The sequence below is a fragment of the Hypanus sabinus genome, chromosome 14 (genome assembly GCF_030144855.1).
Source record: "Hypanus sabinus isolate sHypSab1 chromosome 14, sHypSab1.hap1, whole genome shotgun sequence".
Lineage (NCBI taxonomy): Eukaryota > Metazoa > Chordata > Chondrichthyes > Myliobatiformes > Dasyatidae > Hypanus > Hypanus sabinus.
The window spans coordinates 53325778-53397866 of NC_082719.1; the positions used below are offsets into that span (position 1 = coordinate 53325778).

Consider the following 72089-nt stretch of genomic DNA (forward strand, 5'->3'; position numbering starts at 1 on the left):
CTCTGCTGGCAAGATCTCCAGCGACAGGTTAGCCTGCAGAATTGGATCCACATGTGAATCCATAACTATGCGATATGGGTCGATTTCACCAGACGTTTACTAAATGTTAATTTCGACATTGTTGCTGATCAGGTAATCAATCTCTTGTGGAGCTTTAATCATTAAAATCCAGCGAAAGTCCGTTTTTTGAGATTTGAAGAAAATCGAAAAAGGTATAAATAATCTAAAATGTAATTTAGAAAGTACGAACACGAAAGCATAATGAATTATTATATCGGTTTTAAGATACAACTAAGCACCTTAGACGTTCTTTCTGAGCATCTCTTTCTATGAATATAACGTCAAATGTTAATTCGAGATATGCCATTTGTGCATTAACCACTTTTTTTTGCATTTCAGCACATAAAACTTCTCTAAAATAGTATTTGTAACTGATAAAAAGCTTTAGATCCGATTCGCCATCTCTTTAACGGTACACATTGCAACTAGAAATAATCCACAACTTATCAGCTGTCTGGTGCCCGTCTCATTCTTTTAAAGGATTTGACTCCGCAAAGCACCAAAGTAAACATAATTTCTAAATGGATTCACCCATTGTGCACGTCCAGTAATTACTTCAGTTCGCGTAAAACTCACCGCGGACAGACAATAAACCATTGCCAAGTTTACGCAATTAGCCCAAAGCTCCAAGACCTTGTGATGATTATTGCTCAGCTTTATGTCGGTTTCCACCCGGAGTTCTTTTACTGGAAAATTGCAGATTAAACAAACCAATTGCGAAGATCAGAATGTCACTGTTCTGGAAGTCGGGAGTATCCTCTTTAGCCCCTGTAATGTGCCATAGTCAGCGGTGCCATTGTCTGAACTGTGCTCATTTGAGCTCTCGACTTTACAGTTCCTGCTCTCGTAATACGGCTCCGCTCTGTGAACTCGGACACACTGCATTTCTCAGACATAGGGGAGGCGGCACAAAATGTCTCTCGATGCTCAAATTAAAAGATCATTAGGCAACTGCCTAAAATGAAACTGGGTTAATCTACTGATTCCAACCGTAAGTTTGTGGATGGGACAACATTTGTTATCAATTTCGGGTAAAATTCAGGGAATTTTAACTGTGCAGTTTGTTGATTTTCGGTCAACTCACTATCAATACCACATCTATCAGCCTGTCTATTGTCTATCTCTACTTATCTACTTCTGACTAGCACTTAAAGTTCTACCCACCTATCGAGGACCTTTTGGATCCTTTTGCTTGCTTACATTCCGGATGATCTCAGAATATTTCTCAATCTACTGTTTTTCGATAAACTAAAGTGTTTAGTGAAATGCTTCATTCTGGGCCATTGCTTGGAAAGGCGGTCTGTTTTGTTTTGTCCCGAGGATCGACGTCTTGTCCCAGGTAAAACACCAAGCGAGGGCAGGACTCAATTCCAGTCCCGGTACGGATGAAATTGTGGTTCCACCGGTCAGCGGAGTACGCCGAGCCATTCTGAGCTAGACGTATACTCACGCACATTGTCTTTGGCTAGAAGGATGCTGCCTTCTGAACGAACTCGTTAAGAAAATGGACAATTCCACCTTTAGGAAAGGGTTAAGATCTTTCGGAGACTATTACAGCACATTTTGTTTTAATTCTTCCTTTGCGATTTTAGTTTTCTCTGAGCAATTCCGTGGATGTTCCTGTGGGAATTGGGCTAGGATATAGGGCTGGTCACATATGCCTGACTTCAATGCACCAGGGAAACCTCGAACACGATTCTTAGACTCTCTTATCCCAATGCACAGCCAAATCAATTTGCAGCCCGTTCTGTCAACAAAACTATCAAAGGAAACAACATCTGCATAATGAATTAATAATTGAAACTTTTGAGTAGCTGGAAAGAAAATAGAATTGACGAATGATGGACGTAGCTGTAAGCCCAATCGTGGTATTATGAATTAGATGGGTCAAATGGGATATGATCTTATCCTTTGGTTGGTACATAGAACGATAATAATTGTGATCTACCTTCATGCTCTCCAACGTTAAAACGTATCTCATGTCAAACAAACATCTTACTTCGATCATGAATGTTTGTGCTTGTCAGATGGTGGTGGGATGTAGGCATTCAGAATATTTGTGACGAACTTTTGATAGATGGTTACCTAGGTTTGTTACTAGGACATGAGACGAGGTGGGGCGGGCAAGAGGGCTGACTCTGAGTGGAGATTAAGCTCCTACAGTTTAGGAGAAGCACTCCAATCTTGTTTTTGATTGGGTAAATAATGGGATGACGTTTCCTTAGTTGGGCTGATAGAACCGGAGTCACTGTCTCAAAGAAGAGAATTAGCCCGTTGGAACGGAGAGGAAAAAATAATTTTTGTCCAGAGGATGGTGATTTTTCTTTTGGAGTCCTTTATCCTCGAGGGCTCTGGAGACTGAAAAGTTAAGTTTATGCAGCTCAGAGATCTTTGGATATTAAGGTAATCAAGAAAAAAGAGGTTTGCATAGAAGAATGGCACTGAGATAAAAGACCAGCCATCAGCAGGGCAAGGGGCGAATAGTCGACTCCTATTTCTATCGAATGGGTTCCAGTCAATAAAACGCGTTTCCAGACAGAGAGAGGACGCGAAGTTAGAAGCTATATGCCCCGCAGACATTCTGTTACCTATGATTGAAGGCGCAGTATCTCCCAACATTCCAGGTACAGTATCTGCGACCCAACAAACAATCCAACCTCCAAAATAAACCCTATGGTCTGAAGTCGTAAAACTAAGCTGGCAAACTGAAGCCAGCTGTGTTCTTTGTCACACGTGTTAAACGTGCTTGAACATCAGTTAGTAAAACTCTGGTCTCAGAAATGGGATCAAAAAGCCTCTATCTGCAGTGAGTTCGCGGGTACGCGGAAATAACTGCTCACTCACACTGCCTCGGCCCAAGTAGGTTAAATTTAAAACACAACGCAAAAGTTAACATGGACATCCCCTCCCACCCAAAAGAACGAGAAGCCTGACCCACTACTCATATGGAACAGAGCAACGGTCCTTTTGAGACGAAAAGAACTCGCTGCGTGGGGTTGTGGTTGAGTCACAAAGCCTGGACTCTGTTAGTTTTCATATCCAACCCTTGTGTAGAGAGAGGAGAATATTTTACTCAATATTCATCGCATATTGGGTTTGATAAAAACCTTTTATCATTTTATAGGCCACTTTGAGTCCCAGCACATATGGTCAGGGAGTTAGTACTAAGGGGACCTTTGGTAAATCATCAAGGGACACATATGGTGAGCATTTTAACGCTATCAGACGCACGGCCTGATAAGAAACAAATAAACAAACAGACCCGTCAATTTGGGAGACTTTTTTTTTAAACCCTCCCACCCATTAGGACCACACAGATCCACTCAGACTGTCGGGCAGTTTGTTTCTGAGCAGATCTCCCCATGCAAGGAAGAGGGCCCAGCTGCTCAGGTTTAACAACCCGCGTTCAGCTACGGGCGCACAAATGTTTGGCGCTGAACTAAAAGTCGGGATTGGTAAATAACATCCCAGTGAGCGGCACCAGTCCCAGTGATACTCGCCATGGCCGTGCCCCACCAAACTTGAGGCAAACAGGAGGCGAACTAGTTTTCAGCCGCTGCCCTAAACGAGATGGTTCTGCACAATTTGTCCCTTCCAAGGCCGGCAAATAACTTCTCACACAAGAGGGTTTTATTTCGGTAAACGCCTGTTAATGAGCGAGCACCAGAGGCCACTCGAATGAAAGCGGTTAAGGAGCCGGGGCCATTCCTCATTCCCCAGTGAGTGACAGACTCCTCTAACTGGCAGCCATCCCGCGAACGCACTGGCGCTTCATGATCAGATACAGGGCGGTGCTTTGATTTCCGTTCTGTGACACTGGTGTTTGGAACAGTTTTGCTTGTTTAAAATGCACATCAAAGCATTCATTTCGAATAAGCTCACCAAACAAATGGGGAAAGCAAACCAAGTAATTATTAGATTGCGAAATTTGGGGAAAATTGCATCTTTATATACGAAATGGAGTCTACTCCAACCCACACCTGCATGAAACCGCAATGATTGTGCTTTCAATATCAGGAATTAATATCGACATGAAACAAGCTTGCATGGGAGTAATCTATAAATAAGTGAGCTGCCATTTCCAAATACGTTCCGGATTTTGCTGACTTTACACAGCATATTGGCGTTGCAAGCTGCATCCCCCCCAGTTTTATCGACATTGAAAACAATCGAACCCGAAGTCAGCGAAAGCAATGTTGACACATTTTGGATGATTGAGGAGGCTCGTTCACAACAATGAAGCCAATGGCAGTCCGTGAATTCGCTGGCAGCATTACAGCAACAACAGTCATGGCTCCGCACGAGTTTTGCACCATTAGCCACAAGGAGAGTTTGCACAAAATTGGATTGTTTTCTTCGGGACGTACCGGAAGCTGAGGGGGGAGAACTGATAGAAATATGTATAAGAGCGGCCTAGACGGGGAGGCAGCCCGATTCTCTTTCTCCGGGTGGAAATGTCAAACACTAGACAGGATAACGTTAAAGGGAGAGGGGTAGAAATTGAAAATACATTTAGAGGGTTTTTTTTAACATAAGAAATGATAGATGCCAGGAACGCGCTGCCTGGAGAAGAGGTGGATGGCAACGTTTAAGGGCATCTAGCAAGGCAGGGAAGGAGATTATAGACCATATGCATAGTTTGATTGGGAGCACGGTCGGCACAGGGTCGCGGCGGCCGAAGTGCCAGCTCTAGGCCGTGCTGTTCTATGTTCCTTCCTATTCGCGCCTAATGGCAGAGAAACTGGGGCGTCCCGGGAAGCGCCTTTACACAGGGCCAGAGGAATCTGATCAACCCTCAAATCTCCACGAAACAGATGGATTCTCCACACATGCCAACTCTTGCCTTGATCGACTTTAAATCCGGAGTGGCAGAGCGGTCAGGACTGTGTGTCAGTTGCGTTGTTCAGGTGCTGAATTAGCCGGGGATGTTATGTTTAGCGAGGGGGTGTTGAAACGATGGCACTCTGATCCGTGCTGACCAGTATGCTGATTAGAAGTGGCCACCCAGCAGGATCTGGAGCGATGGGCAGAGTATTGGGAATAGCACCACTCCAATCTAATCTGGGCAAACTAACGAGCCAATGCATGATCTAAGTCGCCGTCAAAAAAAAATAAAGAAGTACTACGAATCTGCGTGGTCCCTCATGGCGGCCCCAAACCCCTCCCCATCTAACACACACTTGTACTCAGTTTGTCCCGACCATGATGTTTACATCGCTCCGTCAAAGTCGGTGACCAGTTTGTTTCCAGAGGCTATCGAGAGCTTTCCGATCAAAAGTCCGCCTCTCGGGCCAAACACAAGTGTCCAGTTCTTTGGTAAAGTCCTGTAATCACGATCTAGTTCTAACCAATGTGGATCAGCGACACTAACTGTTTGCCTAACAAACTAAAGGAACTCGTCGTGAAGGAGGCGGCTATAACTAAATGGTAAATGTCAACGAAACAGAGGTAGTTACACAAAATGTATCTAACGCATTGTTATGGAAGGAAAGGACTAGCCGAAAGAAAGAGAGCGGGAATGACAGGGAAAAGCAAATGAATTTTTTAAAAAAAAGAGTTGGAGGAAGGTGAAAGGTAAATGTAAAAACTGAGAACGCCACCCCCCCCCCCCCACCAAGCTCTGTTTATTGCCCGGGAAGTGGGCAGGGGTACACGCTGCCCCGTCACAACGTTTCCACTGAAAACAGGCGAATGCCCCAGCACGGTGCCGTCAACTGGTCACTTTGGTATTCCCGCGCACCCCAAAACAATCGGCCTGGCCTGGCATTGCCTCCAACGATTTGCTGAAGCATGTGGAAGTAATAGTTCGTCTGTACCTTCACAGCGCTGAAGATATATTACATCAGCTAGCGGCTGGAGGCAAGATGAGAAACAGCACTTAAAGCAAAAAAAAACCCAGAGCCCTCGCAGCCGTTCTTTCTAACAGACTGACTGACACATGCTTTACCACCCGAGTATAACCCTCTGTGCCATACTTCACCTCCTTTCCAACACCCCCCTTAAATCTCCCACACGTCCCGCACTGTTTTCTAAAGCAGAGAAAGGGACTGAACCCCAGAGGTAAACAAACGGTTCGGGACATCTGAGATTTCTGTGCAAAGAGCCTGTTAGCGTCACCTCCAAGCGAAGAGCAACTCGGTGGGACAGAGCAAGGGCGCCTCCTTCTTTTACTGATGGGAGTTGCTTTAATTCATTCCTCAAAACGTCCAATTTATCACACAGCAACACAATTACATAGTGTTAAGAAATGGGTTCTGCTTTTCAAAAACTTAATTTTCCCTGCAGATTTATGGCGGTCATAAACGCTGAGAAAAAAAGCTCTCCTTCCGACCAAAAAAAAGGGCGGTACGTTCTTCTTAACTCCAATTACATTAATTTTGGTTAAAGTTCTTTCTTAGGGAATATTCTGGCGCAGAGACATTGCCCTGATAAATTAAAGGCTCGCCTGAGGTGAAAATCTATTCACGAGAATCGGAATGCGAAAAAAGCACAAAAGAAAAAAAAAATTCTTCTATATAAAACTTTCTTCAAAAAGCACATATGGCAACTTTCTGAGCAAGACAGCCCTGGATGTGACTGTGCCCTATTGGATAAGAGTTGAAGAGGCCCAGCCTCCAGAATCAGAAGCCAGCAAGACTCCCGGCGCTGACTGAGGGGGGAGGACTCTTATTCTGAAGCGACCACAGGCGCTTCATTTCCTGACAGTTATTTACTTAAAGCAAATGATTAGTTTTTTTGGAAGGATGGACTGCAACATTGAATCAATTACAAAACGCTGTTCTGTGCGCCCATTAACAGCCAGAGCCCGACTCTAACGTTAAACCTCTATGTTGCCCCCCGTTTTAAGAGGAGTTTGTGGATTTACCACTTTACGCAAGGTAAGGAGAGAGTGATGTAAAATTTATTAAGGCGATGCTGCTTTGTATTGTCGTCACTGAAAGCCAATTTCGTAAAGAAATTTCGTGTTACAGAGGTGTGACAGCGGAACCCAGGTCGCTTCGTTCTTCCACACACAGACCCAGTTGTAGCATTGTTTCGAACTTATTCTGCGAGTAATCCTCCCGTTGTATTAACTTTGGCGACTGTGCACTGAAGATTGTTATCTTTGGCTTAAAAAAGTGTGCGAGAGTATGCGTTTTTTAAAAACTTAGTCGAGGGGCTGAAGTTTGAAGTAGAATGTTTGCCTGCGATTGCTGCTGAGTGAGGCAAGTGAAAGGTTCCTTTGGATCGCGTAGTGAGTGTCACGTCAGCCCGCTTGCTGCATTTCACTCGGACAGCGCTAACGCTGATGGCTCCAGAGCGCAAATTCTATAATGACAAACACATTGGCGTTGGATGTGGAAGCCATTGGGTGCCTGCGTCAGGGATTTAAGGAATTTCGAGCAAGATACAGGCTTTTTTTTTTCTGGGACTACTCTGCTGTCCTGGGATCGAGGGTGGAGGAGGGAGAGATTTTTGGATTGTTCAGGAGCCCTGCCATGTGGATGAATCACATAAACAGGAAGGAAAGTAGAATGGTGCCAGGACATTTGGATTGTCTGTGAGCAGACTGTACCGAGAGGCTTGTGCGGGACTTTTCGGTGGGAGAAAGTGGCCGAGGTAGGAATGCAACAGTTGTTTACTTGGCGGTGTGACCCTTTGTCTTCGAGCTTTCTGCCCCACTACTACCCCCATCACTCTGTTCTATTTGCGCTCAGCTCCCTCCCCCTGTTCCTATGACTGCTTCTTTTCAGCATTAATATTTTTCTCTCTGTATCTAGACTCCCATCAGTAAAGCTGTTCTGGTCCGTTCTCCTCTCCTCTCTCTGAGGTGTTGGGTAGTCTTTCCTAAACGCACCACCCCTTTCCCCCATTCTTTCCTTCCCGATCCCCCTCTCATTTTCTACTCCTCTCTTTCACCTTTTCCCCGCCTCACTCCTTTGGCCTTCTCTCCATTTCCTCTCGCCGCCCCTCTTTCCCTCCAGCCCCTTCCCCCTACCCTCGTACACATACTCATCTGAAGTCTATTATAAGTCCCCCTGCTTTTACAGTTCTGTAATATTTTAAAGGAACGGGACTCGCAGTTCCCCAGCACCGCACACCCAGCTACATTCCCTCCTTATCTTTCTCGGTCACAATCTTCCCCCTCTCCTATCACCCTCTCACAGCCACTCCCGCCCAACCACAACACTTGGCCGGTTTTTCACACAGCAGATTGAGAAACAGCAGGCGGGCAGTCGTAGAACCATTTGGCCCGAAGCTATCTCAGCTCTTTACCCAAGTGCCAAAGCCCAGCGGGAGACTGAAGCAGCTGTCCTGAGTGGCACCGAAATGGTTAACGTGAGCCAAGGCGAATAAAGAGAGTGGGCATCTTAACTCCGTCGGTCGCTGGCACGTTAAGGAGTGGCGTCTTGCTGTTGCATGTAACTATGTGAAGCCTAATTCAATGGAACGCCTGTAAAACAAGCTTTTGATAAAGCAATTTCTATCACAGGGATAACCTTTCCGTTTGCCCCAGATTAATCCCTTTGTTTGACAAACTTGAGGCGACTATTTAAACTCTTATAACCCGTTACTTTTTGTGTGGCCATGTAGTTGTATACCGGACAAGGAATTCAATCCTCTATTAACTTGAAACTGTACTGGGAACGGTTTCTAGTGCCCATTCAGACCAGGCGGTGATGCTAGCCGCTTTTCTGCGGCGCGGAGATGTTGGTGCATGCGGCGAAAGCCAAACTTGACGTTTGGAAGTTACCAGTTCGCATCAGCACAGGGAAGTTTTCCGTAAGCCAGCCTTCCTCTTTCTGTAGCGCAAGGGGGGGTTTCGTTGCTCAAATCTCATCTTCCTCTCTCCAAGGGAGTGAGTAGGGTTTTTGCTACGGCGGTCTCGAATGGTGGCGGTGGCCCTGTGAGCTGGATTCAGCTCCGCTTGCCGATGCATCACAGAGGGGCAGCGTTAGAAGCGGTTCGCTCAGTCTGATAACCAAGTCTCTTAGTCGAGTGGGCAGATGGACATCGTAGACCCCAAGAACACTTCAAACACTTTCAGTCAGAAAACTAAGCCCAGATAAACGAATTTTCTGTTGTAGTAGTCAAGAGGCAAATAAAATTACCGAACTCATATGCCCAAAGATGTAACTAATGGAAAGTATTGGGAAGTGTTAAACGCTTGGCGCAGAAACGAAAACAAGGCAGTTTCAATCTTGTTTTCACTAACTTAGATCGAATAATTTATTCGGTTTGGAATCAGAACCCAAGGATTGAAATGACCAAAACTACAACTGATGTCAAATATTAGGACGGTGTATTATATTCATAGCAAAGAAACGAAAACAAGGCAGCTTCAACTTTGTTTTCATTGATTTAGATCGAATTATTCATAGGACACAACGTTGGTAGTTAGAACCGAAGTACATTTTAAAGACGAAACACGGATCTATAGCTCCCCCTATACAATGAGAGCAGAATTGCACCCGGGGTTTAAGAAAGGATTTAAGTTGTTGCAACAATTCTCTTACGGGAAAATCAAGGTTCAAGAAGTGGTAGTTCCGGGGATAATTTGATTGACCTAGTTGATCGGTTATTTTATTTTGCAGGGCCTTTGGGCGAATTTACTCCAGTTTAGGAGAGTGGTGTTTACTCTCCGCCACGTTGTTGACACACACTCGCTGGTTATTCCCATCCGGTATCCTAAGTGTATTGGAGGTTCACAACACACTAGCTTTAGAAGTATATCGAATCAAACGCTCGCTGCAGTGTGCTGACACTAGAAGACAGAGTGCTGGAATATTGCGCGGACACGGGAAGGTTTTCAATAAACCACCCTTCCTCCTTTATGTGCACCGGTTTACACTACGCAGAATATGAAAACTAATTAAGCTGTATGGAGATTTAACAATTGGGGATGTATTTCGCTGGAATTTGTTAGATGCCGGCGGATTAAAATTATCAAATTTTAACAAAACAATCCATCTATCTGTATCGATATACTTTCTTCGAAAGGAAACAACGTTCATAAACAAAAATACTTATTACATGTTTTCCGCTTTTAAATTTAATTATGGTCCAACATGTCATTCATTTAACGAATTCAGTGTATCTTTAAAATAGTCATTTTCTCCGTAATCCTGCAGTTTAAAAATGGCAAAATACTTCTTGAATCTAGAGTAAATTGCAGGATTCAAATCCAGGAGGAATTTAAACACCAGCGTCTGATTTAAATATAGCCCAGAACCCTTGTTCGCCGTAATTAACATTACTGATTTCTCCGAAATAGAAGATTACAGTCTGTGCCTGTTACTCTTTGTTTCCGCCTCACCGACAGGGAAATCGTCAGTAGCACCCGTATTCCACAAGTTCCAACTTCCAGGGAAAAGTTACCTCTGCAGGAACTGTTTCCCGCCGTAAATCACCCGCTAAAGGGGATGATATTGAAGGATAGAGCTCTGTCTGTTTGCCTCTAAAAAAAACCAAATTTAACAATATGCGAAACTGTTAAACTATTAAAATAATCCCATTTAATTATACTAATTCACTTGGTTGATCTTTAGCATCCTAATATAAACATAATATGAATGGAGTTTAGCTGTTTCTCCTGGCCAGTTGCTTAGATTTAGATTTTTGTGAATGATTACACGTTCAATTTGTTTCAACGTCCAAATGTACACACAGAAACAAGACTATAACTAAAATTGTTAAAAGTACAAAATTACCGCAATAAAAAATAAAAGCGTGCTATAAAATAGAAAGTTGGATGCGGATGTTGTGTCTGTATAGCGGAGATTTGTGCGACCGCTATCAGTCTGAATGAGAGAGTGGCGGGTGGGCGTGACTCACCGCTCAGATGCTGGCGCTTCCCTGCAGCGGTTCGCTTTTGGTGGAGACACAGCTCCACCTGGCGGACAATCGCTGGCAGTACGAACACTAGACCGTGTTGACCCTATTGATTTTGCAGTTAAATTCTCTTAGGCTTGCTTCCTAGGGAATAAAAAATTGAGGAATTTTCTTTAAATACTAATCATCTAAGAAATCAGTAATAGCTTTAAATGAGGCAATCTCTTGGCTGCCTCATGTGGCATCGTGTTCTGACTGGTGAAGTTAAAGCAAAGAGACTTCATTAGCAACTATTCTTGTTGCATGCTCAGTGATTATGGCTTCTCACAGGCATTCTCATGCCAGACGGCTTTAAGCTGTTGAACTGTTACTGCAAATACAGGGAAGTAATTGTCATAATGAACTGAAAAGGGTTTTAAAATGAAAGCAATCTCCCATTGTAATCTCAATTCTAATTCTGTACAGCTGAGTTTACCTACCTCAGACTCTGTGTGACAAAAGCTCTAACAGATCATAGTTCTTTAAGTACAGAGTATGAGAGGATGTTGTGTTGTTGAAGATGCACGCTTCTTCCCTTGGGGTATGGGTTATGTTTTGTCTTCCCTGTAAGGTCTTCTCTGAGGGTCAGTGTGTTGCCAGCTGAAGCAGCTTTTGAATGAGCAGAGTCTTTCTTTCCATTCACAGATCATCTACTAAATGACTACAGATGAGTTTATGACTGAATGTTTGCCAAGTTGGATCCATACTGAAGTGTGCAGGCTTGTGTTTTTTTGGAGGGGGAAGGGGAGGATGAGCAGTTCCAGACGGTAATCAGGAAAGAGAATAAACTGTAATTCAAAATCCCTTTAACACCTCAGAGGGGGGTAATCTGCCTGAGATTTTAGTGAAGTGGGAAATGGATTTGAACATTTTTTATTTTTCTAAGAAATCCAGGCCAGAGGAAATTGGAAGATTTCACCATTGGCAACTGCTAGCACATAATTCATGCTCCCTTACTCCCTTAATGCAAAAGGTTGTAGTTTTCTCAATTCACACTGAGTGGCCACTTTATTAGGCACCTCCTGTTTCTGCTCCTCTGTTGCTGAAGCCCATCCACTTCAAGGTTCGGCATGTTGTGCATTCAGGGAAGCTCTTAAGCACACCACTGCTGTCACGTGTGATTGAGTTACTGTTGCCTTCTTGTCAGCGTGAACCAGTCTGGTATTCACTATAGGTGTTTTCATCCACAACTGCCACTCATTGGAAGCTTATCACATCATTCTCTGTAAACTCCAAGGAAAATCCCAGGAGATCAGCAATTTCTAAGATACTCAAACCACCCTGTCTGGCGCCAACATGGTCACAGTCACTTAGATCACATTCCTTCCCCACTCTGATGCTTGATCTGAGCAGAAACTGAACCTCTGGATCTCATCTGCATGCTTCTGCTGTTATATGATTGGTTGATCAGATATTTGCATTAATGAGCATGTGTATAGGCATACCTAATAATGTGGCCACTGAGTGTATACCCAAAAGACATATTTTTAAAACTGCCCAACAAAATCACAGAAATAAGCTCCATAAAAGTAATTTCCAACCAAGATTTTGGTCACCATTCAGAATAGCAATGATCGTCAATATTTGAGTGTCTTTTAATGCATCTTTGGAGCAATAAAGATGCAATGCAAATTCAGTAGTAGTTTCTCTGTAGTATATTACCTGAAAAAACATAAAGTACAACCATTCTATCATGTTTCAAATATTTTATTTATTTTCTATGTTTATTCCTCAAATCTCTTTCCGTTTTGCACTTTTTTGGGGAAGCATGTAAGAATGCTGTTCTCCCTCCAGGAGTTTGACATGGCATATTTGGGGCCAGATCCTGTCTCGGCAAGTATGGTTGACGGTACAGTATCACGCTGAGGGGAGGCTTCTTGTGAGCTGCGTGTGCAGTGGAAACCTACACCAATTCTTCACTAATGACTGTCTCATAGGATTGAGAAGCCCATCAGGGAAAGTGGCCACACACTGGAACGTCACAGGGAGCGAGCTCAGGAAAACCTCCCTTGTGTTGTGTGTTCCATAAACCCTCAGCTTGTAGCTGACCTTTATTCTCAGGTTCATTTCCCCAAGAGTTGTTTAAAATTGCTGTCTTATGTGGCAGAAATTCAAATGTTGACTTCACATGATTAGTGGAGAGATTTAGGAAGAACTGATTTCGAACTGTTTGTGCTGAAGTATTGGATTAAACTATGTCCCTGAAACAAATATTGCCAGCAAGCAAATATGTGCTTGCTACAGGATACTCCGTATTAGAAACGACTTTTGGCAATCAAGGCTGATTATTTTTCAGAGGAACGCAGCAGGTCAGGCAACATCCGTGGAAAGGAATAAAGAGTCGACGTTCCTCCAGCACTTTGTGTGTGTAACTCTGAATTTCCTGCATCTGCAAAATCTCGAACAAGAGAAAATCTGCCAACGCTGGAAATCCGAGCAGCACAAACAAAGATCTGGAGGAACTCAGCAGGCCAGGAAGCGTCTATGGAAAAGAGTACAGTCGAAGGGTTTTGGCCCGAAATGTCGACTGTACTCTTTTCCATAGATGCTGCCTGGCCTGCTGAGTTGCTCCAGCACTCTGTGTGTGTAGCTCTGCCATTCTTTCTTTTACGCTGAGTCCTTTTGCCATGCTCTCAGAGTAAATTGCTGTCAGTAAAGAGCAACTAAGTTTCTGGTCAAAGTATTTCCCTATTGGAATGTTCTCATTTAACCTCTAGTTAAAGTAATAAAAAATCATTCTAAAATGATAAAATGGCTTTCAGAATCATATTTTTTTAAGTTGTGGTTATTAGTGGTCAGTCATCTGAGTCCCAGGGCATTAGTGCAGGTCAGTGCCCTAGGACCATCTGACTTCGACTGCCTCTTCAATGACTTCCTTCCACCAGTGTTATTGCATGTATGTTTCCTGATGGTTGCACAGTGTTTGGTCTCATCTGTAGCACCATCTGAAAGTGAGGCTCCCAATGCCTTCATGCTGCAGACCTAGATGACTTTCAGATACCAACTTATAAATGGCCATTTTGAGTTTGTGCCACAAGACAGTCGGGCAATGACTATGCCCAGGCTGGTGCCTCATCACTAACCCTTCCCATTCAATATGATCGCCAAGTCCCTTATCATGAACATCTTGGGGTCCTCATTGATACGAGTGACCAGTGGACCAGCTGTGGTTTGAAGCATGGGAGAAGAGCTGGGTAACTTGCAGTGTCCCAGCACCCACAAGACACAAGGCAAGAGGATGATGAAATTGCGTGGATGGTGACATCCAAAGATCGGTACAAAACGTCCAGTGAAAGCACAGCTTGATTGGCGGTCCATTCATCCCTGTATTCCCAAGAACAATGATTTTGTTCTCCTCTACACGTGTGCTGGAAAGGAGATGAGACAATCTCGAGTTACTGGGCAACAGCGGCTGCACAATACCTCGCTATTACTCACCTGGGCTACCCTGACACTGTAGCCTCCATCCATCACTGTGAGGACAAGGTATCAGGTGCAGGGACCTCCAAAGTCTGCCAATTGCACTGGGAAATACATTGCCAGCCCTTCACTGCAACTGGATCTATATCCTGGAATTTCCGGCCAACAGAACCATGGGAATTCCTTCATCAGAAGGACTGTAGCATTTCAGGAAAGCCGCTTGCTGTCATCTCTCTCAAGGGCAATTAGGGCCAGGCAATAAATGCTGGTCTTGCCGGTGATGCTCACATCTGGAAAATGAATAAATAATAAAAATGCTGTTCTTGTGCAGAGCAAGGGATATCTTTTAAAAGGAACTATGGTTGTAAAAACTTGCTGCTTCTGCAGGGTATCCAAGAGTATTGGTGCTCCAAAAGGGAGCATTTTCTGTGATCCCCATCTTGTTTGAAGATTGCCCTCGTTTCCTGTCAGACATAGCTATGGTTGATACACATATTTTCCTTTCTGTTAGCGAACTGAGTAAACACTTAATCTTACAGTAAATGATCAACAATTATCAGTAAATGTATATTGAAAATCAAGTTAACTAAATAATTATTGATCTAACAAAAGAACCTGGTGAATGGCACTGTGCAGGGACTTCTAAGAACTGGGAATGTTTATCCACTAAGCTTGTGTAAAAGGTGATTTGAAAACTGCTTACAGCTTAACCACCACTGGTATTTAGAGTCACATTCCAGTGTAGACCAAAGAGTGCTGGGCTGTCTGGGCTGCCTTCATTTTTTTTGATGATTTGTTAAATCAATGCCAAATGAGACGATCTCATTTGATCAATTTGAAGAACAACGTTGCCCCTGGTGTGTTGGACAATGTTCATTCCTCAGTCAACATTACTAATGAGAAGTTGTTTGTTGTTCCTTTTCAACACCTTGTGCCACATCAGGTGGTACTTTTGTCACTTCGGTTGCGTTTGACCATTTCTTTACGAGCCGAGTTGCTAGCTTGGTGCTCAACCCAGCATGGGTGGAAGGCGTGCAAGGGGCCAGCTGGACCCTAATTCGGGACCACTCACCTCAAAGTCTGGTGCTGGAGCCACTACTCCACCAGCCAGCTAACGAAAGAGAAATGTTAGGCTATTATTACATGCGTTGTGGAAGCTTAGTGTGTTAATCAGTGGTCAGTTTCCTGTTTTACTGCAATTATTATTTAAATTGCTTTCTGGGCTGTAAAGATCTTAGTCACATGGTGCAATTTAACCACAATCCTGCCCTCTTTTATCTCTAAATGCATGTATTTTTTAAATTTTCTTGACTGATAATTCTTCTTCTTCTTCTTCTTCGGCTGTCCATGAATTTTCGTTGATGACTGAGGACTGGGCAAGGTTGTATGGAAGACCTGCAGTTGCCCATGCTGCAAGTCCTCCCTCTCCATGCCACCAATGTTGTCCAAGGGAAGGGCATTAGGACCCATGCAGCTTGGCACCGGTGTCATCGCAGAGCAATATGTGGTTAAGTGCCTTGCTCAAGGACAGAACACATTGCCTCAGCTAAGGCTCGAACTAGCGACCTTCAGATTACTAGACCGATGCCGTAACCACTTGGACTGAAAATTCTAAAGTGTAAATATTTGAATTCATCTCAACATGGATACAGAAGTGCTTCCTATCCCTTATGAATTATGTCTATCCTTCCATCTCTGTCTGTGTATTCACCTTCCCATCACCGTAAGCCCCTCTCACTCCCTGCTCTCCCATTCTCTTGGCTGTTTGCACACACAATTCCTCCACATAATGTTGTTTTGATACATCACGTTTTGTGGGGTTAGAGGGCTGTCTGTCATTTGTGCAGGGAAACCTAATGCATCAGTAGTCAGTGGAAATCAAAGACTAACTTCAATAGCAAAATACAGTAGACGTGGCAAATCTGATTTTTTTTTAAAAAAGGGATGATCTGCAACTCTTCAGCAAACCAGCTAACATCTGTGAAGAGATAAAGAGTTCATGTACCTTCATCTGATTAGGGGTAAGTTAGAGATTTAAGTTATGGAAGCAGGAAGGAAAGGTGGAGAGATGAGGATGGTCTGTGAGAGCTGTAAACCTGAAGAGATCGGATGTAACAGCAGTGATAGTCGTGACTGAAGGAGGATGGTAAAGGCTCACAGCTAATTCAAGTTGTTTCTGCACAGACAAACAAAATTTGTATTTACCACAGGAGGATTGAGGAAAAATTCTAAATAGCGAAAATGTAAAATAGGAGGCTGAGTTGGGAATTTACATGAAATTGTTGAATTCAATGTTAAACCTGGAAGGCTGCCATTTGTCAAGCTGGTGGGTGGCTTACTGATCCTCAGGTTTATGTGGAGCTTGATCAGAATGATGTAGGAGACCAAAAATAGAGAATTCAGAGCAAGGGTGAATTGGGAAGTTAAAGTGATTGTAACTGGAGTACTTTTTTTCAGTCTTTATGGAGGTCTTGATCCAAAATATTGAGTCTCCCTTGGCCTACAGACATGTCTCCAGCCCACTGGGTTTTTATGGCACGAGGTCCTTGCACCTCATGTCTTAGTTCAGTAAAGGTGACATTCAGTCAGTGTAGGGTGTCAAAGATGTCGAGGAGACCACATTGTGGGAACCGATCTCCATGCACCATCTAGGAGGAAATGTAAATGAATGGCTGCCTCACTTGGGAAGGCTGTTTGGGGAACTGGACCATGGGAAGGAAGGATGGAAAAGCAAGGCCAAGTGTTGCAGCCACTGTGACTGCATAGAAAGTTGCCACTGGAAAGGGGGATGATCAAATGTAAATTTATTCAAGGAGTAATTTGTTGGGTTTGACAAGGCTTGATGCCAAAAATGGCTTCTCTGATGTTTACCTTGGTCTTTTTGTCAATTGTGTGAAACCTTTGTGGTGGAAAGCTCTTTTATTATCCTAAGAACTTTTGCTATCTTTAGGCTCCCTTCTTTTTACTCCTTTTATTTAGACCTTAGGACCTCAAGTGCAATGTTTGTTGCATAGGTTCATCCACTTTAGCCATCTTTACATAGCTCTAACGCTAAATCAGGAAGAGTCTGAAGTGAGCACCTGAACTGTAGTGAAGTGTTGGTGCTGGTAGAACTCAACAGGCCAGACAGCATCTATGAGAGGAGGCAGTGACGACCTCCTCCCATAGATGCTGTCTGGCCTGCTGAGTTCTGCCAGCATTTTGTGTTTTTATTTATTTCCGGCACCTGCAGATTCACTCGTTTTGCCTTTGAAGTGTTGGTGTCTTTGGTGACACTACTTAGCTTTGCATAGACTGACTTCATTAATGTTAAAATGGCTTAGCTAAGAAATCATGCAGAGATGGAAGGAAACACAGAAAACGTTATAAATAGTTAACAGGTCAGGTGGAGAAACAAAATTAATGATTCAGGTCACTGTTATTTTTTGTAATTTCAAAACATTAAACTAATCAAAGGAAAATCTTAGAGCTGGGAGATATGTGTCTACTTTTGTTTTTACTTTTGGAATAATGACGTATGCCGTTTACGCACTTTTACGTATAACCTATAATGATCTTGTAAACAACAAAGAATGCACAATTAAACAATATCTTTGCAATATTACTCAAATACTATTGAAATATTAAATATTCAACAGAGACTGCTGATGAAATATGAGCCTGAATTATTATTTCAGTTTTCCTCTCCATAGCTGCTGTCTGGTTTATTGAATATTTTCACATTTTCTGTTTTTATTTCAGATTTCCAACATTTGAAATTTTTTTTATATTACACTTGGATCTTTAACAATGTCTAAATTTGCATAACCTGATTCATAAATCATAAATCCCCGGAACAGGACAGATCCAGGTCGGGAATGGGATGGCACGGTATGTTGTCGCAGCACTAGCAGCCCCAGTTCAACTCCACTGCTGCCTGTACGGAGTTTGTACATTCTTCGGTGGGGGGGGGGGGGTCCTCCGGGTGCTCTGGTTTCCTTCCACGTGCCAAAGACATGGCTAATTGGCCACACGGATGTGATTGGGCTTGTTAGTGTGCTGTACCTGTTACTGTGCTAGTACAAATAAGGTAGTAAAAAGTTGGAAAGAAGTAAATAGAAGTGGTGAGTAAATATTGAGAGACCACAGTTTGCCATCACCTGATCTTGAAACCATGTGGTATGTACAGTACCTATAAAGCAGGGGCAAAGCTGCCCAGAGATTCTCTGTTTGGAGAATATTCAGGCACTGATGGGCCATTGCGCTCTGATGAATCCAGTTGTGGCTGGTAGGTAAGATGAATGGAGGTTAATATGCTTTTTTCAGCATTGTCTGGGGCCTCAGTGTTGTAAAATTTCCCATGGCTCTGGTACATCCACAGTTGATGAGGCCAGAGATTTTTTTAACCATTGCTTCTAAATGTTGTAATTCCTGGATCCAGATACAATACCTTGCATTTCTGGGCTGAAGGCTTCATCACTGTGCCACTGGCCCAGGTTGTAGTTCTCTTGTTACTCCATGGACTGATTTCAAAATCAATCGTACCCAAGTTTGCTAAGAGCCTGAGCACTTCATTCATTAAAAAAACCTGGTTGTGTGCTGATTGTGATCAGTTTAGGAGCAATGTCGTGACTTTATAAATATTTGAACCTTGATGCCCAGGTGGGATAACAATTTTATTATTAACTTTTAAATTCATGATTATTTTTCTCCTTGGAGTTAGCAAACATTGTGCTTTAGGAGGCCAGCGATAGATAACCACACCCACCTGGCTCTCTGAAGCTGTGGGGTGCCAATACCTGCATTTTGAATGAGCCATTAAATTTAATTTTGTCCAAGTTTCTCCCCCCCCCATGTGGCCAATTGCCTGGAACTTGCTTCAATGAAATGCTGAATTATGGACCTTAATCACTTTCTCGGTGGAAGCTTCTCCTCAATTTTCCTCAAGTGTTTGTCATTTGTTTTAAATCTTTGACAGGTTACTGACTAACTGAACAGAAACAATTCCTTCCTATTTTCTTGTCCAGGACCCCCATAACATTCCCTTTTATCCTGTTTTGCTCCAAGGAGAATATTTTCAGACTCTCCAGTCTCATCACTTCACCCAAGTCATTAATCTTGTTATCATCCTGGTGAACCATCTTACTTTGGCAAAGCCCTGATATCATTCCTAAAGTATGATGTCTGGAATTGTACACCTTACACTATCGGGGGTCAGGAAGAGTGTTGTCGAACTCATTACGCCTCCTGTAAGTTTAAAAAATGACAAGGATCTTATTAACTTCATAAGAAGCTATTAGCTTCTCCTGCTGCTTTCAAAGATTTGTGATAGTGCAACCCTTGGTCTCCTTGCTCTTGAAGCTCGTCAAAACATAGACAATAGATAATAGGTGCAGAAGTAGACCATTCGGCCCTTCGAGCCTGCACCGCCATTTTGAGATCATGGCTGATCATCTACTATCAATACCCAGTTCCTGCCCTGTCCCCATATCCCTTGATTCCCCTATCCATAAGATACCTATCTAGCTCCTTCTTGAAAGCATCCAGAGAATTGGCCTCCACTACCTTCTGAGGCAGTGCATTCCAGACCCCCACAACTCTCTGGGAGAAGAAGTTTTTCCTTAACTCTGTCCTAAATGACCAACCCCTTATTCTCAAACCATGCCCTCTGGTACTGGACTCTCCCAGCATCTGGAACATATTTCCTGCCTCCATCTTGTCCAATCCCTTAATAATCTTATATGTTTCAATCAGATCCCCTCTCAATCTCCTTAATTCCAGTGTGTACAAGCCCGGTCTCTCTAACCTCTCTGCGTAAGACAGTCCAGACATCCCAGGAATTAACCTCGTGAATCAACGCTGTACTTCCTCTACAGCCAGGATGTCCTTCCTTTACCCTGGAGACCAAAACTGTACACAGTACTCCAGGTGTGGTCTCACCAGGGCCCTGTACAAATGCAAGAGGATTTCCCTGCTCTTGTACTCAATTCCATTTGTAATAAAGGCCAACATTCCATTAGCCTTCTTCACTGCCTGCTGCACTTGCTCAATCACCTTCAGTGACTGATGAACAAGGACTCCTAGATCTCTTTGTATTTCTCCCTTACCTAACTCTACACCATTCAGATAATAATCTGCCTCCCTGTTCTTACTCCCAAAGTGGATAATCTCACACTTATTCACATTAAACGTCATCTGCCCACTCACCCAGCCTATCCAAGTCACCCTGAATTCTCCTAACATCCTCATCACATGTCACACTGCCACCCAGCTTAGTATCATCAGCAAATTTGTAGAGTAATATCATAAGTAAAATATCATAGGGTAAAAACATAAGTAGAGTAATATCAGCCCAACTTTTCTAATTGGAAATGCTGACGGGAAAATTAATTACAGCACAAATGGTCTGCTAGCTGATCTTTTACATTGGCTTTGTTATAATTTAACTCCACATCTTGACCTTCCTCCGGATGGTGTCAGCCATTTGATTAAGCTGATTGTCAGATGAAGTGCAATGTTGCACTTATTAAATCTCAACTGAGTAGGGAAGCCCTCATGGAAAATTCTGACTGTGCCCTTGCTGGTCTCTTGCAGTGTGCTTCAGCCAACTAATTGTAGCCAGCATTGACATCATGGTCTGCAAATGGTTGGGAGTTTTGTGGTTGCAGGAAGAAGCGAAATGACTTACAGAGAAGGACAAACACATTGCAAAAACAACATTGCTGTTATCTGCTTTTATGTTCTGCGCTCTGTTATCAGATTTGTTTCAGCATCTCTAGTTAGAGTGGGGGTGATCTAGGTCTGCCTTGGATATGTTCACATTGATACAGTAAATAGGGAGCTGGAGGAAGAAAGTACAAGAAAATATGTTTAGTAAAATGTCACCAGGCCAGGTGAATGATCAGCATGGAATGCTAAAGAATAACAATCCAGGTTTGGAACACCACACTGGCGTCCAGTCGGAATGTGGGTGTTCTTATTACCGTGAGCAGAGGGCATGGGTGTGAGAAAAAGAACGAGGCACCTTGTGAAACTGATTATTGGGCAAATCTGAGTTTATTTAACTTTTAAACCATGGCCGCAGAGATATACAGTCTTTGCCAGCTGCAATGCTCAGCGTCTCAACAGCATAGCTCCCAAGAGAAGGATTACTCGGAATAAGCAGATCGCTCTCTGACTTTCTTGGCTGCAGTGCTGGAAGCATTACACCAGGCTGCTGCCCCCCAGCCCGATCAGATCATTGGGTGAGATGGAAGTCTAGATCAGTGCATGATGGTGCACAGTGTATTTGAATGATATCAGTGTAGACTGCTTTCCATGGCCGGGCTGACCCGTAATGTTGTCATTCCCCCTGCACCCCGCCCCCCGCCCCCCACCTAGAATGCTCCTTAGATTTACAGGGTTGAGGAATCTCGCATCATTTTAGAGCATAATTACTGCCAATATTGTGCTTGGGATTGATTTTCTTTAAGACATAAGAGCAGAATTAGAACATTCAGCCCATCGAATCTGCTCCGCCAAATTGTCCCAAGAACCATGATTACATCCTGTGGTGAATATCTCTTCTGATTGCAGTTTTCTGTACTGCTAATTGACAGAAGTGTCCAGGTGATAGGTCACCACCTGAAACACTGCCCTCTACAGATGCTACCTGACTCATTGAGTTTAAAAAATTTATTTATTTAGCGATGCAGCGCAGAATATGCCCTTCTGTCCTTTGAGACATACCTCCTAGCAACCCCCGACCACCCTAATTTCACCCAGTCACAGGACAATTTACAATGGCCAATTAATCTACCCGGTAGTTCTTTGGACTGTGGGAGAGAACTGGGGAAACTCATGCATTCCGCAGGGAGGATGTACAGAACTCCTTACAGAGGATGTTGGGATTGAACTCCGTTGTGCAGATCCCCATGTCTGCTGTCTCTTGTGTGCGTTCGATGTGTGAGCTGGAAGTCAGGCAGCAGTGGGTATGGGACCTTCAATTTCCCATAAAAACTAGGAAACTTGGAGAGAGAACTAGAAAAAGCCAAGGAGAAGGAAACAGAAATGCTGAGAACAGAACAGAGAAGCAGCAGAAAGCGAGTTAGGATGACTATGAGTCAAATTAAATTCAGAAAAGGAAAAAAGACTTGACTGAAAGAGAGAAAAATGTCTAATTTCTTTCTACTACTGTATAACAACGTAAAGTGAATCAAACGGTAATGACATGGTACAGGCAATATTTCCTGTCTTAGGAGAGGAATGTTGAAAGAAAGACATATACTTTGTACAAAATAACAAACTACTGCAAGCCTGCTAAAGTTTCTGGAATAATTTTCTCTTTTCAGTAAATTTCCATCACCATGGGCACATTCTGGAAGGCATTCTTGATTGTCGTTACCTTCTTCCTGGAAGTCTTCAAAGGTAACTCAGTGTGTTGCAGGCAAAGCTTACATAAATGCCTCCTTAAAATATTAAACTGGTAGAAATAACCTTCATATGAATGGGGTTTGTTATTTGTTGATTAGGCCAAAGTAAAAATCTCCAAGGAAGGTGAGCTTGAGAACCAACATGCTGTAGGTTTCCATGGGTGTCACAGATCCCGGGTAGGCACTACGGGTTTCAGCCAGCACCACTTCCTCAGGGAAGTCTTCTCATCTGAGAGCTAATGGGTGTGGTTGGAGAGTGAGGGAAGGGGAAGACGATGTCTAAATAAACCTGTCCTTGCTACTTCCCTTTTCCCAAGAAGTTACTCCATTGCTTGCCACACGAGGGTAGCCTAGGTTTCCTTGTGGCATCTGTCAGAGAAAATCCTTCCCACTATTTAATGGCTTTGTAAGCTAACTGTGAAAAGTACCCTGGGTGTAGATAACGATGCACATGTAAGTGCAAGGGTGCAAGGAGGGATTGTTTAGAGTTCTGAGGATATTGGAAGGATCTTCATTCAGAGAGCAGTTTATGCTTTCAATCATTGTAGATGTTAGCCTTAACTTGACATGTGCCCCTTATTAGTATATGTAACCATATGTTATGAATGGGGATATATTGACTTAGAATGCATATTAGGTAATAGTTGGCAAGTTTATCATAATTCTTTCTCCATTAGATATGACATGTTATACTGAGGACATCTAGTTTGAAGATAATCTATGCATCTCTGGAGCCTGTTCTGTTTCAATATTTTTTATTATTCATTTCACATTGATAAAGTTAGTTATTCTTAAATTCCAAATTAAATGATGCTATTCTTTGCCACAACTTTTTGACAATGGGGTAAAAATGTATTCATCTGAAGCCTCAGTGATCTACCAGTTTTACACAAAACGCCCAGGTAGGAGCCACGTGAAGCACGTGTTAATGCTGGTGGTGAATTTCTGAAAGATTGTCCGGACCGATCTCGCAGTGATACACTAATGGAGTGATGGAGAACTGGGACCACAGCATTTGTGCATCCAATTAGGGGGTGATAGCTAGTAACAGAAGCAGGAAATGGAATTGAGTGAGAGGTTCAAAACACTTAGCATTCTGCAAAGGTGGTATAAAGGTTAATAGACAGATAATCACTTTTATAATTACATTTCTCAGAAGACCCAATACCAAAGGGTGAAATAAAAGATGCAATTGTGAGTGTTGTCAGTAATTCTACCGTGTGTTCATTCTGCATTTCATAGTGATATTTGGAGTAGTCAACCATTGCAGAGGTTAATTGACCGAGGAAAGGATAACTTTAATTTTGTGAATAATGACTGTTACTTTTTTTGTCTGCATCTAGGGCCTCAGCAGGCTCGGTGCCAAGAGATACCCGATGTTTACCCCAACCTAGATGAAATAGAAGTTCCTCTCCACTCAACAATCAACCTGAAATGTTTGGGGAAGAATGAAGTGGTTTGGGAGTTGCCTTTTAAAGAGGCTGCACAGACTGTCATTAAAAGAAATGAAAGCAACAATAGTGGGAGCTTTGTACAAACACTCGAGGTCCAAAAAGCAACAGGAATCCACACTGGGATGTACACGTGCTACTACCCAGCACTTTATTCCGATGACGATGAGATTGAAGGCCGCAATATATATGTTTTTGTTCCAGGTGTGTGCATATGAGAGGGGTTAACTGCTAATGGCTTCAATTTTCTCATGCCAGAATTGTGCTAGTTTGTATTTGCTTACAGGGATATCACTATTTGATAACTCAGCCTAATAGCTATTCTTAAAATGTGGGCTAACATCATTTGTTTGGGTCTATCAATACCTCATGACTTCATAATCATGCATTTTCCAATGGTATGAACGGCATTAGTTGGGAATCTGCTTTCCCTCATCAGCCTGGGCATAGCCACTCATTGCGATCAGTTATCTCCTGTGGAGAGTGACTGTTGAACCTGGCACTAACGTGGACAGCGTAACTGAGTTTTACATTGTATTTCCAACCTGAGCTGTCAGGGAAACTACTGCAGTCTGTGTTGCTTGTGCTGGTTATCTGACTGCCTTTTGCAGATACGGGTTCAGTTTCCTTCTACGTTTGCCTCAGAGATTTGTGATAGCTGTTTGTTTAGTGATAATAATTGTTTTATTCTAGTAAGTTTCAAATCTTTTCCCCTCCTGAATGTCTTGACTTTCCTGGAATATAGTTTGACAGATGCTGTTGTCTCAGAAGTTTGGCTCTGGATTCTGGTAGGCTGTTAAGGGGCCAGGGTGAGGAAAGGGCAATGTTGCCATAAGCATACCAAAGAGGAATAACACAATGTCAAAAAGAAAGCTGATGTTCCAACACAAATATTATGGCTGAATCTTTCCACGTTTTGCAATGTGGGCTGAAGTTCTAAAATATGTCCGTTGGGGTTTGAGAGTGTAGTGTTGGGCTCCTGTGATAGGTCATGATTAGGAGCGTTCTCTGCTCCTACCACATCTAACTACGGAGTAAAGCAGATATGAACATGTTCCCTCTATTAACTGGATTGGTTGCCCTTGTCATGTTCTACGTATATTATTTTGCACATTAATAACACACAAGAGAGAGCTTTAATCTCCCTTGAAATTTATTGTTAGAATTCTATCTGGTCTGTTTTTCCATTTCCCTGCCTCAGCCTCAAATGGCTGCCAAAGCAAGTTCTTCATTGCCTACGGTGCAAACAATGACTAATCCCACTGTGCTATCAATGGCTGCAATAACTAGCTGCACCTTTTCATCAGTGGTGACAATGGCTGCGTTCTCTGTGCTCCTCATTGCATTGAGCATCAATTCCTCACCATTCCTCTCAAGCACTGTGCTTAGCCAACCATGCCAATTCTTTCTTGAGTCCCACCTGATATTGATGCTTCATAGCTGATGTGTGGTGCTAATTTGATCATTGGTTACAACAGGCCCATCCCTCCCCAGTGAGCGCCTGTTAATATCCAGTGACTCCTGCAGAATGAAAAAATTAAGCGTTGTTTAAACATGAGAATAGGTGATCTGGTGTGACAGTTTCTCTCCAGGGCCAGTTTAATGTTCACGCCGTTTAAAGTTTTCACGTTGTAGATGAATATTAATATATTGTAGGGCAACAGCACAACAAGTTAAAATTGCGAGCTGCAGCTCAAAAACCAAACAGTAGATTTAATGGGATTGAGTTGTTCTCACTTACCCCAAATTTTCATTTAGAATTGTACAAGCATCTTCTAATTGGATTGTTGCATTCTTCACAGGTAGTTTGTGTAATAGCCGTGACCTCTTCACCTGGAAAGTGATGACAATTTGAATTGGGGGCTTTCCAGGATGTTCTAAGCTTGGGGTATGGAGTTGAAATATGAGTGACAAGTTGTGTGAAGTCACTTTTTCCTTTGCAATGAGCAGTACCTCCCTTTAGCAAATTGGCCAAGAGCAGCTGAAAGCCATTCAAACCAAGAAAAATAAGTTGGTGTTTATGATGTTGTAGTTGCTATGCAGTCAGCAGTCAGCTTTCTGAAATTATAGCTCTAACTAAAGCCACTGGGGTGTATCCTTGTTCTGGTGCTACACTGGTATGCATTTTATAATCCAAAGTTCATGTTGGAGTTGAGTAAAGTTTGACTTCAGCAGAAGCCATTAACTGAAAGTGAAGCATGGTGTAAAAGTTTTAATTGAAAAAAAGAACATCCAAAATCTAATCGAAGAGGCTATGACACGTAAGTCAACTGCAGAGAATAGAAATAGTTAATGTGAAATTCTTAGTAGAATTCAGTGTCAAAAGTTCCACATAAACATTTAGGTGTGGTAATTGCAGATTTTTTTGATATCCTGGAAAATATGTCCCAAGTGTACTTACCACATGTTTCAGAGTTGTCAGGTTTCAGATGTTGTTGAGGTGGAGTTATTGTTAAATACTTTGACTTATTTACAGATCCAGACCATCCCTTTGTTCCACAACTGAATTTTGAAAATATAGTAATAGTGGCGGAGGGTGAAGTTGCTGTGATTCCATGTCGAGTGTCCGATCCAAGTCTGCAAGTCACCTTGACCAATCTTGAAACCGTGAACACTATCTCTGCTACCTACGATAATAAAGAAGGATTCAGAGGGCTCTTCAAGGAGGGGACGTACATCTGTGTCACAACAATCAACGACGTGAAGCACAAATCAGAAGAGTACATTGTTAATACATTTAAAGGTAAAGTAATGCTTCATGTTGTGGTTCACCAGATCAATGCTCCTCGTTATTTAAAGAATCCTCTTTTCTGAATAATAACTTTCAAACCTAATTATAATGTATAATAATATCTACAAAAATTACATAAAAACTTAATGAGAAGATAAAATGTTTCTCAAGTGACTAAATTTTAAGGCATTAAGGTAATTAATATGTTAATTTTTGTTTATACTTTATGATCTTTGAATGATTAAAGCAAGTTAAATTAGAAGACTTTTTGCAGTGATTTAGCACATGATATTAAATGGTATATGTATAACTTTATCAGAATAATTGGATAATGTCCAACTAGCACAGATCATGAAAAGCATCTTATTGTTGTACAATGTAACCTAATTGAGGATGCACCAGGGCATTAAATGATGTTTAATGTTTTACATTTAATTTCTGTGTAATATTTTAATGCTGCATTAGATCTGGTGTAACAATAACTTCGTTCTCCTTTACATTTGTGTACTAAAGAATGACAATAAACAATCTTGAATCTTGAAAATATTTTATACCCTTTCTGATAATACTTAAGATGAAGATGTCTTTTTCCATCTATATCGAATTCATAGATTCTACAGTTTTGATCATCTTTATAAAAAATAACAACCGCGATCCTTTTATAAATAAAAAATGATGAAAATGTTTTTAAACCTGTCCCACTGAAATGGGCTCTAATAATGTTTTCTTGCATTTATCTCTTTTAGTGGCAAAGGATCTGAAAGTTGAAATAGAAGCTTTAAAAAATGTAGTCAAAGTGGGAGAAAGCATCCTTGTTACTTGCAAAGTAGTGGATAATGAAGTGGTGACCATCAACTGGAATTACCCAGGAAAAAACGTATGTAAAGCTTATCTCCTCATCTGCTTGTCAGCCCATCACCTCCCTCTAGTGCTCGCCCTCCTTTTCTTTCTTCCTTTGCCTTCTGTCTCTTTCACCAATCAACTTCCAGCTCCTTACTTCATCCTTCTCTCTCCAGGTTTCACCTATCACCTTGTGTGTTCTCTCTCTCCTCCCCCACCTTTTAGATCTATTCCTCAGCCTTTTCTCTCCAGTCCTGCTGAAGGGTTTCGGCCCAAAACGTCAGCTGTATTTTGTCCTATAAATGCTGCCTGGCCTGCTGAGTTGCTCCAGCATTTTGTGTGTGTTGCTCGGATTTCCAGCATCTGCAGATTTTCTCTTTATTTGTGTATGTAAAGCTGATTGCTTTTTATCTTTCCTTTCCCCGTGGCAGAATGCTGACGTGATTTTTTTTTGGCAAAACAGTCTTTATCTGTTAAAATATAATGAAGGTGTAATATTTTTGCTGATGCGATAAATATTTTGGCAAAGCTAAGGAGAAGGTTAATCAGAATTCTGTTTGAGTCTATCATGCATGCAATCGCCTTGTGCATTATTTTTTTGCGTACATATAATCAAATTGTGTTCAGTGCCTGCACACTTTATTTAAACATTGATAAATTGGTTTATTATTGTCACATATACTGAGGTGCAGTGGAAATGCATACATGCAGCATGCCAGCCATACAGATTTCATTACATCAGTGCAAGGCAAAAGCAATATAGTGTTAGAGTTACAGAAAGAGAAGTGCAGGCAGACAGTACAGTTGGGGGTCATAATGAGTCAGGGTGTGAGGTCGGGAGTCCATCTTAATGAACAAGGGCACTGTTCAAAAGTCTTATAATAGTGTAGTACAAGCTCTCCTTGAGCTGGCGGTACGGTGGTTTGCAGTGATTTAGCAGTGGTGTATGTATAACTTTAGATAATGATCAACCAGCACAGGCCAGGAAAGGCATGTCTTGCCATATTATTGTTGTATAATGCGATCCAGTTGGGGATGCACCAAGCTTTTGTAATCTCCTGCCTGGTGAGATGAGTTAGAAGGGAGAATGTCCGTGTGGAAGGATTTTTGATTAATGTTGGTCGCTATACTGAGGCAGCAAAAAGTGTAGGCTAAGTCCATGGAGGGGAGGCTGGTTTCCTGGATGTGCTGAGAGTGTCCACAACTCTCTGTAGTTTCTTGGGGGTCTCAAGCAAAGCAGTTGCCATATCAAGTTCTAATGCACCCAGAAAGGGTGCTCTCTCTGGTACATCTACAAAAATTGGCAAGGGTTGGCAGGGATATGGCAAATTTGTTTAGCCTCCTAAAGAGGTAGAGGCACTGGTGTATTTTCCTGGGCATGGCATCAACATGATTGGACCAGGACCAGCTATTGGTGATTTTCACTCCTCGCTACTTGAATCTCTCAGCCCTCCTGACCTTATCACAATTGATGTAAACGGAGCATGTGCATCATCAGGAAGAGACGGGAGTGGTTATTTTTGTGCATTTATGGAATTGTAGAACATGAATGGAAATAGTTTTACTGCTTCTCTCTGTGTCAGCTCTTTAAAAGGGCTTTCCAATTAGACCCACTCCCTAGTCCTTAGTCTTGTATTTTTTATCCTTTTCACCTCAATTTTCTCTTCAAAATTCACAAAAGGTATTGCATAAATTGATTACTTTCCTATTAATTCATTAAAAATGATTAAAATTTAATGGATGTTTTTGAAGATAAAAGAACTGTAAGTTTGAGTGGGCCTGAAGGAACAATGTGAAAAAGACAGTTATGATCAGAACATATAGGCATCTAGAAATTGTGAAACATTCTGAGCTTTGACATTCACTTTAATTATGTTTGCGTATGTTTCAGCTCTGATGGGTTTCTGATTTTAAATAATTCCTGTAACAAAATTGAAAGCTGGATTGAAGCGTTGACTCCAGATATTAAATTCAGCTGATGGAAGTTAAAAGCAATGCCATGGAAAAGTGATAGCCTTTTGATTTTGGCCTACTAATCTGTCGGCCAAAAACTCTTAGAAAACATTCCAAAAATTATTGTCACGTTGCACACTAAGTGGCACGGATTTCAGACGTAGGAAAAGGGCCTGCACTTGACCTTTGGTAGTTGGTGTATTATTGGTTGATTTATAACTTCTATTGAATTGCAGAAACTTACAGTGCAGAAAGGAGGCTATTTGGGCCATCATGCGTTTGCAGGCCGAGAAAGGATCTGTTCAGGTTCTTTTCCCTTCCTATCTCTTGTCCATAGGATTGTGGGTTTCTGCTTCTCAAGTGTTTATTCATTGTAAGTGTGATGATGTTTATGAGAGTTTCTGACTGCACTACTCTCTGTATGAAAAGTAAAAAAAAATCTTCAACTTTTTTTAATCCTTCTGCCAATTAACAAATTTATTGACTCAATTTATTAACTGAAAGAGGTAAATCTTCCTTGTTCTCTCTGCCCGGGCTTCTGCTGATTTTTTCACTTAATTGAATCTCTCCTCAATATTTGCAATGTAAATACCCTCAGCCTGGTCAATGTAGGGGAATATATCAGGAGGGTGCTTGAATATAGAAGACTAATTGCGTGCATTTTTTGATGGAAAGGACAGTAGCTTAAACTTGTTCAATCATTCCTCGGAATACATTAATATTTTACAACGTGGACTGAGAACATACTCCTCCTGTGTTTACTCTGCATTTAAAGAGCTAGTTTTCTCAAAATTAATTTTATTGACTGGTTTTCATGAAGATTTTATTTTGAAGTTGTCCCAATTTTTGACTGAAGGTGTTCATACACTACTTGTAACTGATTGTTGAAATGCAAACAAAAATTATTTGAGTTATGTGTTATATAACACAACACAGGTCCTTCAAGTCAACCATTTTGCCCATCTCCTGTGATTCCATTTTCTCACTTTAGGTCTTTATTCATCCATGCCTCTTCTGTTCAAGTACCCATCGTAATGTCACTTAAACACAGTGATTGTGTTTGATTCCACTGTCTTTTCCTTCAACACTCTCAACGTGAAAGAAGAAACTTTCCTGCAAATAATTGAAATTCCTATTTCTCAGGTTAAATCCGCACCCTTTTGTGTTTGAACAGCAATGAAGTAATATTATTGAATATAAAACAGCTTACCAATCGGAAATGAGATATGGTTTGGGGAAAAGTAATTTTACATGTCCCTCCTCTTCAGACATTAATAGCAAGCAAAGTAAGAGCAGGAAAGTGATTGGACATTATTCCCCCCAAGTCACTCCACAGCAACACATTTCCCAGTTCTTCCAGGTATTTTAGGCTAATATTTTTACTGAGCACAAATGTAGGAGTACTTTCTCCTCAAGGAATGCATTGATTCAAGGAATGGACTGCAAACCATCGCTGACCATCAAGGGGTGAAGGGACATATGTATTGCTCGCATCCGAAAAACATTTTTTTTCAAAAAAAAGTTCTACTTTTCAACCAATTATTTTGATGGGGGAAGGGAATTGGAGTGATAGGGCAGAGGATAGAGCAGCAGCTGTACGAGCAGATGTAGTGTTCCTTGAGACTATAGGGATGGATAGGGCACAATTGCAGGCTTATTGTCTTGGGCCTCCCATCTGGAAGGAAAACCTCAGCTGAGTAATCCACAAAGGGATCACTTGAAAACATTTCTGTTTGTACCTCAACTACAAACTATAAACCTTATCACAGCGATATTAATGTTGCTGCTTGAGAGCTGCATAAAAATATTTGAATTTGCTAACTTGTGTTTCAAAGAAAAGTTCAGTTTTATTGATATACTACCTACTAATTCTCTAGGTCAAAGTGTAGGAGGGATCATAAATATTCATGTAGATTGTTTGATTTACTTTAGAAGGGAAAGGAAGATCTCAAGGAAGTAAAACAACCATCCATAATAATTACAAAGACCCTTGAAATTGAGGAAGCCACGTTGGAAGATACTGGGATCTATGAATGTTCTGTGTCACATGCAACTCAAGCAACATATAGAAAAAAGCATGTTTACATCGAAGTTAGAGGTATGTGTGAATTAATTTGTCTATCTTACTTTTAATTTTTGTTCTAGTTCTAGTAGACTTACAAAGCATAAATATCTTCAGTGATACTATCTACAGAAGAACTTCAGTGTTTGATCACCACGTTATTCACTTAATATTCTAAAAGATGATGGATTCAGGTTTAAGTTATGCTAAATTTAAATCTGAATTCGGATGCTACTCCAATCATCTACACCATTTAGGGTTGGAACTGAGATAAGTACCATTTTGAGCTAGTGATCATTGAAATTATGTGAGTGATGCTGGTGAACCCCAGCCATTTCTTCTCTGTACGTTCATTGCCATTGTTATATAGTGAATGAAAATATTGCAACTATGTAATAATTTGTTATTTTGAGGCACATTAAATTTGAAAACTTCATGAGGCAGCCTTTGGAGTAAGAGGAAATGGACTGTTTTGGGAAAGTGGAAATTTGGTTAGTATTCCATTATGTTATTGTTAGATTGCTTGAATGGTTGCCTTTATAAATAAATCACTAACATAGATTGCCTAAAGACACAGTTTTCTGGGAAAGGCTGTATACATTTCTCTCATGCAGCTGTGGAATTTTTATCAATGTTTTTGACAAACATGTTCCAGAATATGTATCATTTTTCCATGGATGTCAGTACAATTTCCTATTCTATGGGGAGACTGTCAAAGGTGCGGAGACCTGAACACAAAATGCAGATCGACACTTCAGTACAAAATGGTGGTCTGCCACTTAGTCTTTTGGATGAATTATAAAACAACATCAATAAAACAAATTATTCTAATGTGACCAGCTTTGAGATTTTGATGTGTGCAAGTAGCTGCTGTTATCTCTGTATTAAAATCTTAATCACTCTCAGGAGTATTTAATTGGTTGTAAAGTGCTATGGAGTGTCTTGTGTTTGTGAAGGTTACTGTGCAAATGATAATAGCAGGTGAATACTTTGTGAACTCAAGCTCAGTCATTACCCATGATAGAAGAACCAAAACAGAGTGAGACAGTAGCCTTTGCATTGATGGATATGTGAGTTTATGAAGAAGGAAGAAGTATATTTATTTTTTAATGAATGTCTGATGAAAATTCTGATTTTAGTAACTTTCAACAACAGTACACATGATTTTTAGTCCAAAGCTAAGATGATTGCATCAAGCAGAACAATTAAGGGCTGATACAACCTACTTTCCTTTCTTTGTTTCTTAGAGAACGGATTTATACATTTGGATCCCAGTTTTGGAACAGAAGAGTTTGCAGATCTACATGAAGTCAAGCAGTTTGTGGTCAACATTGAGGCCTACCCAGCACCCACTGTTCAGTGGCTGAAGAACAATGTTACTCTGCATGAAGATAACAATGAAGTGATCATTAACACAGTAAATATCCAGAAAATCAGGTAAAAATGGACACCACTATACCAGTTTAATGTACAATCAGTAGAATTTCACACACCTGCTAGAAAATATGATAACCAAATGTACTTGTAAGATCCCTCAATGGTGCAATTAATTGTCAACAAATTATTATATCTACCCATTTGTTGCGAGGTCGTCTGAATTAGCATGTATGGAAACAAAGTACTGCCTGGACATACAGCCTCTTATAACATAGACAGTTAGGAATTGGATATTCCCTTTGAGGCCACTCTGCCCATTCAACAAGATCATGGCTCAGCTTCTTTCTCAGCACCACTTTCCCGCCCTAACCTGACTTCACACTATTCTTTTAACTTCCAGAATTCATTTTGAATAAACTCAGTGTCTGACCCTCCACAGGACTCAAGTGTAGAGAATGCCAAATGTTCACTCCCTTTTCTGCAAGAAGTTACTTCTCCTCATCTCTGAACAGAGGTATTCTGCAAAGCAGTCACCCCAATCGTAGGGACCAATGTAGAGAAGACCATATAATGAGAACCAGTTGAATTGCTGGTTCACCTTGAGGGAAAGGATCTGGTGAATGGGCAGGATTCTGCCTCCTGCCTTAGCATGGGAGGCTGCAATAAGAAGGGGAAGAGGATGCTAGTGGAGATGAAATGGTGAACCACGGACTTGCGGAGAGATTCAGAAATTATTGGTCTTCTCAGACATCGTTGAGCTGTTTGATGTTTCTTGTAGAGTTGTCATTGAATACTGACACTTTTATGTCATGTGCCTGCTCTTCTCTTCTTCATTTATTAACTGCCCATTTGATGTTTGTGTTTTGACTTTGTCCAGGTATCAGAGTAATCTAACCCTGATTCGCGCAAAGAAACAAGACAGTGGAATGTACAGTATTATCGTTGGAAATGAAGATAATCGTACCATTTTTACCTTCTTCTTGCAGGTGAAAGGTAAATCCACAAGCTCCAGTTTCTTGAGTTAATGAGCTGATCTTTATGCTGCCAAATACATTTGCATTTTGTACTTTATGTGTTCCTTACGGCGCCAAGTACATTTGCATTTTGCTCTTTAATGAGCTGATCTTTGTGGTGCTAGATATGTTTACATTGTCCAAGCAATACTTCACTGTACTCAATTTTTGGGCCAGTGATAATTATAAATTTAAAAGCTAAAATGCGAATGTGCCAAATAATGAAAATCTTAAATATATGTTTGATTTTTGAAACATACAGCAGGTCTGCAAGCATCTCAAAAAACAAGTGGTAGGTATTGTTTCAGTGGTATACAGCCACAGCAATCACCAAGGTCAAGTCTGAGTTAAATTGCAATTAGGGCCCAATCTGCACTGAACCTGCTTGGAACTGTGGATTAGGATAGTTTCAGCAAGAAAGTTAGGGCCAAGGAGCTATTTGAACTGATGAGCTTTATTTGTCCATCTGTTTGACTTCAATCGGAAAGGTCAAGTTGGCATTGTCCTTGATAAGTCTCCTGATTTGTTCTGAGATTTGATTGCATGCCAATTTGTATTTCTACTCTCATTAGTTAAGCATGCTGTCTTCCATGCTGAAGTAAGCTCTGCAGTAAAGCACAAAGGTGGATGCTTGTTTTCGTGAACATTAGATATTGTGGCTTGATTTTTGTGCAAGAAATGTAAAATTCTGTCTTTTTTTCTAAAGTGAGCAACACCATTTCACTTTTATAAAACTCGGCAATATTTATCAATGCATGCGCAGAGTCTTTTAAATATTTATATACTTCTTTTGTTTTTAGGCAATCAGGATCACTTCAGTTTTTTTAATGTGTTGTTTTGCATTTCCTGTTCCAGTGCCAGCAAAGATCATCAATCTTGTTGACCTGCACCATGGCTCTGCGAATGGGCAGATTGTTTCATGCTCTGCAGATGGGACACCCAGCCCAGAGGTCGAGTGGCTAATCTGTACAGATCTAAAAAAGTAAGGTCTTATTCATTCTAACATACTGCGTTCTTAAGTTAGCAAACTACTTACTTCGAGTAATAATTTTGATTCTATCAATTTAAAGCTCTAGTACTGGACAGACTTCTTTTTGTTTCTAACAACCCAATATTCTTCTTAGCTGGAAATACTGTTTTATGACCCAATACATTATTGATCGCTAATGAACATAAACCTTAGTAATCTCTGTACCTTGTTTTAGGTGTGCCAACGACTCAATGCTGTGGAATGTCCTGCACAGCAATTCAAGTGATATAAGTATTGAGACTCACCAGACGAAGAAAAACACTGTGGAGAGCAAACTGACATTTCAGAAAGTGGATAATACAATGGCCGTGAAATGTATTGCAAAGAATGAGCTTGCTGTTGTTGCACGTGAAGTCAAACTGGTGGCTCACAGTAAGTCATGGTTTTAATCCACCCCCTTAAACAGGAAGGGGTTCACTGGAAAGAAGCTGATATGTGCCAAAGGGCCTTTTCATAAAGCTCAATGAAGTGTGATTCATTTTGAACTGGAATAACTCCAAATGTCAAAAAAAAAACACGTATCAGAGTTATGTTTTGCACACTTCTACATGGGTGCTTAACATCAGGTCTGTGATTCATTAGACATTAAAAACTAACAATTTTTTGCACATGAAATGCATTTAATATCTAGGACAATTAAGTATGAATTTCAAACTATACTTCATGTCAGGTCTTGTTTTGTCTGATCTCAAGAAGATTCTTACTTCTCATGAGAACAGTCTGTTGGGAACCAAGATTGTTGACAATTGTTATAATTGGTATAATGAATACATTTTACTTTGTTAATGCACCAATTTTGAGGTGATACATTGTGATGTTTAAAGTAAATTCTGTCTGCTGGTCAAGGTGTTAAAGCTTGTGTTCATCTAAAACTCTGCTGCTGATTTCCCAAATGCTGTTCGCACATTGTCCCTGACATTTCAGTTTGTGTGCTTTGATTCTGTGTCTTATAAATCCTCAAAACAATCCTGGCCTCTCTTGTATCTTTTCCTTAGAAGCAACTTATCAAAAATAGTTTGAAAAATATCAAAATATTCAACCCTATACTTAAACCAGAAGTTAATCAATAATTTAAAGTTATTGTCCATTGACTCACTGTCTAATAAATGCTTTTCCAAGAACAAGGGAACTTTTTAGTGGTTTGAATGTTCAGTGACTATTAATGTTTTGGCTTTTGGAAAACTGATCACTCTAAAATTCTGTCTAACATTCAGTTTACTGTTAGATTTTAAACCCATCATTTCCCATCCTCTGGAAAGAGAATTATCTAAGAAGTGAACTTATTATGAGCCTTGTATTCCTGGAGCTCAGGGGACAATTCCTTTAAGCTCTGCTACTCTTGAATCAGAATCAGAATCAGGTTTATTATCACCGGCATGTAACATGAAATTTGTTAACTTAGCAATATGTGATATAGAAGAGAAAATAATAATAAATGAAATAGAAATAATAATAAAAAATAAGTAAATCAATTACAGTATACATATATTGAATAGATTTTAAAAATGCAAAAAAAACAAATACTGTATATTAGAAAAAATGAAGTAGTGCCCAAGGGTTCAATGTCAATTTAGGAATTGGATGGCAGAGGGGAAGAAGCTGTTCCTGAATCACTGAGTGTGTGCCTTCAGGCTTCTGTACCTCCTACCTGATGGTAACAGTGAGAAAAGGGCATGCCCTGGGTGCTGTAGGTCCTTAATAATGGACGCTGCCTTTCTGAGAAACCGCTCTCTAAAGATGTCCTGCGTACTTTGTAGGCTAGTACCCATGATGGAGGTGATTAAATTTACAACCCTCTGAAGCCTCTTTCGGTCCTTTGCAGTAACCCCCCCACCCCCCCATACCAGACAGTGATGCAGCCTGTCAGACTGCTCTCCACAGTAGTATAGAAGTTTTTGAGTGTATTTGTTGACATACCAAATCCCTTCAAACTCCTAATGAGGTACAGTCGCTGTCTCACCTTCTTTATTTATAACTGTTGGGATCAGGTTAGAACCTCAGAGATCTTGACACCCAAGAACTTGAAGCTACTCACTCGCTCCACTTCTGATCCCTCTATGAGGATCGGTATGTGTTCCTTCGTCTTACCCTTCCTGAAGTCCACAATCAGCTCTTTCATCTTATTGACGTTGTGTGTCAGGTTGTTGCTGTGGCACCACTCCACTAGTTGGCATATCTCACTCTTGTACGCCCTCTTGTCACCACCTGAGGTTTTACCAACAATGGTTGTATCCTCAGCAAATTTATAGATGGTATTTGAGTATGCCTAGCGACACAGTCATGTGTATATAGAGAGTAGAGCAGTGGGCTAAGCACACACCCCTGAGGGGCACCAGTGTTGATTGTCAGTGAGGAGGATATGTTATCACCAGTCTGCACAGATTGTGGTCTTTTGGATAGGAAGTCAAGGATCCAATTGCAGAGAGAGGTACAGAGGCCCAGGTTCTGCAACTTCTCAATCAGGATTGTGGGCTTGATGGTATTAAATGCTGAGCTATAGTCGATGAACAGCATCCTGACATAGGTGTTGGTGTTGTCCAGGTGGTCTAAAGCCATGTGGAAAGCCATTGAGAATGAGCATTCATTCATCAGCCAGTTGCAATTTTGTTACTTCCTGACACTCTGTTTAGCAGTTTGTTTGCTTTTAAGCAGTATCCATGATGAATTAGCTGCAACATAAGAAATTGCAGCGTTTGCTAATTAAAAATGTTGACTGAATATAGTCTGTGACTGTAGTTACAGAAGCTCAGTGCCAGTAGAAGCCATTTTTTCCCATTCTAATGCTAATCCTAGAGCTTTGTGGAAAATTCATCATTTGACAATTCCTCTGTAAAGTGAGTGACAAGAGCCATGAAGACCTTGAAAGGGTTTTCTCCTGAGAGTGAGATCCCAGAAATGGCTTTTTAAAAAATTACTGTTGTTTTTAAAAAAAATCAAAGTAATAAATATGAGTTTTTTGGAATGACAGTCTTTTCCCTTGATTTGCAGATTTACACTCTGAGTTGACTGTGGCTGCGGCAGTCTTGGTACTGCTGGTTATCGTGATCATTTCCTTGATAGTACTTGTTGTAGTTTGGAAACAGGTAAGCTCTCAATTACTCTCCCTAGCTTGATTGTCAGCGAGGAGGATTTGACTTTTATCTAAAGACCCATAATGGGGATAAGAATGTGAAGAGTATAATTTTTGTCATAAAATAGTAGGGATGTACAGTACCTACACCAATCCCTTTTGCCTGCATTAAGTCTGTATCTTCTATTCCTTGTCTATTAAAATATATGTCTAAATGTCTTTTAACCATTGGTATTGTGTCTGACTCAGCCTCATCCATTGGCAGTGAGTTTCAGATATCAACCATTCTCTCTGTAAAAAGCTTTCTCCTCAAGTTCCTCTTAAAACAAAAGGGATTCTGCAGATGCTGGAAATTCAGAACAAAACACACAAAATACAGGAGGAACTCAGCAGGTCAGGCAGCATCTATGGAAATGAATAAACAGTCGACATTTTGGGCTGAGACCCTTCTACGGGACTGGGAAGGAAGTGGCCAGCATAATAAGATGGGGGAAGGGGAAGGAAGACTAGGTGAAGCCAGGTGAGTGGGAAAGGTAAAGGGCTGGAGAAGAAGAATTTGATAGGTGAGGAGAGTGGACCATGGGAGAAAGGGAAGAAGAAGGGGCACTAGGGGAGGTGAGAGGCAGGTGAGGAGAAGAGTTAAGAGGCCAGAGTGGGAGATACAAGAAGAGGGAAGGGGAAGGAAAACAAATTACTGGAAGGAGAAATTGATGTTCATATCATCAGGTTGGAGGCAACCTGGATAGATCTGACATGTTGCTCCTCCACCCTGAGAGTGGTTTCATTGTGGCAAAAGAGAAGGCCCTGGAATGGGAATGGAGATAGGAATTAAAATAGTTAGCCACCAGGAAATTCTGCTCTAGGAAGATGGAGTGGAGGTGATCGATAAAGCATTTTCCACAACTTATGTCAGCAATGTACAGGAGGCTGTGGCAGGAGCACCGGATGCAATAGATGACCCCAACAGGTGAAGTGTTGCCTCACCTGGAAGGACTTTGAATGGAGATAAGGGAGGAGGTAAATGACAGACTTAGAATTTCTGCTGTGTTCAGGGAGAGGTGCCAGGAGGGAGATTAGTATGGAGGGATGAATGGACAAAGGTATCACTGAGGGTACAATCCCTGTGGAAAGCAGAGAGTGGGTGGGGGGGAGGTAAAGATGCATTTGGTGGTAGGATCCCGTTGAAGATGATGGAAGTTGTGGAGAATGATGTGTTGGATGTGGAGGCTTACTGTGTGGTAGGTAAGGACAAGTGGAACTCTATCCCTGTTAAGGAGGCAGGAATATGGGGCGAGAGCAGATGATGCCTTTTAAAACTCTCTTCTCATGGTAAACCTAATTCCTACTGTTTGTGATATCTCTAGCATAGGAAGAAGATTCTCACTAGTGACCCTATTTGTCCTCTTATAAATTTATATATCTCTATCAGGTCACCCCTCCCTCAGCCATTTTCACCGTAAGGAAGACAAGCCCAGCCCAATCCAATCTCTCCCCATAGTTAAAGCCCTTCAATCTGGGCAACATCCTGGTGAACCTCTTATGGACTCTCCCCAGTGCAACCACACCCAGTCTGTAATGTGGTGACCAGAGCTGCACACAATATTCCAAGTGCAACCTAGTCAGTGTTTTGTAGATTTAAACATAATGGCTGACTTTTATACCCAGTGTGCCAGATATGAAGGCAAATATATCTTCAGGAAGCTATGGAACTGAACCTCCGTAGTGCCCTGCCATTTACTGTATATATAGCTCCTATTTGACATCTCAAGTTGCATCATGTTGCACTTAGTGGGAATAAATTCCACCTGCCAATGCTCTGCTCAATGTTCCAGCTGATTAATATCCTGCTGTATTGATAACCTTTTGTGACTGCAACAACACTTAATTCCAGGTGCTGATTTGTGTTCTAAGCTCACTAGATGGTCTTGCATTAAAGTAAATGCAGTTCAGGCTCCCAGCTCTCCATGCTCCCTAACCTGCCAATGTCTTACATGATTCCTAATTTAATCCACACAGTTTGTGTTCTCTGAATGTATAATGATGTTTTTAAAGGAATATTTTAATCCTATTCAAAGTGGCAATTCTTTAGATCATGATGGTGTCAATAAAATTAATGTATGAAGTATTTAAATCTTAACAGATCATTTAAACTTGTCTGTTTAAGGTAAAAAAAACTTGTCTTACTTCAATAATAGGAAATGTAATTTATTGTTTTGTTTAGAAACCAAGGTATGAAATACGTTGGAGAGTCATTGAATCCATAAGTCCAGATGGCCATGAATATATTTATGTTGATCCCATGCAACTTCCCTATGATACAAGATGGGAGTTTCCTAGGGATGGACTTGTCCTTGGTAGGTACATGTTTTCTGGAGCTTGGAGGCATTCTGGTAAAAATGCTAAGTCCATTAGCTATAAATTAGAATTTCCCAAATGTAAGATAATTAAGAAAGCACCCAGAGTGTCAAAAAACTTCTTGCGAGAAGTACCCTTTTCACTCCTTTCAGTTTTGGTTCAATGGTAGCATTCTTGCAAGTTCAGATTCCATCTTGAGACTTAAGTTCAGAGTCCAAGCTAACATAGTTGAATGTGACATTTTAGAATGAGATAGTTAACCGAAGTCTCTGTTTGATGTCTTAAGTGGATAGAAAACATTCATTACCATTATTTGAGTAAGAACAACAGTGTTCTCCCCATAGTTCCTACTAATTTCTTAATCAGCATTATTGAATTAAAGCATCTGGCCCTAATGTCATTGTTTTTTTGACAGACCTTACTGTGCACAAGTTTGTTGCTGCTTTTCCGACTTCATGTACTTACTTAGCTACAAAGAAGTTAGAGTATCCCGAGGTTGTTGAAATGTACTACTTGCATACAATTCCTTTCATTACAAGACAGTGCTCCTATAATTACCTGAAGTTATCAATGGTAAAGTGGAATTTTAAGAAACAACTGGTAATATCCCAGTTTAATTGACTCTATGGTATCTTTTTAATAAACAAAACCTACTTTATCCAGGTAGATGGAAACCACTGATGGTCTTGAAATGTTTACATATAAAGCAGACCATGGCATATACCTGTATAGTTTTCAAAATAAATACATGAATGCATTTTGAAATCTCAAATGCAATTTGTTTGTTCTGACTTACTTTTCTGTTGCACTGTGACATGCAATTGTTCTGGTAATATTGACCTTGGTTCATTATTGTTACATGCACCAAGCTACAGTGAAAAGCTTGCCTTGCATGCTGTTTATACAGATCACGTTATTATACAGTGCATGGAGCTAGAATGAGATAAAACAACAACAATGCAGAATAAATTGTAAAAGCAGCCAAAAAAATGATAAAGTGCAAGATCATAACGAGGTGGACTGTGAGGCCAAGAGTCTAACTTATTGGCCAAGTGGCCAACTAATTGTACAAGAGGCCCTTTGAAGAATCTGATACTTCTCATGTGGCATTAATTATCATGTACTTTGCGGTTTTTAAAGGGCGCATTCTTGGTTCTGGAGCATTTGGAAAGGTGGTTGAAGGAACTGCATATGGTTTAAGTCGCTCACAGCCTGTCATGAAAGTTGCAGTGAAAATGCTAAAGCGTGAGTACTCTTGTATTGTGGCCCATACAGTTGAGCTTGGCCAAACAGTGAAAGCTATTTCAAATGTCTAATGGTATTGCTAACATTGCAGATTTAATCCATTAGGATTGATGGCATCAGTTACTTTCTTGTCAGGACGTTGAACTAGTCTGTTTTGGCTTGACTTCAACACTGGTTTTGGCCTGACAGCAATTTACTTGAAGAAATGCTGTGAATTTTTGCAGTAAATTTGACATTTACTGATTGATATATGCAAAGCAAAACTGTTTTGTTTATGTGATGAATGTAATTATTTCATAGAAAATAATTGCATGTTACTCAGAGAGATTTTCAGTCATTACTTATGCCTCAAATGGATGATCACTGTTAAAATGGTTCTGAATTACCTAATAACCTTATCCAAGGTCCTTTAAAATTGTAATATGCAGTATAGTAAAAAGGACAAGTGGAATATATCAAATTCCTCGTGAACTATGGTAAGACTAGAGGCAGCACTAATGTAACTTCTCTCAGTGCACTATACATAGAATTGATAAAAACCTGGAAGCAGCATAGATATTGTGAATGGCAAATGAAGAGGAGAAAGGGAGAAAATTATAGTAAATGTGTTTTCACGTATGATTTTGAATAAGCCATGATTTGTTTTTTTCTAAAAAGTTATAACTACCCTGCGTACTGTTAGATGTTGTTTGAATTTAAACGATGTAATGAATTTTGAATTTCACCATGTTGCTTTCCAAATATCAAATTGTATCGATTACTATTTACTATATATTTTTACAGCAACTGCTCGTTCCAGTGAGAAACAGGCCTTGATGTCAGAGCTGAAGATAATGACTCATCTCGGTCCACATTTAAACATTGTTAATCTGCTAGGGGCTTGTACAAAAGCAGGTGAGAATTCTTTCTGATTTTATTTGCCCTGCTTTTCCAATCCATTGTAGTTGGAACTGGTTAAAAAAATATATAGGGTGGGAATGTTAAACATTGCAAAAGACTGAAGTTGATTTTTAAATACTCTTTTCAAGCAATCCAGATGTTCACTGTTTAGCATAATGTTGAGGAAAATCTGTTTCATTCTGGTATGCAGCATGCTAATTTTATTTTTCTAACCAATAGGTCCCATTTACATCATTACTGAGTACTGTTTCTATGGTGATCTGGTCAACTACCTGCATAAAAACAGGGACAGCTTTATAAGTCGATATTCTGAAAAAGGAAAGAAAGAAGTGGATATTTTTGGTATAAACCCTGCTGATGAAAGCACACGAAGGTGAATTCATTGTCTATAGTCTTTTATCATGTAACTACTGATTATTATATCAATTAAATTAATTTATCATCCTAGCAAAGTACTTTCTTTAAAAAATCTACAGTGTGCTTGATTCCTTTGCCTGCAATAGTGAAGCATTTAGATTTGGTGGCATTGTTAGTAACAGTATCACCTTTATTGTAGCTTTCTTTTGAAGCTACAAAGGTGTTGGCACATTAAGGTGTTGGTCCAGTGATGTGAAGGTCGCTAGTTCAAGTCTCAGCTAAGGCAGCGTGTTGTGTCCTTGAGCAACACACTTAACATTGCTCTGCGACGACACAGATGCCAAGCTGTATCGGACCTTGCCCTTCCCTTGGACAACATCAGTGGTGTGGAGAGGGGAGACTTGCAGCATGGGCAACTGCCGGTCTCCCGTACAAGGCCTGCGCCCTGGAAACTTTCCAAGGTGCAAATGCATGGTCTCTCGAGGCTAATGGATGCCTATGTGTATATATATATATATATATATATATATCTCTCTTATGAAAATACTAAATCAAGTGAATAATGTCCATATCGAACATCTGTACTTAAGTGTTATTGAATGCAAAATGACTAGAACTTAATTCAATAGTCTTTCTTAAATATAATCACTAAATATTATTTAAATAGCAGATTGGCTCAGCTAGGTCTAGAGGTTAGTGCCTTTGGCACAATTTCAGGAGTTCATTATACAAACTAAGCAGAATTTGTTCAGTTCTCAAGGAGTCATGATGATGAAAGTGATAATATTTGACAAAGTTACTTGGCAAAGTTTATCTGCTTGTTTAGTGGTTTAAATGGATATTTCTGGTACCATTATTCTACTCAATCCACAACAACTAGTCCAATTAAAAAGTAAATCAAACCGTTTTTCCTTGTGTATGTTTCATATCCATGCTTTTCAAAAATCCCCATAGCAATGAAAGAGACCATAACTTGAAAGACAGAGTAAATGGAATGAAGACTTACTGAGGGGCAGCCTAGTCTTGGCAATTGTGCTCACAGTGATTCAACTGAAGAAAATTTGCCAGCATTTTAAATATTCTGTGGTCTTGCATAGTACATTTTGTGGTACAGAGGAAAACCAATTCCACCTCCAGAACTGCAGCTAGAACAACGTCCAATCGACATCTGCATATAGACAAACATCCTTCAGTTATTTATGCAGAATTCCTACGGTTAAATTATGATTTTCAGACCACATCTCTAGTAAGGAAAGTTTCTTGTACATTGAATATTAATGCCATCTTATTGTGTCCACAGTTACGTGATCTTGTCTTTTGAGAGCAATGGGGATTACATGGATATGAAACAAGCAGAAAGCACCCAGTATGTGCCAATGTTAGAAAGAAAATCCAGCTTCAAGTACACTGACATCCAGCAGCACATGTACGATCATCCACCATCGCAGAAAAAGAAGTCCTTGTCAGGTAAGGGACAGCTTTTGTCCTACTGCATTCAGTGGTACTCAAAGCAAGGTAAATGTGAAATAAGTGAGAAGAATGAATTGACTGAAATTAGTAATGTCTTCTGAATTCATGCTAATTGTTCAATAGAAATGAGCTTCCCTAAAAATATAAGAAATAGCATTTTTGTGTTTTGATGCAGGTGAATCTTCTATACTTACTTGGATTTTTCTCTTAAATTTATTAGATTTTCATTTATGTAGCCTCTTTGGTGTCCAAAGGCACTTCACAGGGGTATTGTGACACATAAGGAAGTCCTAGGGTAGGTCCCTACCCTCCCTCACACTCTTTCCCCATTGGTGGATGTGCAGGGACATTGTTAAGCTCCTGGCTCTTTGAAAAATGCTCCTTTTGAGGGGAATCTCATTGAAACCTATCAAATATTGAAAGGACCAGACAGCGTGGATGTGGAGAGGATGTTTCCTACTGTGGGTGGATGAAGGTCCAGAGGGCACTGCCTCAGAACAGAGGGATGTCCTTTTGAACAGAGATGAGGGGGAGTTTCTTTAGTCATTGGGAAGTGAAGCTGAGGAATTCATTGCTAGGGAAGGCTGTAGAGGCCAAGGCTTTGAGTATATTTAAAGCAGAGGTTGATAGGTTACTGATTAGTCTGGGTGTCAAAAGTTACGGGAAGAATTCAGGAGAATAGGATGAAGAGGGGTAATAAATCAGCCATGATGGAATGGTGGAGAGGACTTGATGGGCTGAATGGCCTAATTCTGCTCCTATGTTTTATGGTCCTTAATATTTACAACAAATAGTATAATTTCTAATATTTTCTATAAACATAGGCAGTAAGAATAATGCTGCATATCTTCTCCCTACTTTGTTTGAAAATGTAAAATGTGCAAAGTATGATTGTATTATTACCAACAGTATCTTCATAATGTAAACACAAGGAACTCTACAGATTTTGGAAATCCAAAGCGACACATAAAATGCTGGAGCAGCTCAGCAGGTTGGGCGGTGTCTATGGAAGTGAATAGATATTCGACGAAAGGTCTCGGTCAGAAACTGACAATATATTAATCTCCATAAAAGCTGCCTGACCTGCTGAGTTCCTCCAGCAATTTGTGTGTGTTGCTTCATAATATAGTTTGCAGGTCATTAATTTGACATTTTCTTTTTTCCTAAAGTAAACTCTGTTCAAGATTTTGTTTTATGGAGCATGTCCCACATAAATAGAAATGCGGCCTGTTATTTCTGGACTTCATTAAATTCTGAATTTTTTGATAATGAAGATGAGGGATATCATTGCAGGAGAATGACATGATCTCTCTATGTGAAGTAAATAGTGCCAGAACAAAGAATTCTTACATCAGATATGTCATGAGAAACCAAAACTTCTCTCTGGCAACTCTAGTATAAAGGAGTCTCTCCCACTGCAGTAATGTGACATTTGTCAGAAGTGAGGATATGGATCTTCTGAATGAGATAGCCAGTTAGTGCTGAATTGAGCGTAGCTTCATACTGGAAGTTCATACTCATTTCTCACTTGTAACTATGATAGAGAATACCTGAATCCATTCCACTGAGGGCACGTAATGCCACCAAATAAAGGAGTTTGGGTTAAATTTGAATCCAGTTCCAAAAATCAGCACTCCTCTTCAACATCACCACTGTAGACAGTTTTTCTTCTATTCACTTCCATTTCTTTATTTAGGGTTATTTATGACGATGCAGCAAGCTATTGTTCATGCCCTACAATTAACATTTACTATTCATCCTGCAGAAACAACAGAATCTTGGAATCCTCTTTTGGATGACAGTTCAGAGGGGCTTTCTTTCATGGATCTAATCAGCTTTACCTTTCAAGTTGCACAAGGAATGGAGTTTCTGGCTTCTAAAAATGTAAGTGTTTATTTCATTGCCAGCTTGGACATGGTGATTCACAGTTGCGCTCATGTAACTTTGGTACACTGTCTAATATGATCTAGTGTTACATTGTGGTGACGATTCAGCTTCTCTTTTCTCTTCTTACACAGTGTGTGCATCGTGATTTGGCAGCACGTAATGTTCTTCTGGCTCAAGGAAAGATTGTCAAGATCTGTGACTTTGGCTTGGCACGAGACATCATGCATGATTCCAACTATGTTTCTAAAGGCAATGTAAGTGTCAGAAGATTGATCTTATATCTATCTATATATATCCAAGAGGAATTCTGTGACCGGAACAAAAGAAATATTCAAACACACTCTGCTACTAGATAAGTCATTGAGAAAAACTATTGTGCTGTTACTATGCATAGAGGCCTGAAGCACTGAAACAGGCCCCGTGCTGATCATTAGATCCTCATCTGTATTCATCCCACTTTGCCCATAACCACTATGCCTCAGAATTTTAAGTGCTGGTCAAGATACTTCTTAAAGGCTGTGTTTCAAGATTCTGACCAGCCTCTGGTTGCATTAAATACCAGTATAAAAACTTAAACATTTAATTCTTTAATTTTAATTCAAAATTCTGACCATGTACAGCATATCATTTCAGTGTCTAACTAGCAATATCTCAGCTTAATGATTATCACTTTTAAATCAATATGGGTCTTTTTAATGTATAATTTTAGACATTCCTACCAGTGAAGTGGATGGCTCCTGAGAGCATATTCGACAACTTGTACACTACTCTGAGTGATGTCTGGTCCTACGGCATTCTTCTTTGGGAAATATTCTCTTTAGGTAGGTGCAAACTCTCTATACGATGTTGTTCCAGATAGTCTCTTGCACTAACAGCAATATATTTTGAATTAATGACCGTCTCATGGAGTAATATTCTGTGTGTAATCCATGTTTTTGGCAGTAGTATTTCTGGAGGTTATTACATGCTGCTTTTCACTCTTATATCAATAATTAATAATGAAACACATTGGATCAAGATTGCATGTAGTAAATTAAATGTGACATTTTTGAAGGGGACTTGACAAGGCCATAGATGTATTTGTTCATGTTTTCAGTGCAGATAGTGATTATTAGGGTTGGCAGTGAGGATAGTGCATAGTTGGTGTGCTTGTACTGGACGTCCAGCTCTGACTGCTGAGTGCTGTCAGAGTCACATACTGCTGGTCTAATTGAGAACTTGCAGTAAAGACCAAAGTTTGAATCCAGGACATTAGGTCATTGCTGACTATATCTTCAATGTATTTTCATTATGAATAAACCATCCCATTGCTCTGCAACCACTCTCATTGATCTGATTAATGTAATCAGATCACTATGAGGAAACTATTACCCTACAATATTGTTATCAGTAGATTGCTGACATTTTTAGTTAAAGAATGAAGTCATTTTAAAACAGCTGGTGATTGATACACGACTTACTTTAAATACTTCTGAACTTCAATGAAACTAAGTAACTAGCGCAGCGAAGTCCACTATAATTGTTTGAATTTCTGTTCGATGCACATTTGTATCGCCACAGTAGAGTAGCAGTCAGTGTAATACTATGACAGCTTGGGACATCAGACGTTAGAGTTTCATTCCAGAGTCATCTGTAAGGAGTCTGTACATCTTCCCCATTGAATGTGTGGGTTTTCCCCAGCTGCACAGTCCAAAGACATATCAGGTAGGTAAATTGGTCATTGTAAATTGTCCTGTGATTGGGTTAGGGTTAAACTGGTATTGCCAGCGTTGGCTGGGATGGAGTGGCTTGGAGTTCAAAGTACATTTAATATCAAAGTATGTATACTATATACAATCTTGAGATTCACACACAAAATGCTGGAGGAACTCAGCAGGCCAGGCAGCATCTATGGAAAAGAGTACAGTTGACATTTTGGGCTGAAACCCTTCAGCAGGATTTGAGATTTGTCCCTACTGGCAGCCACTAAACAAAGAAACCCAATAGAACCCATTAAAAGAAAAAAAGATCATCAAACACCCAACGTGCAAAAAAAACCAAATTGTACAAAGAATAAAGTAAGCAAATAACATTCAGAACTGAATTTCATGAGAATCAGTCTGCAGCCAATCCAGGAGCCCATTAGTTGCAGGCCATGGCCTCAGTTCAGTGCAGAAAAGAGCAAACTTTGTGGAGCAGAGAGCTGAACCAGCCCTTCCCTTGCCTCCGGCCCAGAAACCCTGACCTTTTCAATCTGTCTCAGGGCATAGATTGTCCAAACCTCAGGTCATTCCTTGCTCTCAGACCTGGGGCCTGCCCCTTCAATTCAGCCCATACCCAACTTCTTTAATTCATCCTGGCACTTAAATTGACCAAACCTTGCTCGGATCCAGGCCCTGCCGCTTCGAAACGCTCTCGGGCCTGAGCTTCACCACCTCGATTAGGCCTGTACCTGATCGTTCCAATCGATCATTTCTTGCTCTTGGGCCCGGGCCCAGTCCCTGCTGCTTTGACTCCAACTTGCCTCCACTCGCTTTGCCTCGGTTCTGCTGTATCGAATCACTCCATCAATGGTCAAACATTGGCTCAATCCTTGCTGTCAGGCCTGGGCCCCACTGCTCAATTTGGCCTGTACACCCCACGCTGCAACCGTTCTGCACCTTTGATACTTCAGTTCATACCGCAAAAATGCCAAGTTGTACAGGCAGTTCAAAAGCTCAGCTCCAAAATGGAAGTTACAGGCTATAGATTGCAGTGATCGTTTACCAGAAAAGTGTGATTAATAAAGTAGTTAGTAGTTTTGTTTATTTTGTTTGCTATCAGCAAGTAGTCACTGTGCTTCACCAGCGCCATCTTAAAACCAGATGAGTCCACCCCATATTGCTAAAATAAATGAAATAAAAATTAAAGTTTTCCAGCTTAATTGATCCTGTAATATTTACTAAAATTCAATCCCATGATGATTTTTTTTGACTTACCATGACTGGCAAAGACCAATTTTTTCTATGACCTTGGGTCTGCTTAAATTGTCATTGCTACTCTGATGTTTTGTATGAACTGCTTTGTGAATACTGTATAAGGAAGTTCAGCTCATTTTTCATTATTTCTAAGAGGGTTATTTTCTCTGTTTCAGGTGGCACACCGTATCCAGGGATGATGGTTGACTCCAACTTTTACAATAAGATCAAGAGTGGTTACAGGATGACAAAACCAGAACATGCTTCTTCAGATGTGTACGTTTGCAGCTGATGTGCTGTGGCTTCCAGCTTCTACAAAAATTATTTTTGAATAAGTATTCCAAGTGTTGTATCAGACAGTTAAACTCTTGCTTCCTGTTTCAATCTTCCTCCATGTAGCTATGACCTGATGGTGAAATGCTGGAACAGCGAGCCTGAGAAAAGGCCTTCCTTTACACGCCTGGCTGAAATTATTGGTGGCTTATTACCAGAAGCCTACAAGAAGGTAAGTCCTTTTTGCACTATGGACAACAGCAGAAATTTACTGCATAATCGGTGCAGTAATCAGTAAGGAAAGTACTATAGATTTGGTATGCTTAAAATGAAATATTGCTCACCAGATCACAAGTAAGAAATGGATAGGGAAGGCCACGCAGAGATTAACATTTTCAGAAATGCTATCAAGCCTCTTCCTTCTGATACTCCATGTGAAAGTAATTTCCTACGCAAGCGAAGCCGTCCTGTAACATGCCCTACTATTGCCATTTAGTGGTAGAATTGTACCTCCAGATTCCATCTTTGCATTTCCAGCTTTGTAAGTGCTGTGGTTCTATGGTAGTTTGTAAACTGATAATTTATTTGTGATAAAGCAGAATAGAGAATTCACTTATGTGCTAACTTCTTATCTTCTGCTCTCTTAGTTATATAGAGCATGTCAAATTTCCAAAATCTTGCCAATTAGGGATAAACACAAGTGAAACTATCTCTGACCACCCCATTGAATATGAAAAGAAATGTAACGGTAGTGTGTCCAAGCAGGTAAAATACTGCACAACAGGATTAATGATGCTGTATAATAGACATCAGTGATAACAAGTTTAGATTGGCTTAACCAAGCTACTGAAGCCTGACCATGTAAACAGATATAACAGTGTAACATGGAAACAGGCCCTCCAGTCTACCAAGTTTGTGCTGACAATCAAGAAATTTTCTAAACAAATCATACTTTATTCTCCACATATTCTCAGTGTATTTGGATGAAATTCACTGTCAAAGGGAGTACATGCAAACTTCACATAGATAATTTGAAGGACAGGTTCTGGATCACGAGGGCTGTCAGTCAACAGTTCTACTAGCTAATGCCCAAGTGTTTCAGGTTATGATAGAATCAGATTGAAAAATAACCTCAGGCTTGGTAGTGTTCAGCATAGCCATGGTTGGATCAGGTCAGATTTTAATTTTGTTCCCAAAGAGATCACTAATCTGGACACCACAGAATGCAATAGCTCTTTTTTGATGTTATTCTCTGTGATATTGTTGACATCTCCCATGAATAGATGAACAGAAGGACTGATATTTATATGCTGCCCTTCATTTCAAGAATTTACTATCAATGAAGTGGTTTTGAAATGCTACTGTAAGAAACAAAGGAGTTAATTTGAGCACAGTCTCACAAACAGCAAAGTGACAATCTGACATCATCATTTATTTTGGTGTTGTCGATTGGGGAATGAATATTGCAGGGAAAACTTTTCATCTCCCCTTCACCGTATTGCTGTAGGATCTTTTATGTCTACCTCAGAAAGTAACTAGTGTATTTCTTTGGCGAACTGGCAACTCAAGTGTTATCCTAAGCTTTGGGGTTCAGATCTTCTGGATTTGAATTTACCCAGAACCATATGCCAGTGAGGCAGGCATGCACCCATCAGAACATATTGACATCTGCTGCAGAAACTTCCTAGTCAAATCTTCTAATTAGATATTTCTTTGTAACTGAGCAGAGCTACAAACAGATGAATGATGACTTTCTGAAGAGTGACCATCCAGCTGTTGCTCGCATGAGGGCAGAGTCCACTGATCCTTACATTGGAGTGAACTACAACAATGGAAATAAAAAGAAAGACCGGGAGAGTGGATTCGATGAGCAGCGGTTAAGTGCTGACAGTGGCTACATCATCCCACTGCCTGATATTGATCCAGTCACAGACAACGACCCTAGTTCTTCAAGGAACCGCCATAGGTAAATCTATCTGGAGGTGCAGCATGTTCAGTGAAATCCTTGCATGGTTAAATCTAGTGGATGTGGGCCTCTAGTGATTATGTAATTAGTTTAGAAGTCTAAGGTTCAGATTAATAATTGTGGCATGAATTCAAGTTCCCAATGTCAGTAAGGGAAGCTAAATACAATAAATGTAATAAATCTGGAGTTAATTAGATAGTGTAACAGCGGCTATTAAACTACTGGAGTGTCTCCAAAATAAGTTATCCAATTATGAAAAATACCTTCTATCCTTACATGATTAAGCCTGCATGAACATGAAATTGAAATGGTTTGCTAAGCTCTTGTTCAATAGACTGTAGAAGTTTAAGAAAACAGCCTACCTACCACATGGGGAACTTGGGATGGGTGATAACAGCTTGCCATCATGAGTGGTGCGTGCATTCTATGAATGGAAGGTCAATCAATTGGAACACTTTCTCATTGTTAATATTGCTTCTTTCACCAGACTTAGTATAGTAACACCTCACAGGACAACGAGCAGAAAATTGTCCCCTGTTTGAGGTATTAGAAAAGAATTAATTTTCTAAAATGCTCAATATGTACTGAATGGACTAAGTGCAATAGTAGATTATTAACATGAATGGGCAATATATGGTACCCTGGATAGTGATGCCAACATGAAGAATGAAAAAATTAATATAGAATAAAGAGAATTAAAATCACGCATCATGCCAAGTAACATTCCAAAAAGACCAGGGGAATGTGGCTATTAACTCAGGGAAAATGATATATGAAAATGCTTAAACAATGCTTTAGTTGTATGGCACATTGGTTAGACCTTAGTTTGGAGTATTAGGTTCCATTTTTGAAACACATTATAAAAAAGTTATGTGGGCCTTGGAGAGATTTACCAGACTGACAGTAGGCATTAAAGGAGTTGATGGTGGGATTTTAAACATTGAAATCTATTTGCAGTTTTTAAAATGACAAACCGATTTGATTTGGCAGAAACAGCCCAAGAATTCTTCAGGGCTGGGAACACAGAAAGGGAGACAAAAGAACAAAATTTAGAACCAGCTTATTTGAAAGTAAATTCTGGAAGTAATTTTTCTTATGTGGAAGAGAGCATATAAAGAATTCTCTCATGAAAAAACTGCCTGTTGGCTACTAGCTGAGGAATAAGGGGAGGGGATGTTAGAAAGACAGAGAAAGCATTGAAAACTCAGAGGAAGTCTTTATGACTGAAATTGATAGATTTTTATTAGGTAGGGGATCAATGAGTATGGAATAAAGTAAGCTAAAGACATAGTCTGTTACAGTGTAACAGAGTCAGTTACACTGTAGTAGAATGATGAAGCAGACTGGAGTAGCTGAAAAGCTTTTTCTGTAAACAAATGTTGGAGGAACAGATGGAAGATTACTTGTGGGCAGACATGTTTGGGGGAAAGTCAAAAGTATGTACTATCTGACAGCATTAATGACATATTAATGTCAACTAATAAAGAGCTCTTGGAAAATTTTGAGGTGCATTATATAAAGAATGGAAAATTTTGAGGTGCATTATATAAAGATAAAGATGCATGTATTCAAACTGGCAGCTTTTAATTCATAGGAGGTCCATTCCAGGTGCTGATTGTAGGTCCGATCTAACCCTCGGCATCTGATTGCTTTAATATTTATGTCAGAACTTCTGAGCTCTCTTATTGTTTCCGCATTTAATAAATATATGTTGAAGGTTTTCACACAAAAACTTACAGGAAGTTTTGCTGAAATTCATTCTCCCAGATATGCCTGTCAGCTCTCCAGTGATTCTCCTCTCACCATTCACACTAATTGCTGTATACACTAGACAACTAACTTCCCACCCAGCTCATCTTTAGGATGTGGGAGGGTATTAGAGTAGCATTGGGGTAATCCACATTCAAAGAGAGAACGTGCAAGCTCCATGCAGAGAGTAGCAGTGGTCTGGATCAAATCTGAGTCCGAGTGTTATCTGGTGTGGATGGATAGGTAGAAGCAGACCAGGAAGACTTGATGGTGAATTGGCTGGTCACTATGGAGTAGTGACCTCCCAATTATGTCCCATCACTTTATGGATCAATGGAAGCCATACTAGTTTTTTACTCCACTGGGTATTTGCATATATTTTCAGCATTAAAAAAAAATAGACCTTTTTTCTCTTTTAGTTCCCAGACATCTGAAGAAAGTGCAATAGAGACCGGTTCCAGCAGCTCTACCTTTATAAAGCGAGAAGATGAAACCATTGAAGATATGGAAATGATGGATGATGTAGCAATTGATCCTTCAGACTTAGTGGAGGACAGCTTCCTGTAACCAGCTTTTTTGTGGGAAAATAAACTTGCCCTATCCCAGACATGACCTTCTCTATAACCACTTACTGAGGCATGCCCAAGCAGAGAAGCTTGAGGAGGGAATTTGATGGTACATCTGAAAGTGAGGCCAAATTGGAAAGATATCCTGGGACCAAGATATGATTTGTATTATAGTACATATCATATGTCTATTTCAGTGCATTATTTTTCTATTACGGTACACTCTATAGTGTTTATTTTAGGGTGTATACCCACTGCTATTCCTCTGGACTAAACATAATGCTAAACAAAGTTGTGTGTTTCAAAGACTTTGCTTCATCAAAATGGTCCTATATCTAGATATTTCATCGCATTTATCAGACTGCTTCATATGCACATAATGATAACCCTTATTAAGAATGTATGCTGTGTACTTAATGTTGTACCATATGAATTATATCTACATCAATAGATAGACAATGACTTTAGTATTCTCCAGGTGGGTTACAATCAGTTGTTTGTCATTGTTTTCAGATACCAATGCACATCTTCATTTAAACAGGCATTCTTTTTAGTGCTTACTTTCTAACTACAAAGGACTTCTATTTTTTGCAAAGCACAATTTTTTGGGAGTAACTAACTGTAAAGAATGCACTGCATCTATGCAAGATCCTACACTTGAATATTTCAAATATTTGTGTAAACTCATGAAAACATCACAGACGTGAACTACAACCTACATTGAAAAGCTAAGAGCTTGGAATCCACAGTTATAACTCAGTTTGTGGATTGAGCCAACATATCAACTGACTTGTTTGTCAATGCAACCTTTTGGAAATCAAAGGATTTGCAGAGCATGGAGAACTGGTATATTTGAGCCAGCTGTAAATGACCTGGTGAATTGTGGCCAAGACATGCCAACAGTTATGAAGAGGAGTTACTGAAGAAAGTTCTCTTCAAAGTGAACTAAAAGGAAAAGCAAGCCGTTTCTTTTGAGCCGGGATTTGAAGGATGAATCTGGTCATGGAGAGCGTTGGTTAAATAGTAAACAAATTATAACATTACTTTATGGGCCAAATACCACAAATACTTCTGAAGTTTAAGGAGGATGCCATAAAGCACAGAATTCCATTATGTAAATATTGTAAATTCATTCTTACTAATGTGCTGAAAGTCAACTCATTTTGAGGCATCTTAATTCATTAAGTGAAGTGATGATATGCTATTAAACTGAACTTGGCTATCATCAATAAGGGAAGGACCCTTTACATTTTCTAAGATTCCAGGCTGGAGGATTGAAATGTTTTATAAAACTGATGTCTTTACCATACATTAAGGATCAGCTTTGTACTGAACGAATCAGTCATGACAGAATTCTATTGAATGGTCTAAAGAACATTAACATGTATCATTTAATGAAAGTAGCTGGCTTAAAAATTGCTGTTTGAATTTGATAACTAGTCAAGATACTAGTCATAATCTGGATTAAGTTTTCCGATTTTTTTCTGTGTATGTGTGTGTGTGTATATATATACACACAAAATTATCATGAAACCTTCCAGGGATAATCATTAGATAAAAACTTCTGAGAACTCAAACTAAGAGCAACATTAACTTAGCTACTTCCTAAACTATCAATGCAAAAATTTAAGCACGTGGTTAAAGATGAATACAGAAAATGCTGGAAATAGTCAGCAAGTCAGGTTACATCTGTGGGAAGGGAAATAAAGTTAATGTTTCCTGTGGAAGACCCTTCATCAGACCTAGGAAAGAGAGAAATGAAGCTGAGAGGGAATGTCTGTGTTAGGGTAAAACCTAGATGACCATGGGGCTAAGCTGTAAACAAACAAATCTGATCACTGAGTGAATGGGAGCAGTTAGAGAGAGAGAACAGACAAACACACACACACACACACACACGCACACACACACAAATGTAGGAGTTATGAAATACAGATCTAGAATATCTGACAGGACAGGTTGGGAATATCTTCCACTCACAGAGGCAGTGCAAAAGAAAACTAAGGGAAAAAGCACCAAAGAAGTCAAGCCAATGACACAGATGAACTGAATGATACAAAGAAATCAAGCTACCTGAAGCTGTATGAATTGCATTTCATATCTCTTACAGTCTTTTGTCTGTGTTCTCCTGCCCTTGTTTATGTTATCACCCTGGATTGACTCTTTCAGAGACCTACCCTCACTGCAGGTTTATGAGCTCCTTTCTTTCCCAATATGATGAAGCTGTTCAACCTGAACCATTGACTCTGTTTAATCTCCCCTTATATACAGCCTGAAATGCTCAGTAAGTCAAGCATTTTTTGTTTACAATTTAAATTTAGAGCAAATTCAGTTAAAAAAATCATTAACTAACAAGTTTTCCCACCTGATGACATGATTTAAATATTGTCATTGAGACGGGCTTGGAGCCTAGTAGGGATAAGTTTGGATGTTGTTTGGCTTATTTCTGACTCAGTGAAGACCACCTTTGTGCTTGTATTTTTGATTGAGCAAAGTGCATTACTGAGCCTCTCTGCTCCAAGCTACTAACTGTTAAGGCATTAACATATTATACATTCCATGGCACATTGCAGTAGCTGTATAGAGTAATATTAGAAAATATGTATGAAGAGAAACTGATTACAAACCACTTTTTCAAGTGCTTTCCATTGTTGTATTTTGTCCTGATATTGATGATACTACATACTATCTCCTGCTCAAATCAATATTAGAAATCATAAAACACTCCATATCTAACAATAAAACAAGAGCAAACATATTAAGAGACTATTGAAATTCATGAAAATTTGTTTTCTATAAAATGTATGATAAAATGTAAAGAAAATAATGAGTAACTTTGCAGGCTGATATGTTCAGTATTTCCATTCAGAGAGGGATTTCAAATATTAAATGAACAAGCTAATGAGGCAGATCAAAATGATGTAGCATTGTCTAGGAATCATGACTTTTTCTTTGAATGGTTTGAATGTTGAATATTATCCAATGGTTCTACAAAGTTACCAGGCACATTGGATATATATGATGATGTTATACATCACTTCTGTATATATATACATATATATATGTGTATTTCAGTGTAGTCAATTGAGTTACTGCCATACATTTATGAATAGCTGTATCACTGCCTATGTTTATATTTTTGACTGTGATGTTAGCCACAGGAACGTTACATGTTGCACTTTTGAATGTCCTAAAAGTTATATTTTAAAATGTAAAAAAAACGAGATGATTTCAAAGGGATTGAATTGTTAATGTGTATTTGAATGCATATGTGGGTTGAAGTTTCAGACATTTTATTATGACAAAATTACACAGTTTTAAATACTTTTTTAAAAAGAATTACTTTATGTTACATCAAATACACATTGTCTAAACTCAGAATTTCTATTTCAATAAATTCGTATGAATTTAGTGACTGAGATTGGATCATCTTTCCCTCATTTCTATTTACAAAGTTGGATTGATTGTCATGTGCTCAGCTGCAATGAAAAAATTACTTGAAGCAGTATCATTGGTACAACCATTATCTGTGAATCTTGTAGGTGAGATTCTTAGTTGTTGTTGGAGCTCCAGTCATCCATGCAGGTGCATTGTATTTTGTCACAGTCTCACCTGTGGCTTATAGGTGGTGGGAGGTTTTGGGGAGTTGAGAACTGAGTAGTTCACCTCAGTAAATCTGTTCTCTGACTGGCTTAAGTAGCTAGATTATTTATGTGGGGCAGGTCAATGGTGCTTTGAATGTTGTTGCTGAGTCCTTGGTGAAATTAATGCTACTGAATGTCAAGGAATTGGTTGGACTTTTGTTAGACATGGTTATTGCCTAGCATTTGTGACTTCTGAATATAACTTGTTACTTATCACCTGATGTCTTAATTTATCCTGGTCAAGCAGCCTCTGACTGAATCACCCACAGACATCTGTTGCTAATCATTTTGAAACCTCGTGGACAGTCCAGCACATTGCCAGAAAGGTAAAGGAGACAAGTAATTTGGGTCCCTATTGGCAAACGGTTAGTGATGTAATAACACAATTGAACATCTTATTAAAAAGTGTATAAAAATAGGAGTGAAGGCTCAACTAGAATCAAGGAACCTTACAGAAGGCCTTTTTGCTTATCCCTGAAACAAACAATCTAATTGTTTCTGTTCCTTTTACACTCTAAAATTATCACCATTTCAAATACCATTTGAAAAAAACTTATTCTCCTGCTTTGATCACCCTTTTGGACACTGCATTTCATATTGTAACCCCTCTCCCCAGCTCTTCTTTGAAAAAAACATAGAATAGTACAGTACAGAAATAGGCCTTTCAACCCACGAAGTCTGTGCTAAATATAATGCCAAATTACTTTCTGCCTGCTCGTGATCTATATCCCTCCACTCTCTGGATATGTCTTTACAATCACCTCTTGAATGCCATTACCATATATGTTTCCACCACCATCCTTGGCATCACTTGCCATTCTCTTTGTATAAAACTTGCCCTGTGCATCTCCCTTACACTTTATCCTTCTCACCTGTTAGCTATGACCTGTAGTATTTGACATTTCTAACCTGGGATAAAGAGTCTGACTGTCTACTTTATCTATGCCTCTTAGGTATTCCTTGAGCTACCAACCCTCCAGAGAAAACATTAAAAGCTTTTCCAGCCTCTCCTCATAGACAATATCCTCTAATCCAGGCATCATCCTGGTAAAGCTCTCCAAAGTCTCTACAATAGGTCTGCAGCAGATGCAATCTCAATTGTTCTTCATACAGCCCTGGATCACCTGGACAATCCTGATATCAGGATGCTGCTCGCTGACTATAGCTCAGTGTTTAATGCCATCGTTCCCTCAGTCCTGATCAAAAAGCTACAGAATCTGGGCCTCCGTACCTTTCTCTCTGCAATTGGATCTTTGACTTCCTAACCAGAAGACTACAATCAGTGCAGATTGGTAATAATATCTCCTCCTCGCTGATGATCAAGACTGGTGCATCTGAGGGGTGTGTGCTTAGCCCACTACTCTACTCCCTCTGTACCCATGACTTTGTGGCTAGGCATAGCTCAAATGCTATCTATAAATTTGCTGATGATACTATTGTTGGTAGAATCTCAGATGGAGATGAGAGGGTGTGGAGGAGTGAGATATACCAGCTAGTTGAGTGGTGTTGAACATGAACCTGACACTCAACGTCAGTAAGACCAAAGAACTGATTGTGGACTTCAGTAAGTGTAAGACAAGTGAACACAAAACTATCCTCACAGACGGATCAGAAATGGAGCGAGTGAGCAGTTTCAAGTTCCTGGGTGTCAATATCTCTAAGGATCTAACCTGGTCCCAATATATCGATGCAGCTATAAAGAAGGCAAGACAGTGGCTGTATTTCATTAGGAGCTTGAGGAGATTCTGGTTTGTCACCTAAAACACTCAAACTTCTACAGATGTACCATGGAGGGCATTCGGACAGGCTGCATCACCATGTGGTATGGTGGGGCGGGGGGCTACTGCACAGGATTGAAAGAAGCTACAGAAAGCTGTAAAGTTAGTTTGCTCCATCCTGGGTACTAGCCTCTGTAGTATTCAAGACATCTTCAAGGAGAGGTGCCTTGGACAGGCGGCGCCCATTATTAAGGACCCCCATCATACAGGACTTCCCCTTGTTACCATCAGGAAGGAGGTACGGAAGCCTGAAGGCAGATGTTCAATGATTCAGGAACAGCTTCTTCTCCTCTGCCATCCAATTCCCAAATGGACAATGAACCCATAAACACTACCTCACTTTTTTATAAATCATTTCTAGTTTTGCATTATTTTTAATTTAACTTTTTAATATACATATATATGCTTACTGTAATTGATCTACTTACCTGTTCCTCCATGTTACCATGTCTTGCATTGTAGTACTGCCATTAAGTTAACAGATTTTACAACATACTCAGTGATGTTAAACCTGATTCTGAATCTGAGTCTGACATTCTTTCTGTAATGGGACAAACAGAACTGCACCAAATGCTCCAAGTGTAGCCTAACCAGATTTTTATCTAGCTACCACATGCCTTCGTGATTAATGAAGTTAAGTATTCTATCTACTTCTGTCACCATCTTTCAGGGAACTATGGACTGACCCCAAGATCACTCTATACATCAATGCTACTTTCATAATATATTTGATCTACCAAACTGCACCACACTCAGATAAAACTCCATCTGCCATTTCTCTGCATGTCTACACGTAACCTTCTTCATTGTCTATAACTCCACATATTTTTGAGTTGTCTGCAAATTTACTGATTAATGCATTTTCAAGGTTCAAAGATCAACGTAAGTTTATTATCAAACAACCTATATGTTACCATAAACAACATTGAGATTCATTGTCTTGCAGGTATTTACAGAAAAAGAAAATGCAATAAATAATGTACAGACAGCCAATGTGCAAAAGGAAGCAATTGATGCAAACAAAAATATTGCTGAGAGCACGAGTTGTAAGGAGTCCTTGAAAGTTAGTCTGTAGGTTCTAACATCATTTCAGAACAGCGATGATTGAAGTTACTTATGCCATTTCAGGATCCTGATGGTTGCTGGTAGTGAGAAAAGAAGTGGCCTGGATGGTGGGCTTCTGTGAGATGAATGCTGCTGCTTTCTTGTGACAGTGTTCTATGTAAATGCAATCCGTGGGCTGGGATGGAGAAGAGCTTTGCTTGTGATGGAGTGGGCTGTGCCCATCACTTTCCATAGCTTTTTGCATTCCTGGGCTTTGGTGTTTCATCCATGTCATTGCAAGCAAACTGGAGGCTCCTTCAGTGATCCTCGCAGAACACCTTTGGTCACAGGTTTCAAGCAAGACTAACTTTTCCACCAGCGCTCTCTGTCTTCTATGAGCAAATGGTTTGGAATCCAATCTATCAAGTCCCTGTTGATCCCGTAATCTTCTGTATCAGCCTGCCATGAGGTACTTCATCAAAGTAGAATTTGTTGTCATGCACAATATATGCACAGTTGCAGTGAAAGGCTTACGTGCAACAGCATCACAGGGACATGGCAGTCACAAGAAAAACATAAACTGAATATAAATCATGCACGTTTTCAAGAAGGAACAGATTAGAACAAAAAGAATAATGCCCATTTTAGTGCAAAGTGATCAAAGTGGTCAGATTGTTGCTAAACTGTAGTGATTAGGCTTGTGCTAGATGATTCAAGAATTGAAAGGCTGAGGGAAAGTAGCCATTCTTGAACCTGTTTGTGTAGGACCTAAGGCTTCTGTACTTCCTGTCCAATGGCAGCTGCGAGATCTTGAAGGTGGGGATCTTTGATGAGGGATTTTGCCTTCTTGCAGCAGCACCTCCCTGTAGAAGCCTTTAATGGTGGGGAGCTATGTATATGGTAGAACTCACTACTATTTGCAGCTGCTTACGTGACTGAGCATTCAAATTTTTTTATGGTATACACCCAACCTCGCCAGCCTCCAGGGGTTTAGAGGCTCTGATCCAGTATACATAGCTGGCACACCTTCTTTAAATTGGCAGAAATGTTTTGCTGCCAAGATTTGGATACTTAAGGAGCACCTAAACTCAGGTTCGGTGCTCAGTCATCAGCTCAACTTTGGTTCAGTCTGCAATTGCGTTTAGGATTTCTGTCTCATTTGATTTCTCATCTAGTCTTGTCAGGTTGCCATCTAGCATCTAGTTAAGAACCCTGTTCTCATCTCAGTTTTGAAATCGTATCTAAATTCTAGTTTTGGATTCTCCAGCACTTGGGTCCTAACCTTCCTCCCCTAGGCCTCTCGTCGTAGAATTACTGCATCAGACCATGATACGATCAGTCAGTCTACTTTCAGCAGTACATCTGTAGAAGGTTATTGAAGTGTTTGATGACAAGTCAAACCTTTTTAACCTCCTAAGAAAGAAAAGAAACTAGAACACTCTCCTTGTGATTGTATCTACGTGCTAGGCTTAGGGCCTACCATCCAATATAGAGTCATAGACTGATAGAACACCACAGCACAGACAAAAGACCTTTAGTCCATGCCAAATTTGTTATTCTACCTCATTCCATCAACCTGCACCTGGACTACACCAAGCTGCACCAGCTTAATTTCACACCCTCTCCCCCTTCAGAATTCCAAATGAACCATTTCCTCTGGGATATCAATTCCTTTCCTCACAGGATCTTTTCATGCAACTTCCTGATGCCCAGAGCCTCCAAATGAAGCAATAATTCTCTTGTACTTTTCCAAGGAAAGTGGACTGGCTTACACATTCATTGCATTTCTTTGTCTTAATTTTGGGATCATATTATTTCCGATTTTCTCAATTTGTGCATTTGAACTCTCTCTCTCTGGCCCTTCAGCTGTAATGACTACTTGCAGCGTCAGCCCGTTGTATCGAGCCTTCAAAATAAAAAAGTCTATAAATAGTGATTCATATATAAGCTGTATTTGTTCTGTTAGCATGTTGACCTGTGTTAAGAGTAGTGCAACTATGTGTCTGAGCACGATTGATGCTAGTGAAATAACTGTTCACTACCAAGAGAGAAAGACATTTGTGAAACATGAAGTTATTTTAAGAAGTTCACAGTCACTCTCATTCACATATAGCAAATCTCACAGATACGCTTTTCACTACTTGTTTGTTCATGTGAACATTGCAGAGCAAATGCACTCCCCAGTCATCATTTAAAAGTCTTTTGAGGTCAGGCACAATAAGCAATTACCAGTGAGAGTCTGTTATTAAAAGCTATTCTAGGACAGAAACAGGCGTCAATAATTGCATAACATGGCAGACTCAGTGAAAATTGTGGTGTACTCTGCAGAATATTGCTGGATTCCTCCATTGCTCTGTTCTATCAGACTGCGTGTGGCAGTGTGGAATTTACATAGTCACACTGTTCTCACGTGCATGAATCGTGTGCGCGGGTCAAGACCCGCACGGTTAGTCAGTGTTTGGAACCTGAATGATGCACTGCAAACAGTCACAAGCCAGCTGGTCACTGTGAGTAAAATAATTTTGATCGTGAGAAATGTCCAGGTAGTGTCATGTGATGGGTGCAGATTGACAGGTGTGCAATGAATGTACATAATATGTATGTCATGGATTTCGTCAATCCCAACCCGGAAGGAGCCAGAGCACAAAGTTAACGGGCACCGTGAGTCAGTGGCACAGTACATATCCCATTGTTCTGCAGTTGGCATTGGAGCTACTCACTGTGGACAAGATTTATTATAAAGGGCAATTAAAAATAAGACAGGAAGGAGCAGAGCAGCCATTGTATGAATGGGCCAATGTTGAATGTACTTTCAGGGTATTTGGAGGCACGTGATAAAATAGGCCATAGTTAGCGTGGTTTCCCTAAGGGAAAATCTTGCCTGACAAATCTGTTGGAATTCTTTGTAGACATAACAAGCAGAATAGACAATCGGTGAATGTCATGGACTTGGATTTTGACAAAGTGTCACACATGAGGCTGCTTAACAAGTTTGGAGCCCATGGTATGACAGGAAAGATACTAGCATGGATAGAGCATTAGCTGATTAGCAGGAGGCAAAGATTGGGAATAAAGGGAGCTGTGTTGTCCTTAAGGCATTTGTTTAGTTTATTACATTTTCGCTTTAGTAATTCATTTGTAATCATTTTCTAGTTAAAGTTATGGTTGTTGAAAGTAAATTCGTTGTCTGTGATATATTGCGGCATGCGATGATGTCACACCTGGTTTCGCCGCGTCTTGTGGGAAAATACCGGTTTGGAGAAACGGGAAGGAGGGGGCTTGTGTGTGCAGGATCAGTGTGAGAAAAGTTTCATTCTACGCACTAGAAACATCAGTGAAGCAACACTGTAAGTTCATAAGATAATCGATGCGTTGAAGTATTTAAAGCAGTTGATGGCATAGGTAGATTCTGACTGTATGTTGTACTTTAATGTAATATAGTTTCTTGTAGTTTTACTTTTACAAGCATTTATAATGTAAATGTGATGCCAAGAAGGAAACAAATACTGCATATATTTTGTATTGTTTTATCAACAGTTTTCACCATACATTAATGTGGAAGAGTGAACAGTAAACGGTTAATCTTGCTGCCATTGTGCCTCATTAACTCTGGTTTATACTTGGTGTTTAGTTCAGAGTTCTTACACCTGTGCAAGAACACTACAGGAGCCTTTCCTGACTGGCTGCCAATTACTAGTAGTATTCGGCAGGGGTCTGTGTTGGGACCGCTTATTTTTACATTATACATTAATGATTTGGATGATGGAATTAATGGTTCTGTGGCCAAGTTTGCAGATGAGATAAAGATAGGTGGAGGGACAGGTAATTTTAAGAAATTAAAGAGGCTATATAAGGATTTAGATTAGGAGATTAGGAGAATGGTGAATGGAATACCATGTTGGGAAGCCTATGGTCATGCACTTTGGTAGGAGAAATAAAAACGTAGACTATTTTCTAAATAGAGAGAGAATTCAAAAATCTGAGGTGCAAAGGTATTTGGGGGTTCCTCGTGCAGGACTCCCTAAAGGTTAATTTGCAGGTTGAGTCAGTGGTGAGGAAGGAAAATCCAATTTTAGCATTCATTTCAAGAGGACTAGAACATAAATGCAAGGCTGTAATATTGAGGCTTTATAAGACACTGGTGAGGCCTCACTTGGAGTAATATGAGCAGTTTTGTGTCCATTATCAAAGAAAGGATGTTCTGACATTGGAGAGGATTCAAAGGATGCTCATGAAAATGATTCCATGACTGAAAGGCTTGTCAAATGAGGGGTGTTTGATGGCTCTGGGCCTTTATTCATTGGAATTCAGAAGAATGAGCAGTGATCTCATTTGAAAGCTATAGAATGTTAAAAGGCCTCAATAAAGTGGATATTAAGAGGATGTTTCCTATGATGGAGGAGGCTGAGACCAGAGGACACTGCTTTAAAATAGAGGGACGTCCATTTAGAATGGAGAGGAGGAGGAATTACTTTAGCCAGAGAATGGTGAATCTGTGGAATTCATTGGCACAGACAGCTGTGGAGACCAAGTCACTGGGCATGTTTAAGGCTGAAGTTGATTCTTGATTAGTTAGGGCATGAAGGGATACAGGAGATTGAAGCTGAGAGGGAAATGGATGAGCCATGATGAAATGGCAGAGCAGATTCAATGGGCCAAATGGGCTAGTTTTGCTCTATCTTATCATCTTATGGATTGCTCCCATTTTGGTGGTAATGTCTTTAATGACTTGGTTCATGTTGTGTAACCCTATGGTTGAGTCATTGGCCAATTTCTCCAGAGTGGAGTTCTCAAGGGGTGAGAAACCCACTGTCCATAGTCATGATGGCATAATGAGAGTCAGTGTAAATATTTACTGTGGCACCAGCTCTAAGGATGCAAGCTCTTTTCAAGACTGAAAGTTCAGAAAACAGTAAGACGCAGTCAGGAAATGACCGAGATAATGCACCTTACCTTGACCAGGTGGCAGTTTCTTTCTTGACACCTTGTGACCCTTGTCAGCTAGAGCAGGCAAAAGGACTACACTGTCTGTGGTACATAGAAGCAAATCATCCACATGTTGAAGCAGAGTGAAACTGGATGGGTGGGCTAAATCTGCCTCGTCCCTCTGAAGAGGCTGAAAAAAAATTGTAGGACTCTCAGTAGGAGGTTGCTCCAAGTGTCCTGTTTGCCTTGATCTGTAACAGTGAACAAATATTGAGAGTATGTGTGAACTGGGATAGAAAAGAAAGCCCCACATAAACCAACAACTGTGTAGTACTTGCCGCAACTGAGGATTGTGGTTGCATTTTGAACTATTTGATACTCTGTTAGTACAGATTCTTTATTAGCCTTGAACAAAATGTCAGGTGTCCCTTCCCAGCTTTTGTAGTTGCAATAATGTTCGCACTGTTGGTGCAGCAGTTCCCCAGTGTATGAATTCTTCCAATAACCCTATCAGGGTTATTGATATCAGTGTTATTTAATAACCCTATCAGCCTCTGGGTTCAAGGGATACTGAAGTTTATGTGAAAAGAGTTTTGCAGGATCTAATTGCACTTTAAAAGGTTAATCAAATATTATTCATCCCATGTCACTACCTCCTTTTGCTCATAGGATCTCTCATACTCGATCAAACAACTGTTTGGTAAAGTCATCGTTCTGTGTCTGGGAAAGGCTCAGGTCCTGATTTTCAGGGTTAGTGGGATAGGATGTAAATTCACTGAATATAAAGATAATTGCCTGGAAAAAAAGGTTCCATCTGGAAAGGCATAGCTTGCTTCCAGCTTTTTACTTTGGAGACATTTAACCATGGGTCATAAATCCCTTTAGCCCTTCCACCTCTCTGTTCATTCCCGAATAAGATACATTTCCAGAAGATGTCTACTAATTCACATATATCTGGGTAGAAGCGGCTTGTACAGAAGCCTTGAAACTGAGACAACTTCTTTAACGTTCAACACATGCTTATTGTGAAAGAAGTTTCATAAAGTAATTGAATTGAAGTAAGTTCAAGTTTGTTGTCATGGAATCGGAATCAGAATCAGAACACATACCTAGAGGATAAATAGTATGCAACATAAACAAAATGCTGGAAGAACTCAGTAGGTCAGACAGCATCTTTGAAGGGTCTTGGCCCAAAACATCAACCGGTTATTCATTTTTCGTAAATGCTACCTGACTTGTTGTGGTCCTCCAGCATTTTGTATGTGTTGCTCTGGATTCCCAGCATCTGTAGAATCTCAAGTTTATGCAGCACAAGTAAATAATATTACAAATATGACAAGCATAAGTTACATTAACAACATAAATTACATGTAAACAAAAACAAAAATAAACAACAAGGCACTAGTGCCATCAAAGGCAATATAGAAGTAACATTTTTCAGGCAGGTTCAAGAACCTGGTGGCAGTGGGTGAAACCTTGAGGCATGGGTCTTCAGGCTACATCTCCTGTGTGATAACAGCATTGAGAAAAGGATTGTGGTGGTCTTTAAATATGGATACCACGTGTTGCCTTTGTGGTGAACTACATATACCTGTCTGGACATGCCCCCTGCTGACTGCTCCTGTGGCTCCTCCCACAGACCCCTGTATAAAGGCGATTGAGGCCTGAGCCTGGCCTCTCAGTCTCCAGGACGTAGTAAGGTGGTCACCCACTGCTTGTTCCTGCTTCCAGTCAATAAAAGCCGATATCTCGCCTTTACGTCTCAGAGTGAGTTATTGATGGTGCATCAGCCTTTCTAAGATATTGCCTCTTACACTCAGTAGAAACCAACGAGCCAGTGCTAGGCGTTTCCTTTGAACTGTACTGGAACCGGGTGTGGATAGGAGAAGGAAGCCTGTTCTTTCTGCTGACACCACATCCAATTGAAGTTCATGCCACTGGACCTGCAGGAGGTCACGACATCAGAGTCTAAAGTTGATGTGATGCCAGTATTTGTCTCTTACACATATTAGAAGCCAATTGATAGAAACCAATGAGCAGTGACGGCTGTTTTCTTTAAACTGCAGGTCTAATGGTTTCCTTTTGCAATCCACACCCAGTTCCAGTACAGCTAAAAAACAGCCATCCCTGCTCGTACTGGCGTCACATCAACTTCAGACTCTAATGTCATGACCTGCTTGCTTTGCGTTCTGCCTTCCGGCATGTGGTAGTAGATCTTCAGTCCCTGCAAATGCTACGAGCACTTTTCATGCATATTGACTCTTGTCACACCTAAAGAACACGTTTCACTAAGTCGATTTTTGTTTCCTATTGGCTGATCGGGATGAAATTATGCCATGTCATTCAGTTTAGTTCAGTTTCAGTTTATTATCAGAGATAATAAATTATACAGTGTACAGCCCAAAATTCTTAGTTTTTGCAGACATCCTTCAAAATCAGAAGAACCCTAAATGAACGAACAACAGAAAAACATTAGAACCCCAAAGCCCCCTCCCCTCCCCCACGCAAATAGCAGCAAAGCGTCAACCCTCCCCCTCATCACCAATTTCAGCAAAAAGCATCAGTGCCCACCACCCAGCAGGCAACAGCAAAGTGCCCTAAAAGAGACCATGGTCTGCCATCAACAAAACCTGTTGTTTACCTGACAGTTCGACATGCCACAGGTGCTCTCTCTCTCTCTCTCTCTCTCACACACACAAGGGACAGAGAGATGTCACCCGTCTCACAGTGAAAGGGAGCCTGCAGACAGAGTTACGGTGTTAAAGTCTGCGGCATCCCTTTTTATTCTGAGATTCTCTGACTCGAGGATCGGAAGCAAACTCTCCCCACCATCACGAGGTCGAGAGAGAGGGAGCGATCGCTTGATGTACAGTATTGCCTGTGGCATAACTTCAAAGTGAAAAGTGCAGCTCATGAAAGTGAGAATGGAGCGAAGGGTGGCAGATTCAAAATACTTGCCATTTCATTTGCAAGGTCATATCACACAGTCCCACATTAAAGGCGCCATTAATCAACTGACAATATGCCTCAGTTAAAACTTGAGGAAAGTAGCATTTTTGGCTCCAGTAATAGCTCTTCCTGTAGTAACTGTGTCAGACTACCTGAGTGGCAATATCAGTCATTGCCAATTTAGGTGTGGAAATGTTTGCAGCCCTGCAAAGGGCTAATAATAATTTATGACTTTGTGCCCAGTGTGTCTTGAAAGGCTCTTCCATTATTCATGAACACTGGTGAGGCGCTGGCACCTCATCCTGCAGAGAACGGTCAACAGGCAGCTGATTCCTACGCTGTGAAAACAGCTTCTTCATAGAATTTGTCACATCTTTACAGAAGGCTGACAACACAGCATGTGGCACCAATACTACACACGGAGTCAAGTACTTAAACACAAACAGATATTTGAAAGTGATAATCAATTAAAGAAATATGGTGGGGTCAAGTGAGTCATTCAACGTGTGCCTAAGAAGAAGGCAAATCACATTCTATGGCAACTGCCATTCCGATAATTTCTGGCAACATCTATTGTCAAAATTCATAAGGATTTAAAAGTAAAAAGTTTTGCTCAAAGGCAAAATGAAGGCGAATGTGACATATGGAGGCCAAACATAACGGTTAGAGCTTTATGTATTGAAAAGTGGTGGGGCCAGTACTTGTCGGTCGTGAATGGTTGAGTAAAAACCAACTAGAATGGCAGTCAATCAAAGCAAAGTCAAAGGTCTTAAGGTGCATAAGTCACCATAAATCTGGGATGTAGTCCATCCCAGACTTATGCACCTTAAGTACTGAGAGAGGTTGCTGAAGAGATAGTGAATGCATTAGTCATGATCTTTCATTCTGATTCTGGTATGGTCCTGGAGAACTGGAAGATTGCAAATGTCACTCTGTTCTTTAAAAAGGAAGGAAGGCAAAAGAAAGGAAATTACAGGCCAATTAGCCTGACCTCAGTGGTTGAGAAAGTACTGGAGTCTATTATTAAGGATGAGATTTCGAGGTACTTGGAGACTAATGATAAAATAAGTCAATGTCAGCATGTTTCTGTACAGGGAAATATGGTCTGATGTTCTTCGAGGAAGTAACAAGCAGGGTGGACAAAGGAGCGGCAGTGGATGCCATTTACTTGGATTTTCAGAAGGCTTTTGATAAGGTGTTAGACATGAGGCTGCTTAACCAGATAAAATCATATAGCATTACAGAAAAGATACTGGCATGTATAGAAGAATGGCTGACAGGCAGGAGGAGTAAGTGGGAATAAAAGGGACCTTTTCTAGTTGGCTATCAGTAACTAGTTGTGTTCATCAAAGGTCAGTACTGGGACGGCTGCTTTCCTCATTGTTTGTCAGTGATTTAGATAATGGAACTGATGGCTTTGTGGCAAAGTTTGCAGATAATATGAAGATAAGTGGAGGAGTAGGTAGTGCTGAGGAAGCAATGCGATTGCAGCAGGACTTAGACAAATTGGAAGAATGGGTGAAAAAGTGGCAGGGAATACAGTGCTAGGAAATGTATGATAGTGCATTTTGATAAAAGGACCAATAGTGCAGACTGTTATCTAAATGGGGAGGAGGTTCAAACATCAGAGGTGCAGAGGGACTTAAGAATCCTCGTGCAAGACTTGCAGTAGGTTAATTCACAGGTTGAGTCTGTGGTAAAGAAGGCAAAAGCAATGTTGGCAATCATTTCAAGGGGAATAGAATATAAAAGCAAGGAAATAATGCTGAGCCTTTATAAGACACTAGTCAGGCTGCACCAGGAATATTGACTACAGTTTTGGGCCCCATATCCCGGAAAGGATGTGTTGTAATTGGAGGTTCATGAGGATAATTCCAGGAATGAAGGGGTTAACATATGATGTGCGCTTGGCAGCTTTGGGCCTGTACTCACTGGAATTTAGAGGAATGTGGGGTATCTCATTGAAACCTACTGGAAGTTGAAAGGACTAGATAGGGTGGATGTGGAGAGAATGTTTCCTATGGTGGGGGTATCCACAACTAGAAGACACAGCCTCAAAATTGAGAAGTGCCCCTTTAGAACAGAGGTAAGGAGGAATTTTTTTAGCCAGAGAGTAGTAAATACGTGAAATGCTCTGCCACAGACTGCGGTAGAGGCAAAGTTTGTGCGTATATTTAAGGCAGAAGTTGATTGTTTCCTGATCGGTCAGGGCATCAAAGGTTATGAGAAGAAGGCAAGTGTATGGCATTGAGTGGGATCTGGGATCAGCCATGATGGAATGACAGAGCAGATTGATGGGTTGAATGGCCTAAATATGCTCCTATGTCTTATGGTCTTACCAGATCAAATTGTGAGTGACAATTCAAGTCAGCTCCTCACCACCCAGCAATGAGTTGGTTAGCTGAAAGATTTAGCCAAACCTTCAAGAAGTCCATTAAAGCAATGGCCAAGGAGGCCATTCCTCCACAAGCACAAGGTGGACAACTGTCTTTTAGTGCATCGGAACTCTGTTCATGTGATGATATATCAAACCTCTGCACTGCTGTTCATGAAGAGGAATCTGAGATATTGCATAGACCTTCTGAAACCAGATCTACAGACGGAAGTGCAAAATAAACAGTTCAATCCATTGCCAAGTGAAGCAGCAAGAAGCTACAAGATTGGACAGGAAGTCCTAGTGCGTGATTACCAAGAAATCAAATGGATACCTGGTAGGATAGGTGCAAGAGCGGGACCACAGACGTACGTAGTGGATGTTGGAGATCAGACATGCAGATGTCATGTGGACCAAACACTGGATGCTGAACTGAAGACCCCACCTGAGTCGATTGCATCCAACTAGATGGACACATTACAGTCACCGGACTTACCTCTCGGTGATAATATCACTGACAGCAACATGACATGGGAAACCGAGAACGTTGTCTTAGACAAGACACCTTCCAAATCTGATGCCATTCCACAGGTCCAGAGGTGCTATCCTGAAAGAGATTGGGCACCGCCCAAAAGATTGAACCTTTAGAGCTGTGAAGTTAGTTGAGGACTGTTATTGTGAAAACACGTTTATTTGGATTATGGGTTTATGAAAGGGAAATTGAATGTGTTGTACATGTATAGTTTTATGCTGCATTAATCTAAAGGGAGAGGAAGTGTAATGGATGGATCTATTTCTTTAGTCAATGATTTCCTTTAGCATTACGTATTGACCTGTTGTCCCTGCATGCTCATTGATTTCTCTCTCTGTCTCACTGCAATGTGAATACACCACTCAAAGCCATCTCCTGCGTGCATGCTTTTATTTAATTGATCTGTATTTGCAAAGCCATAACAATATCCTTTATTTATCAGCGGCCATGGTATGTATTTTTGAGGTTGGTGATGTTGGATGTGGTGAACTCTTATGTATTGTGGGAGCTGTTGTTATCCAGACAAGTGGAATGTTTTATCACACCCCTCTATTGTACCTTGTAAATGGTGGAAAGGTTCTGGGGTAGTAGGAGGTGAGCAATTTCTCTAAGTTTATGGTCTCTGACCTGATATTGAAGCTACAGTATTTATATGGCTGAGGCATCACCCCTTGGAGACGTCCTTGATGCTGGGGAGGCCAGTGCCCATGGACGACTTTTCTGATCAGGCAGTGATGCAACCAGTCAGAATGCCCTGAAAGGTACATCTGCAGAAACTTGTTGGAGTCCCTGGTGATATATCAAATCTCCCCAAACTACCAATGGAATACAGCTGCCAGCACACCACTGGGAATCAAAAACTACAAAGCTTCGGTTTAAGATGAGACTTA

General features: G+C 40.5%; 1 protein-coding gene and 1 long non-coding RNA gene across 7 annotated transcripts; one reads left to right on the forward strand and one right to left on the reverse strand.

Moving 5' to 3' along the window:
* The first annotated feature begins 6737 nt into the window (after positions 1 to 6737).
* Positions 6738 to 57363, forward strand: pdgfra (platelet-derived growth factor receptor, alpha polypeptide). 5 transcript variants are annotated; one of them, XM_059989212.1, is made up of 23 exons: positions 6738 to 6938; positions 22641 to 22716; positions 24065 to 24376; positions 26649 to 26915; positions 27650 to 27780; positions 31629 to 31794; positions 33006 to 33195; positions 34013 to 34128; positions 35004 to 35130; positions 35354 to 35550; positions 38167 to 38261; positions 40470 to 40602; positions 41744 to 41848; positions 42632 to 42742; positions 42968 to 43121; positions 44406 to 44572; positions 46341 to 46459; positions 46594 to 46716; positions 47172 to 47283; positions 49575 to 49674; positions 49798 to 49903; positions 51399 to 51637; positions 54466 to 57363. In XM_059989212.1, exons 2-23 carry the CDS (start codon positions 22656 to 22658, stop codon positions 54518 to 54520), a joined length of 3186 nt encoding a protein of 1061 aa, XP_059845195.1. In that variant the 5' UTR covers positions 6738 to 6938; positions 22641 to 22655; the 3' UTR covers positions 54521 to 57363. The 5 variants fall into 5 exon arrangements, with proteins under 5 accessions (XP_059845195.1, XP_059845194.1, XP_059845192.1 ...); XM_059989211.1 differs by having other exon boundaries at positions 31632 to 31794; positions 53806 to 57363; XM_059989209.1 differs by having other exon boundaries at positions 6739 to 6938; positions 53806 to 57363.
* Positions 10888 to 26700, reverse strand: LOC132404760 (uncharacterized). Of its 2 annotated transcripts, none has more exons than XR_009515668.1 (3): positions 26574 to 26700; positions 25914 to 26005; positions 10888 to 11016 (listed from the first exon to the last, which is right to left on the reverse strand). It is a non-coding gene; the product is annotated as an uncharacterized LOC132404760 (long non-coding RNA). The 2 variants fall into 2 exon arrangements; XR_009515669.1 differs by lacking the exon at positions 10888 to 11016 and adding an exon at positions 22726 to 23762.
* Positions 57364 to 72089: the final 14726 nt, after the last annotated feature.

Bases quoted from the DNA above. Each gene is read 5' to 3' on its own strand.
- pdgfra (XM_059989209.1), top strand. From the start codon at position 22,656: ATGGGCACATTCTGGAAGGCATTCTTGATTGTCGTTACCTTCTTCCTG. The intron at 35,131-35,353 runs GTAAGGTCTTAT...ACCTTGTTTTAG, and splicing joins ATCTGTACAGATCTAAAAAA to GTGTGCCAACGACTCAATGC. The intron at 49,675-49,797 runs GTACGTTTGCAG...TCCTCCATGTAG, and splicing joins GAACATGCTTCTTCAGATGT to CTATGACCTGATGGTGAAAT.